This window comes from Petaurus breviceps, unplaced genomic scaffold (assembly GCF_028583685.1).
Source record: "Petaurus breviceps papuanus isolate PSGF00001 unplaced genomic scaffold, PetGlider_PUasm1.0 90847, whole genome shotgun sequence".
In the NCBI taxonomy this organism is placed as follows: domain Eukaryota; kingdom Metazoa; phylum Chordata; class Mammalia; order Diprotodontia; family Petauridae; genus Petaurus; species Petaurus breviceps.
The window spans coordinates 4,861,532-4,933,620 of NW_027187360.1; the positions used below are offsets into that span (position 1 = coordinate 4,861,532).

A 72,089-nucleotide genomic window follows, 5' to 3' on the forward strand; every position below is an offset into this window, starting at 1 on the left:
ATGATAGTAATAGGTGGCACTATGGTATAGTAGAATGAGTGCTAGACTCTAAGTTAGAAGGTTCATGTCTAGCAATTTAGACACAAAGAGTGATACCATAAACAAATTAGAAGAACAAGGAACAGTTTACCTGTCAGATCTATGGGGAAGGGAAGAAATTTATGACCAAGCAAGAGACAGAGAGCATTAAAAAATGTAAAACTGATAATTTTGATTATATTAAATGTAAAAGTTTTTGTACAATCAAAACCACTACTACCAAGATTAAAAGGAAAGCAGAAACCTGGGAAGCAATCTTGACAGCAAGTGTCTCTGATAAAGGCTTCATTTTTCAAATTTATAGAGAATCAAGTAAAATATATAAGAATACAAACCATTCCCCAACTGATAAATTGTCAAAGGATATGAACAGGCAGTTTTCAGATGAAGAAATCAAAGCTATCTATAGTCAAATGAAGAAGTGTTCTAAATCATTTTTTATTAGAAAAATGCAGATTAAAACAACTCTTAGGTACCACCTCACACCTATCAGATTAGTTAATATACTAGAAAAAATGATAAATGTTGGAGAGGATGTGGAAAAATCAGAACACTAATGCATTGCTGATAGAGTTGTGAACTGATCCAACCACTTTGGAGAGCAATCAGGAACTATGCCCAAAGTTTTTACATACCCTTTGATCCAGCAATAACACTACTAGGTCTGTATCCCAAAGAGATCATTAAAAAAGGGGAAAGAACCTACATGTGCAAAAACATTTATAGCAGCTCTTTTCATGGTGGCAAAATATTAGAAATCAAAGGGATGCCCATTAATTGGGGAATGGATGAACAAGGTGTAGAATATGAATGTAATGGAATACTACTGTGCAATAGAAATGATGATCAGGCAGATTTCAGAAAAATCTGGAAAGACTTATACAAACTGACACAAAGTGAAATGAGCAGAACCAGGAAAACATTGTACACAGTATTAGCAACAGTGTATCATGATCAACTATGAATGACTCAGCTCTTCTCAGCAACACAATGATCCAAGACAAGTTCAAAGGACTCATGAAGGAAAATGCTATATATATCCAGATAAAGAATAGAGAGACTCAGAACACAAATTGAAGCATATTTTTTCCACTTACTTTATTCTTTTTCATGGTTTTATTTCCTTTTGATCTGTTTCTTCTTCCACACTTGAGACTAATATGAAAGTATGTTTTATATGATAGCACATGTATAAACTATATCAAAGTGCCTACCATTTTCTGAAGAGAGGAGGGGAGTGAGGGAGAAAAATTTGGAACTCAAAATCTTATAAAAATGAATACTAAAAATGATCTTTACATATAATTGGAAAAAATACTATAAAAAAAAAGACTGGGGTCTGCTTCTTAATATATGTGAGACCATCAGCAAGTCTTTAATTTCACTAGATCTCAGTTTCCTCATCTATGAAACAAGGGAGCTGGATTCAAAGACCTCTAAGGTCCTTTTCAGGTTGAAATACAAGATTATGGGACCACAGATCTAGAATCAGAAGGGACCCCCAAGTCCAATGTATACTCATTATTTTATACATAAGAAAACTAAGGCCCAGAGAAGTGATGTGATTTGATAAAAGTCAGAGAATTCAATTAAATTCAACAAGCACTTACTAAGTTCCTACTAAAGCCAAGGCACTATACTAAGTTTTAGGGATACAAAGACACATACAAAAACGTACCTGTCCTCAAGGCATTTACACTCCACAAGGCAGCTACATGGTATAATAGATAGAGAGCTGCTCCTGAAGTCAGAAAGTCTTTGTCATCCACAGCCTCCAATACTTACTAGCTGGGCAAGTCATTTAACTTCTCTCAGCCTCAGTTTCCTCATCTGTAAAAAGGGAATAATAATAGAATATATAGACTTTTTTCAATCTGTTCGTTAGCTTATGGAATGCCCCGCACTTTTTTCTTTGTAGAGATGACAGTTGTGTGTGTATGTGTGTGCATATGTGGTTACAATGGAATTGTAGATGAGATAAAAATGAAAGATCCAGAAAAAGAAGAAAAAGACTAGCACATACCTCTCAAGGTTGTTGCAAGGATAAAATGAGGCAATATTTTAACATGCTTTGTAAACCTTAAGCTCTATAGAAATGCTAACTACAAAATGTATCACAGATGTCACAAGATCAGCGGTAGGGAACCTGCAGCCTTGAGACCACATGTGGTCCTCTAGGTCCTCGAGTACAGTCCTTTGACTGAACCCAAACTTCACAGAAGAAATTCCCTTAATAAATGGATTTGCTCTGTAAAACTTGGACTCAGTGAAAAGGCTGTACCCAAGGACCTAGAGGGTTGTATGTGGCCTTGAGGTCACAGGTTCCCTAGCCCCTGTACAAGATAACTGGAGGACTAACTCCATAGATCAGGAAAAAGGCTTCTAATAGTACACTATATGAGCTGAGCCTTGAAGGAGGCTAAGTATAAGAAGTGAAAATGAGGAGGAAGGCATGGGGGACAACATGTGGGAATGGAGGTCAGAGACTTAATACTTAGTTCAGGAAACAGAAAGCAGGCCAATTTTGCTAGAAATGGGAGTTCAACAAGAGAAAGGATGTAAAATAAGTATAGACAGATAGAACTGAGCTAGACTGACTATAAACTTTAAGTGTCAGACTAGTGAGTTTGTATTTTACCAACAAGGTGACAGAGAGTCACTGAAGATTAATGATCAGGGGAGTAATGTTGTCAGACCTATGCTTTAGGAAAATTATTTTGGCAGCAATGTGAAGGGTAGATTGGATAAATTCCCTTTGTGTATTGTCTCCCATGTTAGGAAGTAAGTTCCTTGAAGGCAGGAACTGCCTTTGTCTTTTGTATTTGTATCCCCAGTTATCAGAACAGAACTTAACACAGAGTAAGGGTTTAACAAATGTTGTTTTCATTCCTAAAAGGAGAGCCTAGAAGCAGGGAAAACAATGAGAAGGCTTTTTCAATAGTCTAAGTAAAAGGTGAAAAGAGTGGGAGGGGGACTGCAATCTGGTCTTTTGATGCCAGTTCCAAGGGTCTTTATACCCTAGGAAATTAAACTAAAGAATATAGTATGGTGTTCAAAAAGTAGTAAAAAAAAAAAAAAAAAAGAATTAGTCTTAGAGTTGGAAGACCTGAGTTCAAAATTTAACTTTACCATGTACTAGTTATGTTATTCTAGACATCCAACCTCTCCAAGCCTCAGTTTCCTTAACTGTACTTGCACTAGTTGTGTCAAGCAAGTGGGAAAACCACTTTGAAAAGAGTTGTTATCTCCAGGTTACCCATCCTTAGCACCCCAAATGTTACTCTGATTTTGCTTGTTTCTAAATGTGAAGACTATACTTTCTTGTGACTCAGTACTATATTAAACATTCCAGCCTCTCATATCTTTAGATTACAATTTCCTTTGAAAGAGAAATTCAGGTCATTGTTTGGCAAATGTAATCCATTATGGGGAGGGTGGGATAGTAGATTAAGTCTACCCAACAGTATAGAATATGCATACCTTGGGTGCTGCAGAAATCCTATCTGGTTAGCCATGACTATAACAGCTTAGGCATGATGACAGTTAGCTGACATTAAATAGAATGCTTGTATTTATTCTGTCCACTTAAATTCCCTGACTTTGCTCTGAACCCTACATACTCAAAACAAATACATATTTGTTCAATTTGTTTTTCACTCTGCCTAGATTCCATCTGTTAAGATCAAATCAAAGCTTTAATGTAACATTTTAAAAATGTACCTGAATCTTCATGGTTTTAAAAACTATGGATAAAGTTTTCGAAGACTTGAAAGATAGGGGAGAAAAACCTGCATTACTGAAACTTAAGAAGTGGCACAAACATATACAAACATCTTACATGTCAGAAGAAGATCTGAATATACATTGCCTGCCTTCTTTCATCTCTAAAAACTGGTTCAACTTAAAAAGTACATGTTAGGACCAAAGTGATGGTAATAACAGGTCACACTTCTATAATGCTTTAAAGTTTACAAAATACTTTCCTTACTAAAAAACCCAGTGAGACAGATGCTACAAGTGCAATATTATTATTTTCATTCCACAGATAAGGAAACTGAGAACCAGAGAGGAAAGCTTTTATATTTACCCAGGGTCGAAGGCTAATAAGTAGCCAACTGGACTGGAGGTTCAGTTGGGATTCCTAGTCTAATGTTCCTTCTATATTGGGAAATGGAGCTAGGGGTCTTGATCATCTTTAATCGAGACCAACTGTAGTGTGTGGGAAATAAGGTTACATAAAGATTCAGGGCAAAACCTAAGTACATTCAAATTGCCATCCTGGGGAAGGGGGATTCTGCTGTTGATCTAGCTCGAAGAATCAGAGGATCATAAGATCATAGATTTAGAACATGAAAGGAACCTTAGAGATGATTAAATTCAATCCTCCCATTTTACAGGTGAAAGTAATAAGATGTATCCAACATTACAGAGGGAGTAAGAGGCAGATCCTGGATCTCTGATCAGGGAACAAAAGCATATTTGACTGAAGAAGACTGCTGTCTTCCACAATGCCAATCTCAAAAGATTAGGTATGTACTTCAGCCACCCCTAGTTTTCTTTAACTCAACACTTCTTGAACTTACAGATAGTGGGAAAAGTCATGGACTGGGAATCATGAGACCTGGGTCTAACAAGACCTGAATTCCAGCTGTATCCTGGTATAATCTTGTTATAACACTTCCCTAGGCCCTTAATTTAATTTTCTATAAAATATTATTAAATGAGGACTGACTAAATTCCCTAGGTGGCATAGTAGACAAAATGCTGGACTTGGAGACAGGAAGGATAGGAATTTGATATGCATGCTGTGAGATCCTGGATAAGTCACTTAACCTCTATCTCAGTTTCCTCATTTGTAAAATGGGGGTGGTAATAGTACCTATCCCTACCAAGGGTTGTTTTGAGGACCAAATGAGAAAATAAATAAAACACTCTGCAAACTTCAACAAGCTATAGGTTAGCTATTACTATTCCATTTCTGTTATTCTATTTTTTGCATATACTATATCTGGGGGTATCCAGTCTTATAAACTTATATCTCCTACCTAAAAGTATACTATATAAACTTTTATTTGTCATAAGTTTACCTCTTTAAAACTCTGAGGTGTTGCATCTAGTCCCAAAATTCTGGGACCTGAAGTTTTTCTCACTTGATTCATTCCTGTATTTCAATAGACATGTCATTTATGTGGATGTCTACTCCACAAACAAAAATCACAGTCCTCTTCACACCTTAGAAGATAGCTTCATGAGTGATTGGAATTCAGATTTATTACACTAAATGTCAGGAAAGAATTATTTATAACTTCAGCCAAAACTTCCTTCTATCAACAAATTAGAAACTGAGTGACCTAGTTTCACTTGAATATCTAAACTAGTTCCATGTAACAGAGTGCCCTCTGTTGGACACCCTCTCCCCAATTTCCAAATCTTTCAATCACCTTGCTTGAGAAGAAATTTGTACGAAAGGTCACACAGAGTTAATTTTGACAAATGAATGCAAGAAAATATTTCAGAAGACGTAGAACACCCTACAGAATCTAGTATTGAGGTGAGACAACAGAAGATCAAACATCTAAAACTAATAATGATAACAAAAATCATTCATTAAGGGACTTCTACATGATCTTGTGCCAGGCATTATACCATCAGGTAAAAAAAGCATTGCCCCTGACTTTTAGAATCATTGAATTCCAGAAAAGAAGGTGTCTGAGAGGTCAAATAGTCAAAGGGTGCCTGATTTAGAATCATAAAATGAATATTCAAATCTCAATTTTGTCACTTTCTCTGTTGATCTTGACTAAACCACTGTATAAAATGTCGATATTTTTATTATCATTATACTACTACTGCTGCTGCTTGTGCTGCTACTGTTACTGTACTGCTGCTATTACCACATTGCTACTACTGCTTCCATCACCACCACCACTACTGCTTCTGCTGTTACCACACTAGTACTACTACTACTACTACTACTACTACCACCATCACCACCACCACCCCCACCACCACTATTCCTACTGCTACTGTTGAAGTTTGAGGGGGTTCAAGGACCCTTCAAGGACCGAAGTACAGAAGAAGGCTGTCAGGAATGAATTCACGAACTCAAGCATTCTTTAAGTCAAGCTGTCAAAGGTTTATTGAAATACTAATATAGGGGCAGAGCTCCTTGGAGAACTTGTATTCCTTAAGGAACCTGCAATTCAATAGGAGTGATGCTAAAGCTTATGAAGAAAAGTAGTGGATTATTTGGCAGATATGCTAATAGGATGATATTTTACAATCTTGGTCACAGGTGTCATTCACTACTGGAAACCAGGGGAAGGGGTTTCTCAGAGGTATATTTTTGGTCTGTTACATCTGTAGCAAGATAGCTTTGAGAGTTTACGACTACAGCTTGACCTCTGTATTGAATATGATAATTTTGGGAATCAATATATAATAATTCTATGGTTACAAGATAGTCCTGTTTTTACAAGAGAATTTCTCAGAGGTCAGCTTGTTCTTGTGATGGGGAAAGACAGTTTGCTTTTACTGGGGCCCAGTCATGAGTTATTGCTAGGCATAGTGTCCTTGGGTTAGGGAGAAAACTGTCAGGAATAATTTTTTTTTAGGGATAATGTTTTGAGGCTAGGAAGAAATGTGATCTTGGAATTGGGGTCCAAGCACAAGCACCCCATCACTACTACCACCACCACCACTACTGCTGCTGCTACTTCTACTACCACTACTAGTGAACACTACCACTACTCCTACTCTTATTACCACTACAAACCAGCTTTAGGAATTTTACACTGTTGTATCTCACTGTACCTTAGAGGAACATCACTGAAAATAGGAGTCAGTAGACCTGTGTTCTAAACTGACCTGTACTATTAATTTGCTGTGTAACTTTTGGCAATTTATTTTATCTCTATGGCCTCAGTTTTTCCTCCTATAAAATTTGACCTGCCATAATCCTCAAGTTAAATCTCTTCCCTTTCCTAGCCAAAGTCCTGAGGAAGATGGGGGAGGAAGTGAGAAGGGGGGGGCAGAATTCCACACCTATTTCAACTTCCTTGGATCTCACTTAGTTCTTACACCCAATTAAATCTCAATGGTCTTCTCAAAGATTTCTTTTTTCCTTTTTTCTTTTAGGAGGGGAACACAAGGCAATTAGGATTAAGTGACTTACCCAAGGTCACACAGCTAATAAATGTGTCAAGTGTCTGAAGCTGGATTTGAACTCAGGTCCTCCTGACTCCAAGACCAGTGCTCTATTCACTGTACCACCTAGCTGCCCCCTCAATGATTTCTTAACTGCTAAATCCAATGGCACTTTCTCATTCTCTTTGACCTCTCTGCAGCTTCTAACACTGTTAGCTACCCCTTCCTCCTGGATACTCCCTCTTCCTTTGGCATCCTTAATTCTATCCTCTCCTGGTTCTCCTTCTACTTGGTTGACCATTCCTTTTCAGATTCCATTTCTCCTTTGCTTTGGCCTTGAAGCCTCTTCTCTCTTCTTACCCTCCCCTCTGGGTGATCTTATTACTCTCGTGTATTCAATCATCTCTTTGTAGATAACTCCCAACTCTATATATCCAGTCCTAATCTCCCTCCTGAATTCTAATATTGCATTGCAACTGCTTGCTGGACATCTTCACCTGGAAGTCCCATGGCCTTCTCAGACTCACACTGTCCTAAACAGAACATATTCTCCCATAAAACTACCCTTCTTTCTCTAAAATTTCATATTTTCTGTTGAGTCACCATTTCCAATTACCCAGATTCTTAACCTTAGTCATCCTAAAAAATTTTTGCTTTCTGATCATCCTCACACCTTCTAAAATCAAAGAATCACAGAATTTTAGAGTTTGAATAGACATAAGCAACCATCTAGTCAAATCCATACCAGAAAAGAAGCCACCCGAGAGCATACTTGATAAGTAGTCATCAGTCTGTGCTCAACTTCCACTCAAGGGGAGCCCATCGCCTCTTCAGGGAGCCTATTCCATTCTGGGGCAGGTCTAATCATTAGGAAGTTTTTTTCTGACATTAGGTCTAACTTTGCCTTTTTGTCACTTCCACTCAGTGCTCCTGATTTTGCCCTGAGACCAAACAAGGCAAGTCTAATCCCCTTTTCCACAGGACAACCCATCAGATACTTAAAGACATTTATCATGTCCCACCTGAGCCTTCTCTTCTCTAAGCTAATCATCCCCAGAGCCTTCCATTCATCCTCATATGACCTGGTTTCCAAATGTTTTACTATACTGGTTGCCCTCCTCTATTTTTCAGCTGATTCATTTCCTTTTGGTGCCCAGATATAGGCAGATATTTTGGTGTCATTGGCAAATATGATGAGCATGCCATCTAGGCCATTATCCCAGTTATTGATAAAAATGTGAAACATCACAGGACCCAGGATAGATCCCTGAGGCACTCCAATAGAGACTTTCTGTCAAGCTGACATTGAACCATTAATGGTCCCTCTTTTATTACATTTACCAGTTTCAATTCAATAATCTTATCAATTCTACCTCACATCTCTTACATCTATTTTCTTCTATTCACTCATATGATCACCAAACCAGTCCAGGCCCTTGTTTTCTTTTACGTGTTCTATTAAATAGCTTTCTTTTTTCCTAATGTAAGACTCCACCTTATCTCACCTACCTTTCACATAGCTGCCAAGTTGCTTTTCCTGAAGCAAAGTTATCTCAATTCAAAGCTCAAGAAGTTTTACTGGCTGCCTAAGAAGCTCCTGGTCTGTAGATTGTAGGGGTGTAATAGTAATGGAATTGAAAGATCCCCCTGTATTGGTTTGGTTTTTGGTTTGATTGTGTTAAAACCCCGAGCTTGTGAATCCCACTTGTGGGATGGACTTGTTGACATGAAAAGAGAGGGCTGAACTGGGAGGAGCTGGTGACGTAAATTTAGAGAGACACAAGAAAAGAGAGAGGCAGAAGAACTTTTTGGAAGCAGCACCTTTGGAGGCAGAGAGAGACTGAGAGGATTGCTGAAGGCCACTTTGAATTGCCCAGGACTTTTGAGACCTGCCCCCTGAGCTGCCAAGGACTGAGGAGACATGGCTGTTTTGCTGGTACTCTGTCTGTCTGTTTTGATGTTGTTTTGCCAGATTTGTCCACTGGTGAAAGACAGTCCTGTTGTTGCAGAAGTCTTGGAATCTTGCTGTTGGTTCAGAGCTCCTGAGACTGTTCTGCAGACAGAGAGTGAATTCTGTCCACTGGTGAAGGACAGTCCTGTTGTTGCAGAAGTTTTGGAACCTTGCTGTTGGTTCAGAAGCCCTGAAGAAGGATTTTCTTGTCATATATTTACAGAAATCCTGGAAGAGGGTTTTGCTAATGTTTTCAGGGGTCCTAGGACTGTTCTGCATACAGAGAATGAATTAATGAAGAGACTGGCAATGTATCTTGTGGCCTTGCTAAGCTTTGTCTCCCCAGGAACAAAGATTGCTGAGAACTTGCCTCTGTCAAGATGAAGAAAAGACCATCATTTGGGTATTAAGTGCTGTGCTTAAGCTTGTTGTAACTCTGGGGTAGATTCAATTATGACCCAAGGGTGAGGAACTTTTGACCTTTTTGTGTTCTGTGATTGAACAAATGAATGTACTTTACTTATGATTGGAAACTAATCTCCATTTGAGAAGAGGGGCTTTGTGATGGACTAAATTGAATGTACAGCCTAGAGGTGGAGTAGTATTTAGAACAGGGGCTTTGTGATTGATTAAATGAATGCAATGTCCAGGGGTGGGGTAGTACTTGATTAAATCACACTTAGTAAATGCTGTATTTTGAATGATGTCATATTTTGATCTTCTCTGTTCTTAATTTTTCACTGAATAAAATGGAGAGCACCTATGCTGGTATTTTGAACCTTGGGAAGTTGCCTTTGCTTGGCATTACAAGGGGGACCAAGCAACCATTCAGAGGGTAATCACTCTTCCTTTGACCTGCTTGGATCTGAATTGCAGTCTTGGGTGGAGGTCCTGGAGTATGTGGCCAGGTGCCAGAGTCTGTGGGGGCTGCAGAGAGGATGCCCTCTCAATTGCTCCAGCAATTGTGAAAACCCCAGCGATTTGGGACAAAGCTCTCTCCATTCTGAAAGCAGAGTTCTACCAGGGCAAAGAGTTCAAAAGTCAAGTAATTCACTGGCAACATGAGCAAGGAGAGGAAACGCAATCCTACCATAGATTCCTTTTTTGAGTACAAAAAGGATCAAAGTATGGAACAGGAGGAAGACAACGAAGTCAGAATTCCTGCATCAAAAGCTCCCAAGAAAAATATTTACTGGTTACAGGACATGAAAGAGCTCAAGAAGGATTTTGAAAACCAATTAAGAGAAGTGGAGGAAAAGTTGGGAAGAGAAATGAGAATGATGCAAGAAAATCAAGAAAAGGGAGTCAACAGCCAGACTGAAGAAAATAATACCTTAAAAAATAGACTAACTCAAATGGCAAAAAAGGCCCAAAAAGCCAATAAGGAAAAGAATGCCTTAAAAAGCCAAATTTGCCAGATGGTAAAAGAATTTCAAAAACTCACTGAAAAGAATAACTCCTTCAAAAATTAGATTGGAGCAATTGGAAGCTAATGACTTTATGAGAAATCAAGATACTATAAAACAGATCCAAACAAGTGAAAAAATAGAAGGTAATGTGAGGGGATGGCCAGGTGGCGCAGTGAATAAGAGCACCGGCCCCAAAGTCGGGATGACCTGGGATCAAATCTGGGCTCAGATACTTAGCACCACACCCAGAAATAACTGGCCGTGTAACCTTGAGCAAGTTACTTAACCCCAATTGCTTTAAAAAAAAAAAAAAGGCAATGTGAAATACCTCATTGGAAAAACCATTGACCTATAAAATAGATCCAGAAGAGATCATTTAAAAATTATTAGACAACCTGAAAGCCATGATCCAAAAAAGAGCCTGGACACCATTTTTCAAGAAATTATAAAGCAAAATTGCCCTGATATTCTAGAACCAGAGGGCAAAATACAAACTGAAAGAATTCACCAATTGCCTCTTTTTTTTTTAAAGCAATTGGGGTTAAGTAACTTGCTCAAGGTTACACGGCCAGTTATTTCTGGATGTGGTGCTAAGTATCTGAGCTCAGATTAGATCCCCAGGTCATCCCAACACTGGAGCCTGTGCTCTTTACTTGCTGAGCCACCTGGCCACCCCTAAGCAATTGGGGTTAAGTAACTTGCTCAAGGTTACACGGCCAGGTGTTTCTGGGTGGATGCTAAGTGTCTGAGCCCGGATTCGATCCCCAGGTCATCCTGACACTGGAGGCGGTGCTCTTACTCACTATGCTACCTGGCTGCCCCCACCAATTGCCTCTTGAAAAAGATCCCAAAAAGAAAACTCCTAGGAATATTATAGCCAAATTCCAGAGTTCCCAGGTGTGAGGGTTATGGGATTTAAAGATCTTCCATGCCCCATTGGACTTGCTGACGTAGCAGGAAGGGGCAGAGCAAGAGGAAGCGGAAGCCAAGCTAGAGTTCCTGCAGTGGCTAGCAGTGGCGGTGATGGCAGCAGCAGCATGAAGCCCTTTTTGAGTCAGCCAGAATTTCTGCTAAGGACTCCTGCTGAGGATTGCCAGGGGCCAGAGCTGCTGGGAGCACGCTTCCTGGACGCTGGATGGTTGCTGTGAGTGGGGAGAGGAGGACCTTTGCCTGAGGTAGCCTGTTCTGTTTTAAAGGCTTGAGAATGTGGGTGCTTTCTACTTTATCTACGTGTGCCAATTTCATAGCTACTCTGATGGCTTTCACTTTCTGATTTTGGGACTCAGTCTTTTGATATTTTAATAAATTTTCTAGCTTATTCCCCCATATAGCAAGCCTGATATATTTTGTGATGGAAAATTATATCAGCATATCTGTAATTTCCATAGGCATTGTGAATATGGCATTGCTGATACATTTGGTGACCAGGATGGGATCACAAAATGTCAGGCCTCTATTTGAAAGCAGTGGGGCTTTAGAGGGAGAAATGGCTATTATCCTCCAGGATGGGAGGATTTGCCTTATTCCTCTCTAGCTAGAGAATGGGCTAAAAGCACAGGGCCCTGTGAAAACTGGGAACCAAGGCTAAAAGAGGGAGAACCTGGAGATTTGGAAAGATGTTTGCAAGGAATACCCATAGAACCAGGCAAAGAACTGGCAGGAGTGTGCAGGAGAGGCTGGGTGCTGCTAACAAGTTATCGCCTTATGTGTAAAAGTATGGATAAGCTGCTGGAGGAAAGAGCTCGGATGGCTAGGGAGTCAGCTGGTTTGCCTGAGGATTCTTCTGTGTCACAGCACTCAGAAGAGCAAACTGGAGGAACTCATGTGGTCCAGGAGCAAGCTACTGTTCATGTAGCTAAAAGGAAGCAAAAAACTAGCAGAAGGAATGTCCATGCAGCTTTTGTACAGGCTGGGCAGAGTTGCCCTGACAGCTTCCAGGAGAATGTGTGTGAGGAGAATGGAGCAAGGTTAGATGAGGAGTCTTCTAATGTAGAAGCTCTCCCCATACGAAGAAGAAGACAGGAGTACCACCGGGGCAAAACAGAGTCCAGGGAGATAACTGAGGATTTCACTCAACAGGAGATCACTGATATATTGAGTAGATTTACCCAAAGAATGGGGGAGTCTTTAGTGTCTTGGATAGTAAGAATCACTGATGAAGGCGCTGGAGGAATAACACTGGACAATGAGGACTGTTTAAAATTCATAAGTATCAGTCAGAATCCTTTTGTACACCAAGCTTTTAGGGATCACCATATGCAAGGAGGTAACAACAAAACTAATCTGCTAGCCTTAGCTGCAGAGGGATGCAAAAAGCAATATCCTACTGAATCTATGTGGCCTAGGGGAGACAGACCCTGGTACTCACTTAGAGACTGTATGAGAAAGCTAAAGGAGGAGGTAATGAAAACTGCTATCATGATTGGAGATGCAAATGCATATTATGATACCCCCCTAGGAGTTCATCATAGAAATATCATAGTGAAGATGGCTCCTCCTGCATATAAGCACCTAATTCTGACTCTATTAATTGGAGAAATAGGGCACCCTCTTTCAGAGGTGCTGGATAAGATTTCACAATTAAGCCATTTAGGGGAATGGGAAAAAGACAAATTGCCTTGAGAGAGAAGAGTAAACAGCCAGAGGATTCAGAGACAAAATAGACCAACAAGAAGGGAACTGTTTACTGCTCTATTAAGAGCTGGGGTAGACTTTAGAAGAATAGATGGTATTCCAACTGAAGAGCTGCATAAGCTGTACCAAGAAAAGGTACTTAGCATTAGAATGAACAGGGAAGCAAGAACCACCCCTGCAGGTATTTCTGAATCTGAATCTTTGTATCCAAGTTTGCCCCACCTTCAGGGGGAATAGGAGATAGGCCCAGCCCCAGCCCAGATAAAACAAATATGCAGAAGAGATTGCAGACCCCATATTGCTTTAACAATATATTGGAAGAATGGATCAACTACTGTGACTAGGGCACTGCTTGATACTGGGGCTGAGGCCACACTTATCTATGGAAACCCTGATAAGTTTAAACATGGAACTCCTATTACCATCACAGGTCTAGGAGGCGCTGAAATATCAGCCAGACAAGTTAAAATAACAATGAAAATTGGGCAGTTGCCTAAGAAAGAATATACTGTGGTTGTTGTACCCATTCCTGAATACATCATTGGAATAGATGTATTGAGAGGCATGACTCTGAATTTACCTGAAGGGAGATACCAATTTGCTGCGAGGAAGACAGGAATTAATACAGTTTTAGTGGGAAAACTAAAAATGGACCCAATCACTTTACCTGAACCTTCTGAAGTAATTACTTTAAAACAGTATCGTGTGCCAGGTGGGCAAGATGAAATTACCACTACTATAAAGGAATATGTTGAAGCAGGAGTGTTAGTCCCTATAACCACAAGATGGAATAATCCTGTCTGGCCAGTAAGAAAATCAGATGGGACATGGAGAATGACTGTGGATTATAGACAGTTGAATAAGGTGACTCCTTCTTTCTATGCTGCTGTTCCAGATACCATCACCTTAATAGAAAGGATCCAGAAATATGATGGAACTTGGTATGCAGTTATTGACTTGGCAAATGCCTTCTTTACCATCCCAATAGACCCTAAACAATGGGACCAATTTGCTTTCGCTTGGCAGGGTAGACAATATACTTTCACCCGCTTGCCACAAGGGTACATACATAGCCCCACTATTTGTCACAGGATTGTGGCTGAACAGTTGGATGAATTAAAGCTACCTGGTGTACAGCTTACCCACTACATTGATGATATCATGATACAGGGAAAAGATGCGAAAGAAGTGGAAAGGAGTTTGACCCTTCTAATTGAGCATATGAAAAGCAAAGGATGGGAAATTAACCCTGCAAAGGTTCAAGGACCAGCTCAAAATGTGAAATTTTGGGGTATACAATGGAACAAGGGGCTACGGGAGATTCTTCCTCGAGCCCAACAAAAGATTCAGGATTTTCCTACCCCTACCAATAAGAAGGAGGCCCAAAAGTTCATAGGATTGTTTGGATACTGGAGGCACCACATTCCACATTTGGGACAGATTTTAAAACCTTTATATAGAGTCACACAGAAGAAATATGAATTTGACTGGGGACTTGAGCAGAGTAAAACTTTTGAAGAAGCCAAGGCTGCCATACAATTGGCCCTAGATTTGTGGCCCATGCAAAATGGTCCAGTGGAATTGCAAGTGACTGTACAAGATGATTATACAAACTGGAGCTTATGGCAAAAACAACAAAGCCAAAATGTACCTTTGGGATTTTGGTGTAGGAAACTCTCTTCATCTGGAGTCCAGTATACACCTTTTGAAAAGCAGTTGTTAGCTGCATATTGGGCTTTGGTGTAGACTGAACAACTGACTCTGGGCCATGAAGTGATATTAAGACCTGGAATCCCAATTATGACCTGGGTAATGAGTACCCCAGCTTCTCACAGAATTGGACATGCCCAAGAGGCTAGTATAATCAAATGGAAGTGGTATATTCAAAATAGAGCGAAAACAGGCAAAAGTGGAGTCTCTGCTCTACATGAATCTGTAGCAAACATAGAAATTGAGAGGAATGACACACCCCCTGAGCCAAAGCAACAGTTGGTACAGTCCACTGTAAAATGGAATGAGGGATATGATGTATTAACTGAGGAACAAAAGAGACATGCATGGTTTACTGATGGGACAGCAAAATATTTGGGGCAAAAAAGACATCGGAAAGCAGTGGCCTATAACCCATGTACTAGAAGGACTTTGGAAAGTACTGGGATAGGTGGAAGTAGCCAATATGCTGAACTTATGGCAGTATATCAAGCCATCAAAATAGAACAAGGAGGACAGTGTCATATATTCACTGATTCATGGGCAGTAGCTAATGGGTTAGCTACATGGATGCCCATGTGGAAAAATGAAAATTGGGAAATTCATGGCAAACAAGTCTGGGGCAAAGAATTATGGGAAGATATCTGGAACATGTCTTTGGTCACTGACTTGTCAGTTTTTCATGTAGATGCTCACGTGGCCCCCACCACACCAGAACGTGAGTACAATGCTCATGCTGATCGACTGGCAAAGATTGCTACTGAACATATTGTCCCTACTTTGACAACAACTGATGATCTGGTATTAGCAAAAAAAACAGCAGGCCATTTGGGGGTCCAGGCCACACACCAGTGGGCACAAGATCGAGGTATTAGTATCTCTCATTCACTGTTAAAACAGATAGCAGAAGAATGTCATATATGTCAATTGGAAAAGGAGCGAACTGTTCCTCGGGTAGTAACTGGAGAGATAGCAAGAGGAAAAGTCCCAGCCCAAATCTGGCAAATAGATTATATTGGTCCACTACCACTGGATAAAGGATGCAGATTTATATGTACTTGTGTTGACACCTATTCAGGTGTACTAGTAGCTTGTCCTTATAAGAATGCAACCCAGAAAAACAGTTGTAAAACTCTAGATCTCATAAGTCTATATTATGGAACCCCAATGCAGATTCAAAGTGACAATGGGTCACATTTCAAAGGCAATGAAATGAAGAAGTATTATATACTAAACAATATAGAATGGATATATAATATTCCATATTATGCAGAAGCATCTGGGTTAATTGAAAGAATGAATGGATTACTGAAAGAACATTTGAGGAAGTTAAGTTCCAATAATTCATATCAACATTGGAAGGATAATTTGTTCATGGCTTTGCGTAATTTGAATATTAGACCATTGGGAGGAAGTACACCGCTAGCCAGAATAATGACCCCCCTATCTGCAAATTAGAAAACAACAAATACATAAGATCCCAAATATTGAGCATTGGACCTTGAGGCCAGATATTCCAGCACTGTACCCAGGACCACCTGGTTCGGTGGGGTATGATTTACATTGTTTAGAGGACTTTTGGTTGGACAGAAAAGAAATAAGAAAAATCTCCACTGGGATATGCATAAGAATCCCTAAAAATCACTTTGGACAGATTTTACCCAAATCAGGATTAGCAGCTCAAGGAATACATGTATTGGCTGGAGTAATAGATTCTAATTATCAAGGAGAAATTGTTGTAACATTCCAGAATTTAGGTGAAGGGCCCATACAGATTCACAAAAATGATAGGATAGTTCAAGTGATTATCGTTCCTTGTAAAACAATATCACTTGTAAAAACTGACCCTCCTTCCAAAATAACTGTCAGAGGAACTGAAGGATTTGGTTCTACTGATAGAATAAAATCAGGAGCTAAAGTATGGGTAAAACGGAAGCCAGATGATGTTCCAAAGGCTGCAGAGATTATAGCACATGGGAGGGATAACACTGTAACTATTGTTTATTCTGGAGAAGATGATTACAAAATTGTACCCTTAACTCATTTATTCTACCGTGAGTGAGGCTACAATAGTCTGGTTATTGTCTCTTTGCTTCTTCTTGATTTTTTGTCTGTTCACTTTGTTTGCTAGATTTGTTTCCGCAAGCTTGGTACCCTCCACCTGTAGATCCCTGATAGTTTAAGCTGGATGTCACCCCCTGTCTGCAACTGTGATGTGTCACCCTTGGACCTGGCATCAAGCATATTAAGAACTGACCTCTCAAATGGGACCCCTTAGGACAGGGACAGCTCTACATCCGATTTCAGCAGCAAGTAGCCATGGAAGAAGAGACCTTCACCCCTTACCACAAGATTTTGGGGCCCCATTTGTTCGGGGTGGGGGGAATGATGGGGAGCTTGTGCTCAAGCCCCACCCTAAAATATGGTTTTCTGTGTTTATTGTGTGCTATTCTTGTTATATTGTTGTGAAATTTTGTTGACACCAGTTATTCCTCTGTATTTTTGCCAAGTAAGGGACATGAAAGATCTTGGGGCCGAATGTAAGGGTTATGGGATTTAAAGATCTTCCATGCCCCATTGGACTTGCTGACATAGCAGGAAGGGGCAGAGCAAGAGGAAGCGGAAGCCAAGCTAGAGTACCTGTGGTGGCTAGCAGTGGTGGTGACAGTGGCGGCGGCAGGGGCAGCAGCAGCAGAGGCAGCGGCAGCGCGAAGCCCTTTTTGAGTCAGCTAGAATTTCTGCTAAGGACTCCTGCTGAGGACTGCCAGGGGCCAGAGCTGCTGGGAGCGTGCTTCCTGGACGCTGGATGGTTGCTGTGAGTGGGGAGAGGAGGACCTTTGCCTGAGTTAGCCTGTTTTGTTTTAAAGGCTTGAGAATGTGGGTGCTTTCTACTTTATCTACCTGTGCCAATTTCATAACTACTCTGATGGCTTTCACTTTCTGGTTTTGGGACTCAGTCTTTTTGTATTTTAATAAATTTTCTAGCTTATTCCCCCATATAGCAAGCCTGATATATTTGTGATGGATGATTATATCAGCATATCTGTAATTTCCATAGGCATTGTGGATATGGCATTGCTGATACATCAGGTCAAGGAGAAAATACTGCAAGCAGTCAGGAAGAAAAAATTTGAGTATTGTGGAAACACAATCAGGATTAACACAAGATCTAGCAGCTTCTACATTAAGGGACTGAAGGGCTTGGAATATGATATTCTGGAGGTCAAAGAAGCTAGGATTAAAACCAAGAACCACCTACCCAGCAAAACTGAGTATAATGCTTCAGGGGAAAATATGGTCATTCAACAAGATAGAGGATTTTTAAGCATTCTTGATGAAAAAAAAACAGTTTAATAGAAAATCTGACTTTCAAGTACAAGAAGCAAGAGATGCATGAGAAGGCAAACAGGGAAAAGAAATCATAAGCAACTTATTAAAGTTGAACTATTTACATTCCTACATGGAAAAATGACACTTATAACTCATAAGACTTTTCTCAGTATGAGGACAGTTGCAAGGAATGTATATATACACACACATATATACATATATATGGATACATACATATATATGTATGTATAAGAGGGTATATATGTGTGTATAAATACATGTGTATGGGCAAAAGTATGTACATGTATACATAGAGGGCACAGGATGACTTGAATATGAAGGGATATTATCTAAAAAATAAAATTAAGAGGTGAGAAAGGAATATATTGGGAGGAGAAAGGGAGAGATAGGTTAGGGTAAAATATCTCATATAAAAGAAGCAATAGAAAACTTTTACAATGGAGGGGAAGAGTAGGAAGGTAAAAGGGAATGGGACAACCTTACTCTCATTGAATTTGGCTTAAGGAGGGAATTACACACTCAATTGGGTATCTTACCCCATAGGAAAATAGGGGGGAAGGGGATAAGAGGGAGGGGATGATAGAAGGGAGGGCAGAATGGGGGAGAGGGTAGTTAGAAGCAAACACTATTGAAAGGGGACAGGGTCAAAAGATAAAATAGAATGGGGGGGGGGGAAAGAATGAAGGAAGATATAGTCTTTCACAATATACCTACTATGGAAATGTTTTGCATAACTACACATGTCTAACCTATATTGAATTGCTTGTCTTCCCAGTGGGGGTGGGTGAAGAGGGAAGAAGGGAAAAAATCTGGAACTCAAAGTTTTTTTTTTTTTTAAGCAATTGGGGTTAAGTAACTTGCTCAAGGTTACAAGGCCAGTTATTTCTGGGTGTGGTGCTAAGTATCTGAGCTCAGATTTGATCCCCAGGTCATCTCCACACTGGAGCTGGTGCTCTTACTCGGTGTGCTACTTGGCCTCCCCAGAAGTCAAAGTTTTAAAAACAAATGTGTATAAAAAAATTGTTTTGTTTTGTCTTTTTTACATGCAACTGGGAAATAAGATATACAGGCACTGGGGCATAGAAATCCATCTTGCCTTACTAGAAAATTAGGGGAGGGGCATGGGGGAGGACATAAGAGAGAACAGATTGGAGAAAGGAGTAGTCAGTAGGCTAACTATTTTGGGGTGGGGGTAGGGGAAAGACAGGGAGAAAAATTTGCAACTCAAAATTTCGTGGAAAAGAATGTTGAAAACTAAAAAATAAATAAATTGGAAAAAAAGAATTGTATTATTTTTCTAACTCAGTAAAATAATTTTTTAGTAATTTAATTGGATGGCACTGAATAGATTAGGTAAAATTGTCATTTTTATTATATTGGTTTTGCCTACCCTTGAACAATTGATATTTCTCTATTTAAATCTGACTTCATATATATAAAGATTGTTTTATAATTATGTTCACGTAGTTCCTTGGTCTGTTTTGGAAGGTATACTCTACAGTTATTTTAGATGGTGTAATGGGAATGTAAGTTGTTGCCATCTTTCTAAGATTGTATTGTGTAAGACCTTCCCTGCCCCTAGGCCCTTTGATAGGCTTAAGTCCACCTGGAGCCTATGCTGGGAGCCTTGTTTTTCAGGAAATACTTTGTGATTAGGCAGTGAGTCAAGGAGGTTGTTACATTCTGTAAGCCAGGAGAAGGCTTTGATGGGAGGCCTTGCTTTGGCACTCACTTTGAGAAGTGTTGGTGATTTGACCAGAGAAGACTCTGGGCAGCCATTGAGAGCCCCCTGGCTTTGAAAAACCCCAGATGTTGATGCTTCCCTCTCTGGTAATTGACTAGGTATAGATAAAATGGTTGGACAGTTGGAGGCCTGTCTCCTTGAAAAGTTTCTCTGGCTTGTAACTTCTGCTTGTAACCTGTCTGTATACTCTGAAGATCGGAGTGCTGACTTTTCCCCCTGAACTAGGTAAATGATATGTTTGATTGATTAAAGCAAGATTGTTAACCCATTTTGAGTTGCTTTCCTTTAGAAAAGCAGATCTAAGAACCTGAGTTGGCAGCCACCCTGGGTATGCTAGGGTGCTTGCTGCTACAGATGGTTGAAAATAATATTGAATAATATTGATGAACATAGTGTAAGAGCTTAATATAATCAAGGAATTTGCACAATCTATCCTTCTGGTAGTTGGTTCCACACCTTTAATTCAAAGAGAGATGGGGCTTAGTAGGAAACTAGGATCTCCCCAAGCTTCAAATGGCCCCCACCCACAGCAAAAATCAAAGGTTTTTTTCTAGGAACATAATCAAAAATTCCCAAAGAAGCTAATGAGTCACACCTTGCTCTTGCTTCAAAAAATCTCCACTGGTAATTTCAAGCTGATTTGGGTATTTCCCAGCATATTGTAAAGCCTGAAATTAAGGAAGTACCCTCAAATTTTCAGTTTCTTTGAGAATGCAAATTTTACTTATAGGTGTGGTGGAACAATTAATTATGTATTATTAGAAAGAATGAGGATTAATTGATGCTTGGTAAGACCTTAGGGTAGCCAGTCACTTTGAATTTGTTGTAGATTCTTCAAGCAATCATTTTTTCTTATTTAGTAAGATGAGAAGGGTTTGTTAATGTTATTAATAATAACAATAACTTGAGTTTACATTGTACTTCCTGGTTTATAAAATTATTTCCTCAACAACCCTCAAAGGTAGGTACTACAAGTACCATTATTCTCATTTTAAAGATGAGGAAATTGAGGTTCAGAGGGATCAAATTACTCTCTCAGGTGAATAGCGAGAGTGCTGAGACTAGGGACTAAGCTTGTACAGGGTTCCTTTTAGCAAACTGTAATATCATTGCTCTTATGCCACAAGTAATAATAGTAACAATAATAACTAGCATTTATTTCATGCTTTAAGGTTTATAAAGTGTTTTACATAAATTAACTCATTTGATCTTTAAAACTCTGGGAGGTAGATAATATTAGGATCTCTATTTTTACAGATGAGGAAACTGAGGCTTCGAGATGTGAAGCGACTTATCCAGGGTCACATAGCTAGTGTCTGAGGTACCATCTGAACTCAGCTCTTCATGACTCAGGGTCAGCTAGGTGGTACACTGGATAGAGCATTGGGCTTGGAATCAGGAAAACATCTTCATGAGTTCAAATCTGGTCACAGTTACTAGCTATGATCCATTTCACTTAACCCTATTTGCCACAATTTTCTCATCTGTAAAATGAGCTGAAGAAGGAAATACGGCAAATTATTCCAGTATCTTTGCCAAGAAAATCCCAAAATGGGGTCATGAAGAATAGGACACGACTAAAACAACTCAAAAACAACTTCCTGACTCCACTCTGTCCACTGTACCACTTAGTTACAAAGGCACTGAGTGCCTACTAGAGACAGCCTGCCTTACTAGTAAGAATAAGAGTGTTCTCATAAGCTTTAGAGTCTAGTAGGGGGAAATTAGACCTGTATGCCCATAACTATAAGGGGAAGTAAAATGTAGGTAGAACAAAATGCAGTAGGAGTTCACAGGTGGAAGAGATAATTCCTGGGGGGGGGGGGGGGAAGAATAAGGGAAGGCTTCATGGAGGAGGCAGCATTATTATTGTTACTATTTTTAATGTTAATAGCTTACATTTATATATAGTTGAATGGTTTGGAAAGGCTCGCAGTCCATTACTTTATTTGATCCTCATAATAATCGTGTGAAATAGATATAGATGGGAGAGACAATTTCCATATTATCAATCCAACTTCTTGGTTTTAGGACTTTCTTAAAAACTGAGGATCCCCTCCCCCCACTAGAATTTTTTGTTTATGTACATTATAACTATTGATATTTATTGTGCTTGAAATTAGAACTGATAAAATTTTTAAATATTTTAAAATTCATTAAAAATAATAAATCCGTTACATGTTAACATAACATTTTTATGAAAAAAACTATATTTTCCAACTTCAAAAAAATTAGTGAAAAAAGTGACATTCTTTTTACTTTTTTTTAAATCTCTTTCACAACTGGCTTAATTGAAAACAGCTGGATTCTCCTATCTTCTTCTGCATACTATCTGTTTTGATACATTTTTCTGGTCGAAGTATATGAAGAAAATCTGCCCTCACACAATATATAGTTGGAAATGGTAATATTTTAATCAGCAAATAATGTCAATATTACTATAAAAAGAGTTTTGGTGTTGTAGACCCCCTAAAACAGTCTGATGGAGCCCCAAGAGTCTGTGGACCACAATTTGAGAACTGTTGTAAAATGAGGCTTACCAAGGTTACCTGACTTGCCCAAGACCACAAAATCAGTGGCTAAGAAGCTATGCAAGGTAGAACAGGTGACACTGGAGGCAATCTTATCTGAATAGAAAGCTCATTTTTTTTCTCCTTTATTCCCTTTCTCTTTCTACCCTTTTCTATTCTCTTTAGAGCATAAATCAATGTGGATCTTACATCGACTGAATTTGTTGCTGCTTTCCTTATTTCTATAATCCTTTTAAAATGCAATTATTTAACTCTATATGCCATGAGTGTATGTGTTTCTATGTGTGTGACCATGCCATGTGGCAAAGTGGTTAGAGAACTGGCTCAGACTCAGGAAGATTCTTCAGGTCTTAAGGTCCATTGGCAGTTTGCCCCTGGTAATTCACTGAACCTTAGTGCCCTGGGCAACTCTAAGCCTATATATTTTACAGAACAGTTTCCTATCTACATTAATAATGGCATTTTCCTCACTGGGAGGTCCTAAAGTCAATTAAATCACAGGTCTGGACTATGAATGTTATTTTTTTTGTTGTGATTTCTTAGATTTTTCCCTGAAAAAATAATTAAGTAAACTTTTCCCCCCAATATCGAATTTAATCAGACTAAGTCTTTGTTTATAGTGTGGTTTTATTGTTTGTTTTAATTTCTGAGTCTCCTCCCATAAGGAATTCTAGTCAAATGCTCTGCTCTGTATGGTAGATACAGGAGACAGTATCATGTTTACAAGAGGCAATGGGGTCAGGCAACCTAACTCCAACTGATATTTTACACTGCAGTCTGGGGGGGAGGGAATGTCTCTCAGAGGAAAGAGGAAGATATAATCATTGCTTTCCTTTTTTCTTTCTTGGTTTCTTTCCTCCAAAAGGGAAACAGACTATATAAGAAATTGTGACTCTCTGTAATACACAGCATTTTTAAAAGAATAATAACAAAATTGTCTATTTATATCCCCTTCTAGACTTTTTTTTTAAGATCAAAAAAAGTTTTAGTAATTCTCCTTCTATCATGTCTATCTCTATCCACTAACCTATCACCAATAGAAGCTCTCCTTGGTAACAAGTAGGTAGGTATAGCCAAAGCAAAATAAATCATCACATTGGTCATATCTGAGAATGCATATCTGATACTGTACCTTTAATCTGGGAGTTCTTTAATCTGTGAACTTGTTTTTTTTTTATATATATATATTGTTAATTGTATTTCAATTCAGTTGGTTTCCTTAATAGTCCTATGTATTTTATTTGATTCATTTTAAAACATTATTCTGAGAAGGGGTCCACCGGTTTCCCCAGATTGCCAAAAGGGTTCATATATACAAAAGGTCAATAAACCCTGCATCTAATTAATCACCTCTCAGTCAAGAAAAGTATGTTTCATTATCAATCTTTTGAGGTTATTATTAGTTGCTGCTTTGTTCAGAATTCTGAGGTCTTTCAGAACTATTTCTCCTCATTGTAAATTGTTCTATTCTATTTTACCTGAAGATCTCATGAGTTCCAATGGATTCAATTATCATCTCTGGATCCATCATATCCCTAATTGTTCAATTTGAATTCCTAATGGTTCAACAAAATTCTATTATCTTCACACAACTGGGTTAACTATTCCCCAATTAACAGGTACCAATTTAGTTTTCAGATCTTTGCTACATTAAAAAGTGCTGCTTTATTCTTATTCATATGGGTCCTTTCCCTCCTTGGAGTACTTGCCAAGTAGTACAAGTCAAAATTTCATACCCAAATGGGAACAGAGTTCCAAATTGTTTTCCAAAATGATTGTACTTTCAGCTCCACCAACCATCCCCTAGTAACAGGCATTGCATTCCACTGCCAGACACAAATATGAAATCAGGCCATGTGCTTTTAAAGAAAAACCTTCAGAAATCACCCCCTATTCTTCTCCATATCTCTTGCCAAGTCTCTTTCCTTTCCTCACTATCCATTCTCCCATTGTATTCTGGCCTTTACCCTCACTATACTACTAAAACTCAATTCTCAAAGTCCATCATGACTATTTGGATTTTTGCCAGTTTTAGTGAGCTTTTCTTAACCTCCTGTGATAGTAATGGCATTTAAAGATTCCCCTGTATTGGCTTGATTTTCAAATTGATTGTGTTAAAATCCAGAGTTTGTTAATCCCACCTGTGGGATGGATTGTTGATGTGAAAAGAAAGTCCTGAACTGGGAGGGGCTGGTGACGTAGATTTGGAGAGACAAGAGAGAGTCGGAAGACCTTTTTGAAAGCAGCACCCACGTGGAGGCAGAGAGAGAGACTAAGAGAATTGCTGGTGGCCGCTTTGAATTGCCCTGGACTTTTGAGACCTGCCCCCTGAGCTGCCAAGGACTGAGGAGACATGGCTGTTTTGCTGGTACTTTGTCTGTCTGTTTTGATGTTGTTTTGCCAGATTTGTCCACTGGTGAAAGACAGTCCTGTTGTTGAAGAAGTCCTGGAACCTGGCTTTTGGCTAAGAAGCCCTGAGACTGTCCTGCAGACAGAGAGTGAATACTGTCCACTGGTGAAGGACAGTGCTGTTGTTGCAGGGGTCTGGGAACCTTTCTGTTGGTTCAGAAGCCCTGAAGAAGGATTTTCTTGTTGTATGTTTACAGAAATCCTAGGAGAGGGTTTTGCTAATGTTTTCAGGGGTTCTAAGACTGTTCTACAGACAGAGGATGAATTGATGAAGGAACTGGCAATGTATCTTGTGGCCTTGCTAAGCCTTGTCTCCCCAGGAACTAAGATTGCTGAGAACTTGCCTCGTGTCAAGATGAAGAAAAGACCTCCATTTGGGTATTAAGTGCTGAGCTTAAACTTGATGTAACTCTGGGGTAGATTCAATTATGATCCAGGGGTGGGGAACTTTTGACCTTTTTGTGTTCTATGGTTGAGCAAATGAATGTATTTTACTTATGTTTGGAAACTAATCTCCATTTGAGAAGAGGGGCTTTGTGGTGGACTAAATGAAGGTACAGCCTAGGGGTGGAGAAGTATTTAGAACAGAGACTTTGTAATTGATTGAATGATTGGAAGGTCCTGGGGTGGGGTAGTGCTTGGAGATTATTTAATCACACTTAGTAAACGTTTTGATCTTCTCTGTTCTTGGTTGGTCACTGAATAAAATGGAGAGCACCTATGCTGGTATTTTGAACCTTGGGAAGTTGCCTCTGCTTGGTATTACATTACACCTCCATTTTTCCTAATCTCCTTACAGTGTTTGATGATGCCTCTGACAATATCTGCCTATTGAATCTTACCCATCCATTAACGTCTATCTTCTCCATGATTCTTATCTGAATTTCCCATACCCCACCATCTGCCTTTTCTTTGAAACTCTTAAGACTCCTACTGTCAGCGATTTTGGCACTTAATCATATTTTATAATGAACCATTTCATATGTGTATTAGATTATAAACTCCAAGAGAAAAAGGAGGGATTATATAAAATGTGGTATTGTGGAAAGAACACAGGATTTGAAGCCTTAAGGTAGGAGTTCAAATTCTGGTTTTATCATTTATGGTTCTGAGACCTTATATAAGTTTTTGAGACATAGTTTTCTCTCTTTTAAAGGCAGATTATAATAACTATGCAACTTATTTCACGAGTGCTAAAAACAAAATTAGGCAATGGCATTTAGTTATGTATTGTATGGGATTTTAACCTACTGTTTAATATGTATGACTTATTACCCTAGTCAGGATTGCATGTTCTAGGATGGAAGAGCCTACATGTGACCTATGGAAAGTTCACAGAATCATGAGATGTGACCACAGGGATTATTTAGTGCAACATCTTCATTTTTTAAAACTTAATTTAAAAAAGAAAAAAAAGAAAATTTAATTTTTTTCAATTAACAAAAATCTACCTTCTCCTTCCCACCTAGTCTCTCACTGAAAAAACAAAACTGATTTAACAAATATACAGTCAAGCAAAACAAATTTCCATTGATTATGTAAAAAAAAAAATCGTCTCTTTCTGAGTCTAGCACCTCTATTAGGAAATGGGTAGCATGCTTCATCATGAATCCTAACCTCACTGTTCCCCAACTTACTCATTTCACATGACCAATTCCTCTACCCCATTTCCTCCACACACAAAGGTGGCCATACTTTTGACTTTTTGATAATTCACAAATGTTCCACTTCCATGTTCATCAACTCTGAAATTCACTTATCTTATCAGAGACTATAAGCATTCCACCTCACCTTCTTCCTTCCAATACCAAACCTTGTTCTTCATCAACCCCTAATCCCTCCAATTCTCTCCCATGTCACCATTCCTATATGAGCCGCTCCCTCTTTTTTCATCTTGACCTCTCCACTGTCCTCTTTTTTTGATCCCTTGCCCCTTGTCATATCTCCAATTATGCCCTGCCAAAAGGCACCAGAGCCTTAGACCGCTACCATCATCCACTGCCTTCATTTCTACTTGTGTGCTACTGAAAGAAGGAAAACATCATGAAATTGTCTTGATTGGGTCTGCTACAAATTTATATTATATAACCTCAACTGTGCCCTCACTGCTACTAGGCAATCATTTTATACTTCTCTGATTATAATAATCTCACCACAGAATCTCTTCTAAAACCTTTCATCCCTCATCAATTCTCCCAGGGTCATAGTTACTATAGGTAAAGCTTCCTCAAAAACTTTAAGCAAAGTTCCTTGCTCAAAACAGAGCCTAAGTCCTCTGACCACTCCTAGCACTTAACCACCATCCCCAGTCACACATTCTCTACTCAGTCAGTACTGAATCTGTAAACAACAGAGCTGCTAGTGTGCTCCCTGCTCCCTGCACAAGGTTTGTCCCCTCTGTGCCATAATGGAGTGGGATCTTTTCTTGTCCTAATGCACAACAGTAGACACTGAAAGGCTCTGTTAGTGAGCTCCTGGCTAGACTAGGTCCCTAGTTGCAGTAGCCTTCTCTGTCTTGTTATACTCACCTAAGCTAGAAAAAGATTTTTTTCTTTACATTTCCCAATCAGGATCCAATCAGATGTATTTTCCAGATCTTTGTGGATCTAGAGTTTGTGGGGGAGAAAGTTTGATCTTGAAAGGGGATCTAGAGTTTGAGGTTTGACTGTACTACTTTCTTCTACTCTGCCATCTTGATTATCCTCCCAACCCCTTCATTTTTCATATGAGGCAACTGAGGTCCAGAAGGTTAAAGTTACTTTCACAAGATTCAATTCAATAACCATGTATTAAATGCCTAAGTGAAAAATATTGCTAAGCAAGGAGAATATAAAATCAGAAACAAAATAGTACCTAGCCTCAAGGAGATGGGATTTTTCTCATTTTCTCTTGAGATCATGAGTATACTGGTGGGGGGAGTATACAATGGAAGGATTTGTAATCAGGAAGACTCATATTCCTGAGTTCAAATCTGGCCTCAGATTCTTATTAGCTGTGTGACCCTGAGCAAGTCACTTAACCCTGTTTACTCTGGCTCCTCATCTGTAAAATGAGCTGGAGATGGGAATGGCAAACCATTCTACTATCTTTTGCCTTTTGGAGGGCAATTGGGGTTAAGTAACTTGCCCAAGGTTACACAGGCTAGTTTTTGTGTGTGGGTGTTAAGTGTCTGAGACGGAACCAAATTCAGGTCCTCCTGACTTGGGGCTGGCGTTTTACTCACTGCACCACCTAGCCGCCCTCCATTCTAGTATCTTTGCCAAGAAAACCCCAAATGGGGTCAAGAAGAGTCAGACACAACTGGAACAACAATAATAATTGTTATCCCACCTACCTGACTAGTCTATTTGTCTTTTTCAATCATGTATGTATTTGATAACACCTTAATATCACTTCTCCTAAGTAAATCCTTGTAATTTGTTATGGCTTGTTCACACCTCACATGCCTCTCAATTGACCTTTAGGTGAGCTTGTTCAGTCGTTTTAATTGTGTCCAATTCTTCATGATCCCATTTGAAGTTTTCTTGGCAAAGATACTAGAGTGGTTTGTCAGTTCCTTCTCCAGCTCATTTTACAGATGAGGAAACTAAGGTAAACGGGGTTAAGAGACTTACCCAGGGTCATATAGCTAGGAAGCATTTGAGGCTGGATTTGAACTCAGGTCTTCCTGATTCCAGGCCCAGTGCTCTATCCACTAAGCCGCCTAGCTGCCCAATCTTAAATCTTTAGAGACTATAATGTTTATGTCTTAGTTATATATTAACAAAAAACAATGTCAAAAAGATAAGCCTTTGTCTTACAGGGAAGCTCAGGATCATTAAAAGAACTTTATATGCCTTTTCAAGGACTATTCAGTTTGCTCTTCTCTTCCTGTTCAATACTAGTCCCAACCCATTATTCATTTGCACTTTGTCCAAAAATATATATTGAGAGGCAGCATGGTACAATGGAAAGAGTACTGAATCTAGAGTCAGAGAATGTGGATTCAAATCCTGGCTCTACAGATTACTACCTATACGACCTTGGCAAATTGTTTAACCTCTAGGATAGAAAGGAAAGATTTGGACTAGATGACCTTGACTTTACTTTTCATCTCTACAAGTTGTCCTGAATACTGCATATTAAGGTCTGAACAATAGGCATTCTTCATCTACTTAGTTTTTCTTGGGTGGATAATTAGGCCAAACTATTAAACTAATAGATTTTATTTTATTGCTTTTTTTTGGAGGGGTGGAAGGTAGGGCAATTGGGGTTAAGTGACTTGCCCAAGGTCACAAGGCTAGTTTTTGTCTTAAGTGTCTGAGGCCCGATTTGAACTCAGGTCCTCCTAACTCCAGGGCCAGTGCTCTATTCACTGCACCACCTAGCCACCCCAAAACTAAAAGATTTTAAAGAAGTGAAAAGTAGAGTCAGGATTTGAGCACTGAAAAACATATTATGTGACTTGTAATCTATAATGAATTCTATACCCACTCTATCAATGCCTAATTATAAGGGCAGGGCCCTTACCAAGTTTATTACTGTCCCTTTGCATAAATTGGGCAAGATAATTGACTTTAAATACCTCAAGTTCATTCCTGATGATAATGGAATAAGAATCTACATCCTTCATTACAGGGCAGGAATTTTAGAGCTGGAAGGGACTACAGAGGGTATTTAGAAACCCATCTTTTTAAAAATAAGAAAACTAATAAATTCTTGGGGCGGCTAGGTGGCACAGTGCATAGAGCACCAGCCCTGGAGTCAGGAGGACCTGAGTTCAGTTTTGGCCTCAGACACTTAACACCCACACACACAAAAACTAGCAGTGTAACCTTGGGGAAGTTACTTAACCCCAATTGCCCTCCAACAGGCAAAAAACAAAACAAAAAACTAAGTTCCAAGGAGACAAAGTAATTTATTCACATTCACACCAATAATTAAGTGGCATAACTATTGCTAGAACATAGGTGTCCTACTTCTTATTCTATTATTAATTCCACTATAATAGTATAAAGCCAACTTTTTAAAAGAAAACCAAAGTAGTTATACTACAATTTCTCTAATTCTGAACTGTCCCTGCCCCCACACACAAAGTAACAAAGCATTGTAGGTTATTAACCAGGAAAAGGCAATGTGATTGAATTCCACCTCTACTGAAGGATTTCAAATACTTTGGTTATGTGTGTGAGATTCATAATGTACACATGAACTCCTTTAAAAATAATTATTAACCGGTCTGCCCTGAACTACAACCAGAGAAGAAAGAAACAAAGGCTAGCACTGAAAACTTTTTTAAAAAATCTGTCACCACTATTCCTGTGCATTCTCCATAATTGAAACAACTACCACTTTTTTATCCCTGAAGACTGGAAGACACAGGAAGGTGAAGAAAAGGCTTTAAGAGGCAAGAGGTGAATTATTTATACCAATTATGCAAAAAATGCACATTTTCCTTTTGATACACCTGAAGATTATAATCTTCAGTATAACTTGGGTGTCTGCAAAGCACTTTACTTCGAAATTCGTGTCTATATCGTGGTACTGCAAATTCATGACCTTGTCATTGAGATATTTCAGTGGGGATGGGGCAGGCAAGGAGAGGGGCAGGGAAAGGAAAGAGACTGGTCTCATTCAAGTGGCTGAATGACTGATATCTAAGAATTTTATGATCTTCTGATTTGAGGTTCCTAGGAAGCATACTTACTCTGGCCCATAAGCAAGTTTGTATTCACTTGGCTAGATGTGTAAATAGGCCTTGGCATGGCAATTGCCTACCATATCAGTCAACTGATCAGCCTTCTATTAAGTTTTTTATTTTTTATGTATCTACTAGTGCCACATGCAATGTGGGTGTTGAGGAACTAAATGAAAACAACTACAAAACACTTTACACTAATAAGGGCAGATCTAAATGACTGAAGATATATTAATTACTCATGAATATATCATATCACATATTATGTTGCACTGCATTATATTAAATGAAATTATTTCAATGTTCTATATAAAATGATGTTAATGAACTTTTAGCTAAATGACAGACAAGGAGTAAGCCTTAGATACTTATTAGCTGTGTGAGCCTGGGTAATCAATCCACTTAGGTCTCAGTCTCCCCATCTCTAAAACAAAAGATTTTGAGTGGATGTGCCAAAAATTCCCTTCTAGACTGAAAGGATCCAAAAGATTCCCACTTCCCTCCCTATCTCCTCCCCTCCTTAATTCAGTAACAATTTATTAAGTTCCTGCACTAGCAGGAGCTTACATTCTTGAGGGTTGGGGGGGGGGGGGTAGGTAGAAACAAAGTGTATGCAATTAATACAAAGTAATACAGCAATAAATATAAAGTAATTTTCTGGCATGAGGGAGAGTATTTGAAGAGGATCAAGAAAGGCTTCTTAGAGGAATTAGCATTTGAACTGTGTGGAAGGGAGCTAGAGAATCCAAGAGGTAGAGGTTAACCAACATTTCAGGCCATGGAAGGTTAGTTTCTGCAAAGGATTATTGTTTTCATGGAGCAGCAAGTTGGCCATTTCAGCTGAAACACACGGTACATGAGAGAGGACAAGGTGAAATCATTCTTAAAATACAGATCAGGGCTAGGTATTTAAGGAGTTCGTAGGGCCAGAGAGGTTCACGTTTTATCCTAGATGCAATAAAGACCTACTGAATCTGTAGTCGATTGTAAAGGAGTGAAAAATGGGAGAGGACTCGGTTAAGCTGGGTAACACGAAGGAAGGTGATGCTTGAAACATAAATAGGGGAGCTAGGAAGAAGGGTTGAGAAAGATATAGAGTTCTATTTTGAACATTGTGTTTGAGATGTTTATGGGACATTTTCTAGCCGTGCTCCTGAGCTCCAGGAAACATCTCTCCTCAGTCATTCCAGGTCCTGCCCTGAAGACAAGGGCTTCTGATTGGTGAGTTTACTGCATCTAGTTTACACAGATACACCATCTTAATGGCTGCCTGCTCCCTTCCTCAAGATAACCAACCCTACTTTCCACCTCCATCTCCTAGAACTATAATCACTCAATTCTACTATTCCAAATTAAGGTTTATTATTTAATTAACTCATGACCACACTCATCATCCCTAAGTCCAGGGTGGTGGGTATAACCTTGGCTTCAGCTTCTGGAGGGCAGGGACTGTTTTGCCTTTTTTTTTTAATTTGCATATCCAGAGCTTAACCCAGGCTAAGTGCTAAATAAATGCTTTTTCACTGTTTTATTCTAGCAGGCAAGTTGGCGAGGGAAGGGCTCCCTAGAGAGAAAAGAGAATTGGATATGCAGATTTGGGAGTCTCTGCATATAGGTGATAACTGGCCCTAAAAGAGAGAAATTGTCCTGGCTACATCCATACATAAGGAGCAGGATATGAACAAAGATCTAGTGAAGGAGACTGAGAAAGAAACTTCAGACAAGGATGACAACTAGACGAGAGTGGAAACCTCTTGCAGACCCAAGGAAGAGAGAATATTCAGGAAAAGGAAGAAGTTAAATGTTTCCAAAGCTGCAGAAAAGAGGACTAAGAAAAGACCATGAGATTTAGCAGATAAAGGACTGGCAGTATGCCTTAAGTAGAGCAATTTTACTGTAGTTAAGTGGTGTCAGAAATTCTATTACATTTACTTATTTGTGTAATTATAGTATCTCCTGGTAGAATGTAAATTCCTTAAGGTCAGGGATTATTTTCTATCTTGTCCTTGTGTCTCCGTGCCCAGTAGGCCCTTAATAAATATTTGTTGAATTGATTTTAAATTCACTCTCTGACCTCATTCACTCATTCAGAGTATTTATTAAGTACCTTCTATGCAATAGCCTTACTCTAATTAAGAACAGGATATAAGATTTCTGCTTTAGAGGTGAATGGGGATTTGGGGGAGGGTTGGATAAAGGTAGATTAATGTCAATCTCATAATTTCATGAGCTTTGAATAGCTTGGGAAAGGCTGAATCACAGGCTGACTTGGTGATAGGAAAAGGACCTGGAAGAGGATGGTCCCCTCCTTCCCTTTATCAAATTTAAACCATTTTTTTTAACACCTTTAATTACACAGGGATGCTAGTGTTAGAATGAATTCCTCTTAGGAGAACCAGGAAGCATAAGCCTTGCCCTTACATCTAGAAAGGAAAGTCCAAGTAAGGGAAACCACACCCTGAGGGGGCATGACAATACCTTCAGGAATGCAATGCCCACAGGAGGCTGGCTTATGCACATTCCGTCAGAAGAATTCTGATAAATCAGCATTGATAACAAGAGGTTCTGAAACACAGTAATAAACCACCATCCATACTTCCGGGACAAAAAGGTTTTCTCAAAAGACTCTTTCTCTTGGATCTGTTGGCCTAGGGTATATTTTGAGGGTGAGATTGCTACAAAACCTAGTATATATTTCTCAAGGTACCAGGCCAAATGAGTAGTATTTCCAAGAAGCCCAAACATCTCCACACCTCAGCCCCAAATCAATCAACCAATGAATGAATCAACAAGCATTCATTGAGCCACTAAATATGTCAGGCACAGTGGTAGGTACAAAGGATAAAAATACAAAGAATAGAACAAATCCATAATAGAACAAAAGCCAACAAAAATTTATATCCAGGTGAGAAGAGCAAGTTATGAACTAGAGTTCTTAACTACTTATGTGGGCTCCAGCTCACTTCCTCTCCTAAGCTCTGAAAAGCAGTGGTAGAAGACCTCTGGACAAACAGAAATGCCGAGGAAGAATTCTCTAAAAGATCCAAATACTTCCCTCCTCCCTATGGAATGTAGAGCCCCTCCCAAGAACTCTTTAAGAGTTTCCCAGTTGCCTAATCTCAAAAATGATAATATGTGTACCTCAGAGATCCTAGGAAGAATTCACCTTATAGAGTTAGAACTTTAGCTTTAGAACTGGAAGGGAGGACCCTTAAAGATCATCAAGTTCAATTCTCATTTTAAGGCTAAAGGTACACAGCAGCTAGGAGGGCTGGATGGCACAGTGGATACAGCCCAGGTCTTGAGTCAGGAAGACATCTTCCTGTGTTCAAATCTGGTCTCAGACACTTACCTATGTTACCCTGGGAAAATCACTTAACCCTATTCGCCTCACTCCAATAACTTTGCCAAGAAAATCCCAAATGGAGTCATGAAGAGTTGGACACAACTGAAGAACAACACAGAGGCCCCAAGGGACTAGAAGAAGTTAGCATAAGTAATAGAATCAGATTTCAAATTCTGAGTTCTTTTCTAGACCTCTCTAAAGTAAGGGAAATCACAAAGTTGTGAAAGCTGCTCTTTCCTAACTTTCTCACAGGTTAGCAGAAAGAGTGAATAAAGTCAAGGGGCAAATTCCCTTCTTATTCCCCTCTAGGTAAGGTGGAGTCCCTACACTACAAGATCTTCCTATCCTGCAGGAGGGATGAAATTACTCGAGAAATGATGGAAGTACCCAGACAAAGCAATTTATCTTTGTTTTGTCTTTTTTCCCAAAACACTTAACTAGGAATGTAGTGAATCTTTGCTATAAGAGTCTGTGGCTTATCTCTCCCACCCCCTAAACAAAACTGCAAACACCATTTAGGCTGGGACAAACTAAGTTAAATTTGGTATTTCCTAGTACAGTTCTTTGCAGGAAGTAATAACTAACATTTCTGCCGCTTTTTTAATGCTCGATGCCCATGAAACCTTTTCTCCTAAACAGCTTTGTAAGACAGTAAGTTGATGTATCATCATCCCCATTTTACAGATGAGAAAACCAAATCTTAAAAGAGTAAAGTGATTTGGCCACAGCTAGTACATAAGGCTAAAATTTGAACCTAGGTTCCATAATTTCAAGTCTGGCATTCTTTCCACTCCAGGGTCATTTTTGATAAACCTCACATAAGAATTTGTTGGCCCAAGTACAAATTTATCCTGGGGCTTTTTCTGGGGTTTGGGAACTTGCCCTCTGGGAGATATTTCTAGAAGCCTCCAATTTTCTCTCTCCCCAGGATAAGAGGTTAACAGTTAATTTGTTGGTGAAATAGTTGGTACTATTCCTACCCAGGGAAACTTAGAAGATAATAGAAATTTTTGTCCCTAAGGGACATTGCTTGGATGGTCCACTATAGAAAAGTGAGGGTAGGGTTTGGTGGTCAGGGTGACTAGCATCTGAAAGTTCTAAGACAGCATTTTAAAGTACCAGGAAAGGAGCTGAGGCTAGACTGGGAGGAAAATAACAGCGTGGCAGCTCAAAAATTAGGCCAAAAAGCACCTAAACTTGGGCAGCGAGGGTCTTCCAAGCCGGTCAGATACGGAGTAAGACCCTTCGACCAAACTTCGCTTTGTGCTATCCAAGTACCAGCCTATATGCAGGGTGAGAAAAGGCTCATGCCCAGAGGATGAATTATTTGGCGGCAGCAACTTGCGAACCAACAGATACGGGGTGGGGGAGTTAATTTTCAAGCTTCTCAAGAAGGGTACCGGCTGTCATAAATTCTGTCTCAAACTAAAAAGGGAGGGTGGGTGTGGGTGTGGAGAGCTCCACCGTTCAGCCAAAGCTCTCAGGAGCCAGGAGACTGTTTCGTAAGAGTGGTACCGGCGGGGCTAAAACGAAAGTTGAGGACGACTCTGCGCCCCAAGCCTGGATCTGGAAAGAAGCAAACCTAAATTTCTCTTTGGGCCATCCCGCAAGGAAGCCGATGCTCTGGCACCCTTGATGAGTAACAGATGACATTTATACAGCGCTTTAAGATAAGTTAAGCGTATTACAAGCATTTCGGTCCAGTGCCACCGGAGTAACAGGTGCACATTCGCAAACGCCCCAGAACCCCAGCCCGCAGGTTACCCGGAGCGCGCTCCCAGAGCCTCAGGGGCGGGGAGGAGGGGGAGGAGAGCGCAGCCCGCGGGCAGGCGGCTCCGCGCCCGCAGTCCCCACAGACCTCCTCCAGGTGCGCTCTCGCTTCCGGCCCAGACCCCCGCCCTTCCTCCGTTCTCTAGCTTCTGCAGCGGAAACTCCAGTGGCCACGCATGCGCTCTACTTCCCTCCTTAACAGCGGTCTAAGAAGGGGTTGAATGGGGAAGGGGTGGAGACCTCCCCCGCTCTTCAGGTGCTCCCCCGGGCGTCTCTAGGCGGGCGCGGGGGTGGGAGGGGCGCGTGACGTTCCCCCTCCCTTTTCTTCCCTTCTCCATTCCATTCAACTAGTCGAGCTTATCGGCTGTAGACCGCAGCTTCGGTCCCTAGGCGGGCGAGAGAAGTCTGACGCTTCTCCTCGGCTTTTCCTCGGCCTCTCCTCCCGGGTCGGGGCCGGCAGGTGAACGCGCTCGTCGCTGCCGTGGTGTCTCCCCGCCCCGCCTCCCCCAGATAACTGCAGGTGCGTGAGGGGCGCGCGCGAGATCGCGCCAGTTGAGAACGAGGCTGAGCGCTCGCTGCTGCCCCCTCCCCCCTCTAAGAGTCTCCCGGGCCGCCTCCGCTTCGCCAGCCGGGCTGCCGCCGCCGCCTCCTCCTCCTCAGCCCCGCGGCTTGAGGGACTGGAAGCCGGAGGAGGAGGAGAAGCTGCCACCGCCACCACAGCAACTGCAGGTGGTTTGTGCGCGGCCCAGGCCGGAGGCTCTTCGTCCCCTCGCCCCGGGAGAAGAGGCCGTCTGGGGCAGACGGACAGCAGGCCGGACCGACGGGCCGCCCCCCCCGCGCTGACTATGAACCGGACTCACCGGCACGGCGCGGGCAGCGGCTGCCTGGGCACCATGGAGGTGAAGAGCAAGGTGGGTGCGGGGCCCCGGGAACATGCGGGTCGGAGGGGGCGGGGGAGGGCGAGGGGAGTGGGCGCGTGTGCGACCCGAGCGTTGGGGCTGAGAACTCGGGGAGGAACTTGGATGGGGCCCCGGCAGGGAGGGCTGGCCGCACGCCTTCCTCTGCCCTGCCCCGGGAGACTGGAGAGGATCAAGTATTGTTAGCCGGAGCTTGACCAGCATTCCTCCCCTCCCCACCCCCAGCTCATAACCCGCAGGTGAGAGTCGGAAGGAGGGGATTGCACCAGATCTAAGGGGGGAAAACTCGGTTTGGTTTGGATTGGAGTCGGCGGTGAGGGTTTTGTTAAGCAAGCCCAGGGAGTAGAAAATATATTTAACCAAATTAGATTTGTTTCTTATCCTGTTTCTTACTAATCTCGTTGTCTGTTTACTCTGAGAGTATTAGCTCATCACGAGTGAATTTTTGAATTTCATTAATACTTCCCGACAGAACTTTGTCTGTTGAGGAGAGAACACAAGAAACAAGACCCAAACAACCTAAAACATGAAATTACTCAACTGTTTATAATATAAGACTGCGTATGAGCCAGTTGATTAGATATTGACTGAGTGCCTGAGTAGTGGGGATATCACTAAAAGCCTTAGAGTAAAGGTGTGATCAAAGGTGGGGAAGGCTTTCTTAAATGAGATTGATTTTAACTATGGGTTTGGAGCAGACTGAAGACAGTTCAATCCCAATAAACCCTTGAATTCAGATAATAGTAACTAGATGGAACCATATAGACTTTGTTCAGCTTCTACTCACTCACCCCACTTTACTGAGTCTGAGGCCCAGAGACCTGCATAAGATCACAGAGCCAGTTTGTGAGAAAACTACCGAATATTGCTTTAGACTTTGGGAGATGTAAATAGAAGACTGTCTCTGCCTGTCAGAAGTTTATGTTCGGCACAGCAGGGGAACCTAAAATGTGGAAAGCGCGGTGAAAATAGCTACAAAATAATGTATCTAATGCAACATATTACGTAATTGAATTCATCAGTACGGAAGGTTTGCCGAGTAAGAGTAGTGATCCGTGGAATGAAGGTACTAGGGAAAAGTTTCTTAAAGGATACATAGAAGAGGAAATGCAGTCCACTGCAGGGGATGATGACAGTGTATTTCCAAGTTTTTGTAATCTTTAAAATGAGATCAAGGATATCCCCATTTGCCTTGTTTTTAAAAGTTAATATTTGAAACTCCATTCCCTTTGTATATGTGTATATATGTTATAAAGTTTGGTTGAAACTTTATGTACTATTTAATTAGAGCATAAATGTAGTCATCAAATTAAACTAGACTTGCATTTTAAAAGAACATACTCTTTCCATCCTTAATGGAATTGTCATTGCAAATTGAAATTGCTTGCATGAGAGTAATATGATTCAAATTAAATCTTGGTACTGCTATAACAGTAATGAGTCTGCAAGATAATTGAGATGCCTTTCTGCAGTTCTATCACCAGATTTGGTTTTGTGGGAGTTTAGCTCAGAACCAGGGATTGCATTCCACTTGGCCAGTTGGTTTCAACTTTTTTTAATATACTCAATCTAAGCATGCTATGTTTAATATGATGGAATTTTAAATTGTTCTAGACCACACAATTATGAGCATTTGTTATGGTGCCTGGAATAGGGGCCCTCAAAAGTGTGTTAAAATAATATATGTTATAGTACCAGACAGATATTTTCCTCTCCTTTTCTGCCAGTTGATTTAAAATTCTCACATGTATGCAGTGGCAGTTAAACCATTTACATGGTATATTTGATATGTTAAAGTTTTATAAACTTTTCCTTTTCATACAGCCATACATTGGAAGAGCTCAATTTGAGATACATATTCATAGGAAAGTTTTTTAAGCTGTTAAGAGCTATATAGTATATAGAGCCTGCTGTTATTTTCCTAGCTTATGGTAGATAGGCAAAGCAATAGGATCAATACATTTGCTCTGTTCATATTACCTTTTAAGTAGATTTTAACAGGAGATTTATTTTTAAATTGTAAAAATGAATTATTTCTAAGGTCTCCTGGAACTTGGACAGATTTATTTTTAAAATGATGAAAATGGTAGCCATGCTTTATATATATATATATATAGTGAATTTTAAACAGTAGTTCTCTATCAAGTTTTAATAATGCCACAACTTTTGTATAATGGCATTGAATTTTAATGTACCATTCCATATTCATGATAAAAGTTGACTGATTTCATAGAAATTAGTATTATTACTTGGCTCAGAATTGACTCTTAAAATGTAAGGGAATGGGTATCTTTCTTTCCATTAACAGGGGTATTCTTTGAATTCGAAATGTATTTTCTTCTGTGTAGCAGATTTACCTATTTCTTGAAGTGAGAGGTTTCACAGCCAGTTATCACTATGGTGTCCTTGATAACCTTGGAGGATTGAGTTTTTGAGCTATGGGTCCTCCTGATTTGATTGCCTTTCTTGGGCCAATCTTTAAAGTTGGTTATCTAATGACTATGGAAGCAGTTTGCTAACTGGATAGACATGCTAGATGATAGGAGTAAACTAATGGAAAACTGGTACTAAGTTTACCTAGTAATAATTCTCTTGAAGATAACAGCTGAATGTGTCTACTTTTTGTCCTTGGTGTAAAAAGATTTTCCCCATGGTGTAAAAAAGTTCCTCTTAATCCTATTGTGTTTTTGCAAAAGGCATAACAATATCTTTGTTATTCAGAACACTATTTTTGCCAGAAATTACAAAACAGCTTTTACCAAATGGCACAGATTACAGTAAAGTCATAAAATTTTCCATTGCTGTAATCAAAATATCTGTCTTTCTTATATTAAGGGAAAAGAAATATCTCAAAGAGGTTTTATATAGCAAATGTTTAGCAGAATTTCCTAAAATGTTAAGCTATTAAATATAAAATATTTATTAAAATTTTAGGGATAATGGTAGTGCTGTTGAGAAATCCTTCAGGCACAGACTGTTGAGAAACACTTAAAAGTTTGCTCCTAGTTAGTAAGAAATATGAAATTTTGATAACATCAGGGTAATTAAAATAAGAAACTGACTTGATGTAGTCATAGGACATCTAACACTGATAGGAAGGGTGTTTCTATTGAATTTTATTTACTTTGTAATGTGTAGGTGTGACAACTCTAGAGAGATAGCTGTAGGTATGAATCACCTTATTTTCTTGACAAAGTAGTGTGTTTATGTTTCAGAAATGTATTTTAATTTATTACCTGTTAAAACTGGAGTGTGTGTTATACTTGGTTGCAAGTAAGGTATTTAGCCTATATAGTGATGCAGATATCTCTAGGAAGTTTGGGAAATGAATCAACAACCATGTAAACCTTTATACTTAGAAAAGTTGGGGATTACAGGGATTTAATGTTTTCCCTAGTTAGGTGGTGGGTGATCTAAGTACGTAGTAGATAAGGAATGATTAAAAGAGCAATTTTTAAAGGTAATTGGGATACTAAGGAGTTTTTTTGAGATGTCTGTCATCTTACCTTATTTTTAGCACTTGGGGAGAATTAAGTTTCTTTTGCAGAAAAACAAGCTTGGGAATTGAAAGATAGACAAAAATAATGGTGGTCATGAAGTTTGTGTTTCATTGACTTGTCAAGAGAGACTTATTTGCTGCATTCAATGAAGATGCTTATATTATCACATCTGTTTTAAAAAGGAGCATCTTCCAAAGAGCTTGCCGTCCTTTTTGTGTATTTTAGTAATAATCTACACAATATTCTAATGAGATCACTACACAGCAATTTTTTTACATTTTTACAGAAAACTACTTTCTTGTATGTACTTAAATTTAGGTTGCTAATTTTTATGCTGTTGTGTTTATGATTGCTTGGATTATTGTTCAACTATGGGTTGATCTAGATGCTTTTTGAGATCCTTTCTAACTCAGGTTTTTTGATTTTATATTTTTGTCCATTTTTGTTATGCCTACTTTATTAGAGTGTGATTAAAAAAAAAAGATTTGGTGGTTTTCAGAATAGGAGTTCAGTTTGTTTTAGGGAAAGGGAAGGAATAGACATTTGTACAATGCCCTATGCCAGGTACCTCACTAAGTGCCTTTTTCTTTTAAACAAATGCTATCTTATTTGATTTTCACAGCATCGCAGGGTGACAGCTATAGCAAAAGGCTGGATTTGAATTCAGCTCTTCCTGATTCCAGACCCAGCTTTCTATCCATTGAACCACTTATCTTGCCTCAATTATAGTTAACTGTTGAGGGAGTGAAAAAACATTATTATCTGCATTATTGCCTGAACTTGACCAGATGAAAGGCCAGAGGGTAACAAGAAAGTGGTAGAGGCAGAATTTCATCTTTTATACTGATGAGATTAAGGATTAATTACTATTCCATCTTCAACAATTTAACCTTTTCTTTGATCTTGTTAGCACATGTTAATATAAAAATTCTGTCTTTCTCCGTGAAAAATCTCACTGAAAGTGCCATGAGGTGGCTTTTTGCAAACTGAGCCAATGAAGTACACTTTGGCATATTTTCAACCACATTGTAAAGACCTGGAGAATTTTTGTCTTCTGAGGACTAACCAGGTTGTTAGGTTTGGAAGAGTTCATTGGCCAGTACCGTGTTTCCCTGATAATAAGACACTGTCTTATTATATTTTTTGGACAGAAAAACACCAGAGGGCTTATTTTCAGGGGAGGGCTTATTTTAATGAACATTGACAGCAATTTTAATAAACAGGTGAACAAAAAAATGTACCTTTATTCAGTAAGCAAATCACGGAGGGGGGGGGGGATGGTGCATACAGAGGGTACCGTAATATAGCGTGTAGCGCAGAGGATCACCTTCACTACAGTAGCAATCTCAATAGGGCTTATTTTCAGGGGAGGGCTTATTTTAGAGGAATCTTACACAGTAAGGGGAGGGCTTATTTTCGGGATAGGTCTTATTATCGGGGAAACACGGGGTAGCAAGTGTGATTATTTTTCTGATAGTAGTATTGCCAGATAATCCACCAACGGATGCAATAAGAAGTGTGTTGATCTGAAGCCATGAGTTTTGTTTTAATCCTTGATCTTGGTCAGGTCAGTTGGCCTCCCTTGGCATTATTTTTGTAATCTATAAAATGAGAGGATTGGATTAAATGATATGGGGTACATTCTAGCCTTAAATCTGATCCTTAACCATGGAAAGGTTCTGCAGAAAGTACCCACATTGAAAACATAAAGCACTAAAATATATATTTCAGCTTTTGATGTCATATTACAATTTTCAAAGAAATTTCATGAACGTTTTCCATGCATGAACCCTGTGAGATAAGCTAGTTATATTCCCATTTCACTGATGAAAAAGCTAGGTAATCTTGAGTAAGATCACACATAGCTATCAGGTGGTGGGGTTAGCTCCTAATCTACACCTAGAGCCTAGGATTTGTATATTTTTCTCCACTGTACCACACTGACTCAAATAACAGTGCTTTTACTGAATGATATATCTTTTAAAATCTTGAGTTCTGCATTTTACTTAAAATTGTGCAAAGTTAAAATCATTGGGTATTTTGGTGAGGTTTTATGTATTCGACCCCAAAGCACCTCTGTATCCAGTTTGAAGTTATTACAAGTGTCATTTGCCTACATATATTACTTTTGCACTTTTTCTAATGTATTTGTCCAAACTAGTTTGAAAGCTCCTACGAGAAAAATAAATTAGAAAAAAAATAGAAAAATAAAATTGAAAAGGCATTCAATCAGTATAGAAACAAAGCTTCTTTTTAACTGAATTGGTGTGAGGATGGGTGGACTGGATAAAAATCTGGTCTCTACACTGACTTCATATAGTAGCAGAGTCCTTTTTGTCTGGTCTTGAGTCTGGGTCTCAACCAAGAACCCTAGGTATTCAAATGATTTTTTTTCATAGGACAGTGGTATAGTGACTGTCCTGGCCATCGAAAGATTAGGGGGACAGAGAACAAGGACAGGTCTCCAACCTTCTTAAAGGTGGAAATTTTTGGATTTTGGAGTTGGAAGGAACCTTAGAAATCATCTTCCTCTTCATATTACCATCCAGGCCAGAAACCAGGTGGTGTATGATTAACAGCCAGGATGTTGGAGGCCTTTTGCTTCAAATCAGTGCTCTGTACTATAGTATGAATTATATTTCTTTCCTTTGGTAAGGAATCTGTTATGAAATTTATATTCTTGATTAATAGAAGTATTATTTTACTTATTGACTATTTCATAGCTTTCTTAGATAGAAATGTTTTGACTTGCTGATATGACATAATGTCAGTCTCCTATTTGTGACTTTTATGTCCCCATTGCCTATCACCGTTTCTGGCACACAAGCACTAAATGTTTGTTGATGTTGAAATTATGACTTAAGATATTTTTCTTAAAAGTAATTTATGTATTTTTTGTTTATAGTTTGGAGCAGAATTTCGTCGATTTTCTCTGGAACGTTCTAAACCTGGAAAATTTGAAGAATTTTATGGATTACTACAGCATGTTCATAAGATACCCAATGTTGAAGTTTTAGTAGGCTATGCAGACGTTCATGGAGACTTACTGCCTATAAATAATGATGATAACTATCATAAAGCTGTTTCAACAGCCAATCCATTGCTTAGGATTTTTATACAAAAAAAAGGTAAGTAAGATTTCAGAAAGTATGTTGCTAATGATCACTACACTTTCTTGAAAGAATGAACTTATTCTGATTTTTAGCTGTTGTTGATGTTTTAAATTGGTTTGTTGGGTTAGATACAAAACTCACCTTGGACCTCCCTGAGTCTTAGTTTTCTCAACTGTAAAATGAAAAGGTTGACCTAAGTGGTCTCTGAGATCTTTCCAACTCTAAATCTATGACCTGTGATTACTTATATTATGATTTATTGTTTCCTGTGATTAGTAAGTGACAGGAAAACTGGTCTGTGTTGTCCTATATGTTCAGAGGTCAGTAAATGTTCCTTTTTTTTTTTTTTTTTTTTTTTTTTTAAAGCAATCGGGGTTAAGTAACTTGCTCAAGGTTACATAGCCAGTTATTTCTGAGTGTGGTGCTGAGTATCTGAGCCCGGATTTGATCCCCGGGTCATCCCGACACTGGAGCCGGTGCTCTTACTCGCTGTGCTACCTGGCCGCCCCAAGTAAATGTTCTTTATTAATGATACAAAGAGATTTGAAATCACAGAAATTTTATTTTGTTTGTTTCAATGACACTGTGCTTATGGCACCAAAAACTTTTAAGAGAAAAAACTTTTTAGTATTTAATTCTATTTGCCTGAGGATGTGAGTGCCTTCTCAATTTTTGGTGAATGAAGAAGGGTGGAGCAACCAGCATCAGGTTCAGCATCTGTATTATAAGGAACAGTGGAAGAATAAGGACTTCATGGCAGTGGTAGAATGGAGGCTGTGGCTGTGTAGCATCTAGTTCTGGGACTTTAAATTATAAAGCCTGGCATAACATTCTATTACTGAACTCTGATCTCCTTCAAGCTGTACCAGAGCATTAAAAATACATGAGAGAGTAAGAACTTGATCAATTCTTCTTTAATAGAACCTCTTGTATGAAAAAAAATCCAACGCTTGTCATTTTTACCCTTGTGCCTACATTTCTACATGATGGATATGTAGTGGGAATTTCTAATAAGCACGCGGTGCTTTTCATAATATTCATTCAACATTAAGCTTTTTCAATAACTACATGACAAAAGTTGATGAACCATTTTATCTAAGATTTTGTAAGAGTTTGATTATAACACCAGCTGTTTTCATGTGTTCAGTTCACAGCTTGCCTTTAACTTAACATTAGAATTCAGTCCTAACATCTTTTAAGAGTCTGTACCTTTCTAAATGTCTTTGGCAGGTATTTATCCCAACATTTCTTAGTATTGCGAGGGTTATTAGTTTCAATTAAGATATCAAAACAAGACACCTATTTTTCTTAGCTTTTCCTAAATAGTGAAAATGAACACTTGGTATATATTGTTATTAAAGACTTGAGAGTTTTTTAGAGCCTTGTAGAAGTAAGCAACATTTTAATGGAGAAAAAATTCTGTTTACCAGAGATTGTTTTGTTTTTGTTTTCTAGTAATTTAATGCAAATGATGGCTTTTCTGTCCAAGAAAAAGTACAGTTGGTCCATTTAAAGTTATACATTATCACACTTTATTTTGATACTTTTCTTGTTGAGCACATAATAGCTATTTATATAACAGGTTATATAAACATAATTGGGTACTATTTGATCTAAGAAACAGCTTTAAACTTGGAAATCATTCTGCTGCCACTATCTTCTCCTTACTTGATAGTAAATTTGTTTACGTAGACAGAAATTTCATACACCTTGGTGACAGCTTATTACAATATCATATAAATTTTAAGTTGTGGTCTTTTTTTTTAGATAATATTTGTTATTCAAAGAAAACAGATTCCCAGAGTATAAAACTCTTTATAAATCATTTAGTATTTTTTTAATCATTTAAGTATTTTTTTGTTTGAGTTTAGGAAACCTTGGCATCTTGAATCAGTTGTTTTTACTTTAATTTTTTGGAGCTTGAGGTTCCACTGAATACTATACCTGTTTTTCTTACAAAGGTGGGTTTTAATTGGCAGGGGATAAACAGTGCATATTTCTAGTGCTGTTGCCATGAGAACAATAGAAAAAAAAGGGAGAGAGAATTAAATCCTGAAAGTGATTTTTACAAAGAAGATTCTAGATCCTCTATTATTAGCTAGCTTTTTTTTTTTCTTTTGGTCAGCTGCACAAAAGATATCCTAATTAAATTTATGGAGGAGGAAAACTAGAATATGGTTTTAAGTTTGACTCTTAAGGGAATATTATGGTTTTAATAACAATAAAATGAGTTATTTTAACTCTTCCATGTTCATGTTTCTGCAATGAGAATGTCAGACTCTAACTTATTGATAATGTTTACATTTTTATCTAATGCTTTTACTTCCCTAGTGCATCCTAATTTAGCTGTAATGAGTTTCCTGATCTAATTTGGAAACAATCGTTTTTGAAACCTTGGCTTTACTTGTGCAAATGAGTTCTGCCAAAAAGAGTGTCAATTTTACCCTAAAACATCATTGAGAAAAACGTTTTTGCTTCGTAAGCTCCCTGAGGACAGAAACTGTCTTTCCTAATTTTATTCCAAGTGTTTCCTGTAGTAAGTACTTAAAGAATATCTTCTGTGTTACTTATTAAGAATTTTTCAATATATAGTAGGGAAATTATATTTGAGCAGAAATAGGACAAAAATTAACAACTTTTAGGCTTTCCTTATGGAAGAAGACCCCCCCCCAAAATGTCCTAAAATTGTAGTGGTATTCTTAAATCTATGCACAAGTTGCTTAGTAATTCCTTATGATTTTTAATTATAAAACAAATTCTGTTATTCAACAATTAAGAAGGTCTTGTTATATTCCTAGTACTGAGTGGGCATTAGGAATATACCAAATAAAAAATATTTGTCCTCAAGGAGCTTATGTTCTGTTGTGATTGTCTTCATTTTCTGTTTCCCTTTGGAACTATGCCTTATGTATTTGGAAAGAAGATAGAAACATTAAAGAACCACATTCCTATGCTTCTGCCTCTGCTCCTTAAGCCACAGAATTAAATGTTCAGATCAGATAAGATGCCGTTTTTTTTCTTTTTATTTTATTTTCTCCCAATTACATGTCAAGACAATTTTTAGCATTCATTTTTGTAAGATCTTGAGTTCCAAATTTTTCTTCTCCCTTCCTCAACATCCTCATTTCCAAAAACGGTAGGTAATTTGGAATAGGTTATACATATGTTATCATATAAAACATTTCCATATTAGTCACAGTTGTGAAAGAAGAAACTGATCAATAGGGAAAAATACAAGAAAAGAATAAAGTAGAAATAAAAGTGTGCTTTGATCATCATTCGCAGTCCATCATTTTTTTTATTTTTTTATTAATTTATTTTTCATTTTCAACATTCATTTCCACAAAATTTTAAGTTATGGTTTTTTTCTCCTCGTCTTTCCCCTGCTCCCCACCCCAAAATAAATAGCAAGCCTACTGAATACCCTTCCCTCAATCTGTTCTCTCTTATATCCTCCCCCATAACCCCCCTAACTTTCTAGTAGGGCAAGATGGATTTCTATACCAGTGCCTGTATATCTTATTTCCCAGTTGCATATAAAAAAAAATTTTTTTTAAACAGTTGTTTTTAAAACTTTGAGTTCCAGATTTTTTCCCTTCTTCCTTCCTCACTCACCCCCACCGGGAAAATAAGCAATTCAACAGAAGTTGTACATGTGTAGTTAAATCATTTCCATAATTGTTATATTGTGAAAGACTAACTACATTTCCCTCCACCCCCACTTATTCTAATTTTCTCCTTTGACCCTATCCCTTTTCAAAAATGTTTGCTTCTAACTACCCTTTGCCCTCCTTTCTATCCCCCCCCCCCCTTATCCCCTACTCCCCCTATTTTCCTGTAGGGTAAGATACTCAATTGAGTGTGTATGTTATTCCCTCCTTAAGCCAAATTCAATGAGAGTAAGGTTGTCCCATTCCTTTTTATCTTCCTGCTCTTCCCCTCCATTGTAACAGTTTTCTCTTTCCTCTTTTATATGAGAACTTTTACCCTAATCTATCTCTCCCTTTCTCCTCCCAATATATTCCTCTCTCACCTCTTAATTTTATTTTTTAGATATCATCCCTTCATATTCAATTTGTCTTGTGCCCTCTATCTTTGAATACATGAATATACATATGCCCACATTCACATATGTATTTATATACACATACACCCTCCTATACATATATATTCCCTTCAACTGTCCTCATACTGAGAAAAAGTCTCATGAGTTACAATTATAGTTTTTTCCATGTAGGAATGTGAATAGTTCAACTTTAATAAGTTCCTTATGATTTCTTTTTCTTGTTTACCTTCTCTTGTTTCTTGTATTTGAAAGTAAAATTTTCTGTTCAGCTCTGGTTTCTTCATCAAGAATGCTTGAAAGTCCTCTATTTCATTGAATGATCATATTTTCCCCTGAAGTATTACACTCAGTTTTGCTGGGTAAGTGATTCTTGGTTTTAGTCCTAGCTCCTTTGACCTCCAGAATATCATATTCCAAGACCTTCAGTCCTTTAATGTAGAAGCTGCTAGGTCTTGTGTTATCCTGATTGTGTTTCCACAATACTCAAATTGTTTCTTCCTGATTGCTTGCATTATTTCTCCTTGACCTGGAAACTCTGGAATTTGGCTATAATATTCCTAGGAGTTTTCTTTTTGGGATCTTTTTCAAGAGGCAATTGGTTAATTCTTTCAATTTCTATTTTGCCCTCAGGTTCTAGAATATCGGGGCAATTTTGCTTGAGAATTTCTTGAAAGATGGTGTCCAGGCTCTTTTTTTGATCGTGGCTTTCAGGTAGTCCAATAATTTTAAATGATCTCTCCTGGATCTATTTTCCAGGTCTTCCCAATGAGATATTTCACACTGCCTTCTATTTTTTCATTTGTGTGGATCTGTTTTATAGTATCTTGATTTCTCATAAAGTCATTAGCTTCCAGTTGCTCCAATCTAATTTTGAAGGAGTTATTCTCTTCAGTGTCTTTTTGAAATTCCTTTTCCATCTGGCAAATTTGGCTTTTTAAAGCACTCTTCTTCTCATTGGCTTCTTTGGCCTTTCTTGCCATTTGAGTTAGTCTACTTTTTAAGGTGTTATTTTCTTCAGCATTTTTTGGGGTCTCCTTTAGCAGGCTGTTGACTCACTTTTCATGATGTTCTTGCATCATTCTCATTTGTCTTCCCAGTTTTTCCTCCACTTCTCTTGATTTTCAAAATCCTTCTTGAGCTCCTCCATGGCCTGTAAGCAGTTCATATTTTTCTTGGAGGCTTTTGATGCAGGAGTTCTGACTTCACTGTCTTCCTCCCACTCCATGCCTTGATCCTTTTTGTCCCCCAAAAAGGATTCTATCATCTGTTTGTGCTTCCTATGCTTGCTTATATTGCCAGCCAATTACTTGACCCTTGAGCTCTTTGCCAAGGTAGAACTCTGCTTCCAGAATGGAGAGAGCTTTGTCCCAAATCGGGGTTTTTGCAGCTGCCAGAGCTATTAGGAGGGTGCCCTCTCTACAGCCCCCACAAGCTCTGGCTCACTGGTCACACACCCCAGGACCACCACCCAAGACTGCAATCCAAATCCAAGCAGATTAAAGCAAGAGTGATTATCCTCTGAATGGTGGCTTGATCTCCCTACAGTCTGCAGGCCAGGAGCTCCTGAGGCAGCCATGTGGCACCTCTGCCACTTTTCACCCCAGGGGCAGTGGCCAGACGCTCTGCTGTCCCCTCCTGTTCCAACAAAGTTCCACACTGACCTTTTACTTTGACTTTGGAGTTTTTGGGTTGAGAAGTCTGGAAGCCACCACAGCTGCTGGTTATTCACTCCTGATTTCTACTCTGGCCACTGCTGGTCAGGACCTCCCTGGGTCTGGGACCTTGCACCTCCTGTGGGACTGTGCTTGGCTTCCAGTGAAATGGACAAATAAAATGGACATGACAGCCCAGCCAATTATAATTTGATAGGAGTGTTTATTAACCGTGGTGACTGCCTCCCCAGTAGGGAAGACAGCACTGAGTCTTCTCTAAGATACACTTATATAGAGTTAGGTGTTGCTAATCAACAAAATGTGGTTCCAAGGCGGGGTACCATATCTAGTAAAGTCTTGGGTACCTAACAAGAACAGACTTGTATCTGGGGTATATTTCTAGCAACACAGGTGAAACGTTCCCTCACTATTATGCCCTATTAGGTGATTTCCAGGGACCCTGGTAGGGGTCCCCTTCTAGCAGGTTTAGGGGGCTTTGGTGTATAATTTCTGATGGTCACTTCACTAGCATGCTGTGATAGACCTTTCCTGTTGGCCTACCGGCTGTCTTCAATAGAAGATTTGTTATTTCTGTTACTTTGTGGGTTCTGTAGCTTTAAAATTTGTTTAGAGTCATTTTTTTACAGGTATTGGAATTGTTTGGAGCCAGGGCCCATGCCAAGTGTGTTCTTCTACTCTGCCATCTTGGCACTGACCCCATAAGATGCCATTCTTGAAGATTTTATTCTTTTTGGTCCAAATTTGTGTGTGTATGGCATCTTTAGGTGATATTCTTTTTTGAAAGGCATTTTAAATGGTAAAAGGGAACTATAATTTATTCCAGATCAAGGGACCAGGAGCCACTCTTTTGTTGTTTTGTTTAAAGAAAAGTAGTGTTAAAATGTGTATACTTAGTAGTGGTCTCATACATCAAAAAACCCTGAAGTACCAAAAAAAAAAGCATAAATACATTTTTTTATTTTATTACTTGATTTTATTTTACACCAGATGGTAGATGCAAAGCATTCCTTTTTAATAAAGTACATATAGACAATTAGCTTCACTCAGAATACATTTTTTTTTCCCTTTTGGAGGGCAGTTGGGGTTAAGTAACTTGCCCAAGGTTACACAGCTAGTTTTTTTTGTGTGGCTGTTAAATGTCTGAGGCCGGAACCGAACTCAGGTCCTCCCAACTCCCGGGGCCAGCACTTTACTTACTGCACCACCTAGCCGCCCCTAGAATACACTTTTAATGCACATTTTAAAAAAAAAAGGATTCATTTTACAAATGGTTTTGCAATCCAAATATACAATAGCTTGGAAAACAAATAGTTTCGAAAATAAAAGCCAATGTAAAAAGACTCATTAAAACAACCAAAACAGTACAGGTTTCATATGGCTCTGATTTTACAGTTTTCTTACTGCATCATCAATATCAGAAATCTGTTCTTTCAGCTGGCTCCATTGTTCTGGATTTAAAGAAATACCTTTTCTACCAGGTTTCATTTCACCTTCCTGGTCCATCCAGTATTCTCTAATATCTATTAGGACTTTTCCTTTAAAGTCCCGAACACTGACACATCTCATTTTTCCAATCTGAAACGTATGATCATCTTGGCTGCTGCTTTGCTTGGATGAAGCTGGTGCTTTAGAACTTTCTCCTGTCTTTTGCTTCTTTATGGGTTTTTCTCGAAGAGCTTGCTTTTTCCTCTTTGCCTTTTTGTCAATTTCACTTGAGCTTGAAGAAATAAGTTTCTTTGATTTGGGCATCATCAACCCTGAACTTCCATGGTGGAGGTTGTGAAGGACGATACCAAGAAGGCCCTTGTGCTGGACTGCCCCGTAAATACATTTTAAAGAAAAAAAACATACTATTATATGCAGTCATTGTTTAACTGACATGTTTAACTGTCATTCAGGCCAACATTTAACTGACATTCAGGCCAATAAACCAGTCATTATGTTTGCCAAAGGATAGTTTTAAAGATGATACTGTTTTGTTTACTATCGTTGACTGATAATTCTAATAACTAAATCCTCTTGGCTGTAACCAAGATTGTGCAGAATTGTGGTTGTGTAGCAAAATTTAAGTGTATAAGGGGCATCCAGGTAGCACAGCGAGTAAGAGCACCGGCCCCAGTGTTGGGATGACCTGGGGATCGAATCCGGGCTCAGACACTTAGCACCCACCCAGAAACACCTGGCCGTGTAACCTTAAGCAAGTTACTTAACCCCAATTGCTTAAAAAAAAAGGTTTAAGTGTATAACTCTACCTTTGAGTCTTAGAACCATAAGATGTAGAGCTGAAAGGGAGGACCTTAGAGATCTGCTACAGCTCCCTCATTTTAATGAAGAAACAAATTCAGGGAAGGAGAAGTGACTTGCCTAGTCACACTGCTGTTCTATATATATACTTCTTTGTCTCCTGCATTATTCAGTTGTATTCTTCTTGAGCAGAAACATTTTTGTCTTGCTATCCTAATAGCCAACAACCCCTTCTTAGTACACTTTGCAGATGAGTGCTCTTAAACTTTTAATGGAAAATTATTATCCATAATTTGATCTAGAATGTTATATTTGAGCAGGTATTTAATATCAGTTTTAAGGAACACAATTCACTAATTCTTAAAATTTTAAGAATATTTACATATTTTTAAAAGGTAAAAAGTATTCATAGGCAGAAAAATGTTTATACAGTACACTGTTTATAGACACAGAATGCTGTGCTTTTTGAGATACTTTGTCTAATAGTTGTCTCTTTGATGGCTTTTAGCTGTCACTGCTGTTGTCGTATGTCTACCTATAACTCTAACTTAAATAGTGCTTTGCAGAGTACTTTTCTTAACATGAAATAGATAGTATAAGTTCTGTTACAGTACCTTGCACATAGAACTTAATACATATTTGTTAAATTGAATTAGTCTAATTTTCCAGATGAGGACACTGAAAGCAAGTTAAATGACTTGCTTCCTAGACACAGCTAATAAGTAGTGAAACCAGGAGTTAAGCCCAAATCTCCTGACCCTAAAGTCCTTTGTTCTTTTTACCAAACCACATTGCTTAAAATAAGAGTAAATAGATTCTGATTGAGAACCAGAGGAATTCTTGAACTCTTAAGTGAAAATGTTCATGATTTGGTTCATGAACATTGTGATGTGTTAACTGCTCAAAATTTTTTCTTCCTGGGTTCTTGGTTGTGTTTTGGATTCTTGAGGTTGCTGGATAAGTCAGGTGTTAGTTTAGAAGATTACTAATTATGGTACTAATGTAAAGACACTCAGTATACTGCGTACTGCACATGAAAGTTTTTGCTTTCAATTAATTTGATCAGTTTTCCAGTTTATTTTTCATAGTCTCTTTACTTCCAGAGCGCATACATGTAGACTTAAAGTAGAAAGTCAACTTACATTCTATTTGAACATTCACCTTTACACTTTAAACTAACACCCTGTACTGTGGCTTTCTGCCAAAATATTTCTTTTCCCAGTAGCTGTAAACTGCTTAGCTAGATGGGAGAACAAAGGTGCCTTTGTGCTCAGGCATATTGCTTTTGAGAATTTAGTCAAGAATGTACAAATGGAGTCTGGCTGCATGGCCAAATTATGCAGATTAGTTTCTCTGGTTAAGCTTTCCATGAGTAGTTGTGAAGGAAAACAATTTTATTTTGTCTGAAATTTGTATGGGTAGGGGTCCTTGTATTTTTCACTAGCATATATGCCATTATGTAGACTTTCTTCACACATTATTTGAGAATGAAAGGTTCTGAGAAAAGATATTCAATGTAGCTGTTTTCTTAATGTGCTTATATGACAGGTTTTGCAAAGAGATGTTGGTATTTCTAGATATTTCTTAAAAATCCAAACAGCTTTTCAAGCAAACAGTTTTCCACAAGAAAGCATTGTATGTTGTCTATTCAAACTGTCTAAAATGGATCATTAAGAATAAGAATACTGTTGCTTGCTAATATGCAGCATGATGTATTCATGGAACACAGATATTAGGAAAGGCCTTTCCATCCTTTGGATATGTCTTCCATTTGCTAAATCTCCCACGTATGAGATTATGACTAACAAAATTTTCAGCAACTTTTTTACTTGTTTCTAGTGTCTTGTAGTTTGGCAACTTTTGAATTAGCAGAGCTGAAAAAATGAGAAAATTGACATTCTTTTTTAATCTGACAAGTTTTCGAGCTGGTACATATTTGGTACATATTAAGTGTTTCCCTTTTCTTCCTAACAATAGTACAGAATTTCCTTTTGCGATCAGAAGTGCTTTGTTTTTTCTCACCTTTGTTGATATTCCTGAGTTTTTTGTGAAAATGATGTTATAACACAGGCAAGGTAATTTGAAATCTTTTAAAAGATATAGTATAAGTAATGTTAGTTCAGCAAATACTTCAGTTAAAAAGTATTTAGGCTTTTATATCAGAGAAAAGAAGTTGAGATTTTAGATAACTGTTAAAATGTATTAGCTTTCAATTAGCACAATTAATTTGGTCATTTTCTATGTTTTGCTTCTATTAATATATAAAACCCTTACTTTAGGGAAATAGGACATATGGAAATTAATGCTTTTATATTTAGCCCCTGATCCAAATTTACTTTAAATTCATACCTAATTATGAATTTTTTTGTTTCATCACTATTAATTTTGAGAGAAGTTACCTTGCTTATTTCTGGAAGTAGATCTTTGTCAAGTGCTTGTTGTATTAGCCCATTGACTCCTTGAATTGCTTCTGACTATGTTATATTTAATTTGTCCTTTATAAGAAAGAGTTTATTTTTTATTTTGGGGGGAGGTAGTTGGGATTAAGTGATTTACCCAGGATCACATGTAAATGTCTGAGCCTTAATTTGAACTCTGTTTCCTGACTACAGGGTGGGTGTTCAATCCACTGGTACCACTAGCTGCCCCTAGAAATGGTATTTTAAATAATATAAGCTAAAATATGTAATAACACAACAAAAAATGACTAGTTGGACAAAATCTTGGGCAACAAGCAACTCCTGAAATATTCTATAAATGACCAAGTAAGCCATACTAAATTTGACCAATTATATTTTAAACTGGGGGCCACCAGTCACGTCTATTCTTTGCTTTCCTCATTTCATGTGAAATTTTGTGATGTTAGCAGTATTAAATCTGTTATTTTGTTCTTTGTAATTCATAAGTACATGCTAATTAGTGACTTTATCACATTTCCGTATATTCCTGCCTGCCTTTTAATCACTAGTTCAATCCTAAACCTTCTTCTATCAAATGAGCTTACAGTTGTACCTAGGAATTATATAAGCAAGAAATGAAGTTGGATCCAATTGGAAAAAATATATTAGGAAAGACTTTAAATCTGTAGTCCCTCGACTACTATTTGTGCTTTAAAAACTTACTGTATGTAGCTTTATAAAGTCATTAGTTTTATTTGAGTTTAATTTTTGTCGTCAATCTAAATAAAAAATTCCAAGATGGAAAATTTGTAGCCCCAAATACATATATTAAAAAAGAAACTGCATCTGTGTTGCATGTAGTAGACAGTTGTGATTTGTGTGTGTGATTCAACTTTGTAAAAATCTTGGTGATATTTTCTGATTATCACAAAATAGGGCCATCTAGTGGTTTTTTAGAATATCATCATGACACTGGTACTAAATTATGAATTGAATAAAGTTATGTTCATTGGTTATGTTCATTTTAAGACACTGACTTATAAATCCTTGTTGGTATATTACTTTGCTACCATTACTGCCCCGTATTATCATAGAGTAATGGGATATTTTGATGACCTTTCTATATAGACTAATACTGATAATCAATATTTTTTGTTTTTCTTTTAAAACAGAAGAAGCAGACTACAGTGCCTTTGGTACAGATACACTAACAAAGAAGAAGAATGTCTTGACAAATGTGTTACGTCCTGATTACCATAAAAAGAAACCAAACATAGTTATTAGTATGCCACAAGACTTTAGACCAGTATCTTCCATTATAGATGTGGATATTCTCCCAGAAACACATCGAAGAGTTCGTCTTTACAAATATGGAACAGAAAAACCACTAGGATTCTATATCCGCGATGGTTCTAGTGTAAGAGTCACACCACATGGCCTAGAAAAAGTACCAGGGATTTTCATATCCAGGCTTGTTCCAGGTGGTCTGGCTCAAAGTACGGGCTTACTTGCAGTTAATGATGAGGTTTTAGAAGTTAATGGAATAGAAGTTTCAGGAAAAAGTCTTGATCAAGTTACAGACATGATGATTGCAAACAGCCGTAACCTGATTATAACTGTAAGACCGGCAAACCAGAGAAATAATGTTGTCAGGAATAGTCGGACTTCTGGCAGCTCAGGTCAGTCTACTGATAACAGCCTTATCAGCTACTCACCACATATTGAGACAAATTTTGATCCTAAAGATGAAGAAAGTGATGAGGAAGACATAATTATTGAAGATAACGGAATGCCCCGGCAAATACCCAAGGCAGTTCCTATGGCTGAGAGCTTAGAATCATTAACACAAATTGAACTGAGTTTTGAGTCATCTCAGAATGGTTTTATTCCTAATGATGTGAATGTACAGCACATAAGTGGCACAAAGATGGAACATGAAACACATGCTTCAGATCAAAAACCCTTAGAAGAAGATGGAACAATTATAACATTATGATATTTATTGTCTGAGTGGCTTTCTAAAATGAAGGTGCCATAGAACTTTGGCTATTCAAAAGCATATGTACCTCTGTACCAGTGGCATAAAGTGTACATGCAAACAATAATGAAGCTTTAAAATGTTTAATCTTCTGGCTAATATAAATAACCATTGTGGATTGGAGGTGAATTTGAGACTAGAATTTAAAGAGCATTTGGAAGTGAAATTAGAAACTTTTGATATTCTGTCTGTAGGGAATACTGTTAGAGTAAAAGGGGGGTACATTTTCAGTACTACAAGATGAATTAGATCATTTCCAGTTGAAGTGGTTATATATTTAATCTTCCATGCAGAGCCCAGTAAAATTATTCTGTGTTAATGCTCTTAGCTAGAGTCTTATGATTCTAATGTGAAAGTCTGATTCCACCTCTTCTTGGTACCTTTAGGACCTGTTCTCTTGGTTTACAGTATTTTATGACTTTGATTTCTTGCATTAGCTTACTTTGCTAATTGTAGCACAGTGTTTCATGTTAACTTTCAAAGAATCAAAATAATTAACAGCTTTCAAAAATTGTATACCTTGTTATGAAGCATAGAAGTGATTACTGAATGCAGTGAAGTTTTGTGAAAGTTAAGACGATACTCACACATACATACCTTATAAAATTACTGACAAACTTACTCCATGTGGTTGTAACCTGATATTTTAGAGGGAATCTTAAGAAAATTCCTTTTTACCACTTCTCATGGAAAAAAAAAATCTTTGTTGTTATTTGTGTTGGTGTACATTTGTGCCTTTTAAATGTACTCTAATGTGAATTTTCATGGGTGTAATATGCACTTGGATTAAGAGAAGAGAACTACTACATACATATAGGACAAACTTGTGCACTTTTATATATAAAGATTTTTGGTTTTCATTTAATGGTATTGCTCTCTGGATTATGGAAAGCTGCCTACACTTTAGGACAAATTATACATGGCAAACAGCGTATTTGCATTAATTTTATGAGAGGATATTTATTGCTTTAACACAAGCATCCAAATAGAACTAGTAATGCTGCTAACTTTCATTCTTTGCTTAATTTTTTTTTGTATTTATAATTGTCATGTGCATGAACGCTGTATATAGAAGTTAAGGCTATTTTATAAAGAAGTGCATGTTTCCTTTTACTTATGACTTACGGACACATTCCCTGAACTAATTATTTATTAATTAACTTTATGATGGGATTAGTGTGAATACCTTTATAATGTGTGGTGTTAAAATGAAGAAGTAAACGACTCCATTTTGAAGGATTTATATATAGTAAAATTATGTGAAGAATGAAAGTATTGCTAAAATACTGAATACCTACCACAGGATACTTAAGTGTATTTTGTTTATATTACCACTAAACTAATACTGACTGCACAGCATTATGTAATATTAGGTTTTATACTCTAGTTCTCTTTAAATTCACTGGAGTTCTTCCATTCATATTCCACTGTTTTTTTTTTAAGTGACTTTGGAATGGAACAATAATAAAAAGTCAGCACGTGGATTGTTCAAAATCGTTTTATATGTTAATGGTGCAGGGGTTCAAGTTAAGCTTTTAAAATATAAACACTAGCCTTTCACACACTACCTCTTAATTTTTTATTTTACAAAGTTAACCTCTTTAAGCTTTTTTTCTTGGAACAATTCAGGAATTCATACAATTTTTAAACAATCCAAAATTTAGTTTTGTCAAAAAAAAAATCCAACTTTCCAAAAAATGGGAAGTCAAAGCTGCTAGCACATTTTTTATACTAATTATCTTGTTTAAGGATATAGGTAAACTTGATTTTTCAACCAGACTTCTGTAAATTAGAGATACAACAATTGGAAAATGATTTATTTTTAAGGATATAAAAATTATTTCTTTGTTATTATATTAAAATGTGACAAATCATTGGTAGTCTAAACAGATTACTTAAAGTGCATTTTATTACTACATAGCACACTATCTGGATTTAGAACTAAATAAGTTTTCTAAAGTTATTTTTCTTCTATATAATACTAAAAAAGATAAACCGAACTGTGAAATTTATGTTCTGTTTCTTAACAGTTTAGGACAATGTTCTCATGAGCTGTCAACAAATAATGTACTTTTGTGAATATTTTGAATTTTCTAATTAAATTTTACATGCTATGTGATTTTTACATGAATGAGACTTGTATAAACTATTAAATGTCAGTATTTTTACTACAACTTTAATATAAAATGTACATTGATACTTCACTAAATGAACTTTGATTTTTGAGAAATCAAATTAGTTTTAGTGGTATTTTTTATAAACATAATAAAAAGACATATATTAAGAATGCTTGTTTACATAAGTTTGTGACTGAATCCAAGTTGGTGTTGAAAAGTTTTCAACTTACGGAAAGTTTTCATATTAATTTTGATATTTTTATTATATAAACTTTTTCTGAATGTCCTTTCCCATTCCTTAACCCAGTGAGCCCTTGTAGCAAAGAATTTTCCTAAAAAATCTGTTTAGCCAACCCAGCATGAATAGTTTCTGACAATATTCTGCAAGAAATATTTCATACCCATGTTCCATCCTATCTCAGCAAAGGTTTTCTCCATAGCCAAACTTATGTTCATTTTCATTGTCTTTTGTTGCCATTCATATTCAAATTGTGCATATTTTTACTTTTTTTGGGTGGGGGCAGGCAATTGGGATTAAATCACTTGCCCAGGGTCACACAGCTAGTAAGTGTCTGGCCAGATTTGAGCTCAGGTCCATGATAAAGTTTTGAGTCATACTTGTAGAAAAATGGGGAGGAGCTGTCAGATTAATGTAAGAGGAATGATGGCAATAATAATGTGCCTTATCTCCGCTGTCATCTGGTCCTGTCAAATGGGCACTTTTTTCCCAGCTTTGCCTGACGCTCCCAAATGAAAAGTTTTACAACTCAAATATTACATAACTCTTGCATTGCTTAAGTTTTATATGTTGCCTATTAGTACCTTGCCTTTCCTGGGCCTCAGTTTGTATGTGTATGTGTTTTATTTTTAGAAAAATCTTGGTTTTTCTAGTCTTGCTTGGTATGGCCTACTTAGAGAATTCAGACATTAAAATTCTTGCAACCAAATACTTCTGGAAGCTTTAATGGGTGTGCCAACTTCTAGGGTAAAAGTGAAGGGCTACAGACATGGAACAAAACAAGCTTAAGTTTCCATAAAGGGAAAAAGGCAATAGCAAGTTAGGTTGTAAAGTGGGAAGACACAACCAATTCAGCAATCATTTATCAAGAGCCAGGTGTGCCATACTAGGACCTGAAATACGAAGATAAATGAGACATGGTTTAATATTAAAAGGAACAATTTAAGGATGTGTTAAAGGACTGAATTGTATCCACTGATAACAGTGCAGTTTTTTTCTTTTTGGAGGGGGGAAGGTAGGGAGGGCAGTTGGGGTTAAGTGACTTGCCCAAGGTCACTTGGGCTAGATTTTTTTGTGTGTTAAGCATCTGAGGCTACATTTGAACTCAGATACTCCTGACTCCAGGGTTAGTGTTCTATTCACTGAACCACCTAGCCACTCCTAGTGCAATTTTTTTTAAATTAAAAATTTTTTAAAGGCAGAACAAGTAGCCATAGGACAAAAATATTTTAATGAATTAGATGGAATGGAGTAAGCATTTATTAAACACCATGTGCCAACCACACCTGCCACAAATAATAAAAGTTGTTACATCAACTGGTGAGCCTGATCCTTCTAGTATTAAGCTTTTGATGAGTTCATATCTTCTGATAGAATAATATTTTAATTAGCACATTTAGATTTGAAAACATTTGACATACATTCTCATTCCCAGTAACTGGGGTGTTTCCTCATCTGTAAAATAATTCCTTCCTATTCTATAGTGAGGAATGCAATTAACAAATTGGCCATCAGTCATATCTTCAGTGTCTGTATATGTACACGTTTATAGTGCAGAGGACTTTTCCTTCTAATAGTGACCTTATAAGGATAATCATAAATTTTACAGCAGATGGTGAAGTGATTTGCCCAAAGTCACAGAGCTAAGAAATGATCATTATAACTCCGGGAGTATTAGAAGTAACAATGCAAAGCAACACTCAGGCACTTCTTGGTACTTAACACTGAGTTGGATGATGAGTCTTTTTTTTTTACTTATCAGTTGCTTTAGATGCACTGTTTTTAAAAGGGGGGGGGGTGTTCTTTATATCAGTTATTGAGTTATTTGCTTACTTGAGTACTTTGTTATCCTGTAACTGGTAGAACTGAATTCTAAGTGATGACACTTCAAAACTTTCAACCTAATAGACAACTGGTGACATAATTAGAAATTATGTGGTAGTAATTAATAGTTAATTAAATTAGAGTAGATTTCTGCAAGTGAAATGTCCTGAATTCCATTCTGGTTGTCCCATGATCCAACGGATGGTGATAGCTTGAATCTTGTCTATGGATAGTGATATCTGTTAGCCTGAAGAAGATAATTATAGAAAATGTAGAAATAACTTTGGCCACTTAATGGAATCTGAGAGCAGTGAGTTAGATAAAATCTAACCCCTCACTGAAACTGCATATCCCATCTGCAACATCAGAGGGCATTTGTTCAGTAACCTTTTTTTCAGTTGTGTTCAACTTCATGATCCTGTTTGGGGTTTTCTTAGCAAGATATTGGACTGGTTTGCCATTTTCTTCTCTAACTCATTTGTAAAATGAGGAAACTGAGGCAAACTTGCCTAGGGTCACACATCTAGTGTCTGAGGCCACATTTGAACTCAGGAGGATGAATCTTTCTGACTCCAGGCCCACTATGCACTGTGCCATCTAGCTGGTCTAATGGGATATTCAGCCCCTGCTTAAAAATCTCCAATGAAAGGGAGCTTGCTACAGAAAAAGTAGTTGGACATTGTTCTAAAAGTGCTGTTTCATCATCATCATCCATCATAATAGATAACATTTATATAGTTTTTACTATGTGCCAGGAAGTATATTAAGCACTTTACAATGATCTGGTCTATATAATAATCCTGGGAGGTAAATGCTTTTACTTCCATTTTTACAGAAGAACAAACTGATGCAAACAGGTTAAGTGACTTGCCCAAGGTCACACAGCTTGAATTCAGATCTTCCTGACTCCAGGCCTAGTACTCTATATCTAGACCAGAATCTGCTACCTCATAACTTGTACCCAAATTTCTCTGGAACCATGCAGAATGAGTCTCTTGGCTCTAATACATGATAACATCTTAAATATTTGAAGATGGCAATTAGCCCTTTCCCCTAAAGTTTTCTGTACACCAAACCATTCCCAGTTCCTATAATTATATGATAGAATTCCAAGTTCCCATGTCTCGAGAAATATCAAAAGCTACAGAAATGATCACACCCTTTCACCTATTTAAGTACATTAAAACATCAGAACTATATCCTAAGAATTTATTAGAGGATAAAGTTATAAAAGGTTGTATATATATATATATATATGTGTGTGTATGTATACATATACACAATATGTGTATGTATACGTGTGTATGTACACACCCACACCTTGTTTGTACATAGATATTTGCATGCTATCTCCCCCATTTACTGAGCTCTTTGAAAGGAAAGACTGTTTCCCCCACCCCACCCCTTTCTTAGCGTCCCCAGTGCTTACTTTTGCCCAGTGCCTGGTGCATAGAGAGCATTTAATAAATGCTTGTTAACTGACAGTGACTAAATTCATGTTGCCCAACTCTGGCCTTGCTTACACTGTGGTGCTCAGAACACAACACAGTAATGAAGATACTGTGGGGTTGTCACCTCCCTATTCCTGGAAGCTAAGACCGTCCTCATGCAGCCCACAATTGCTTTAGCTTTTTTGGATGTCATTTTGCACTGCCAACTCATTGAGCTTGTAGTTCACTAAGATTCCCAGATCCTTTTCTAAGCTACGACTTACTCTCCATGCCTCCACCATCTTGTAACAATTTTTCCTTTTGTCTCCAGATGCCAGAGTTTATATTTATCCCTATTGAATTTTATCTTATTAGATTTAGCCCAGTGCTCTAGCCTGTCAAATCCTTTTGGATCCTACCTGTCATTCAACATGTTAGACATTTCTCTAGTTTCCTTTGACCAAAGGAAAATGGATAGATGGAGGGTGGATATAAGTAGGCCACAATACATAAAGGAGGAAAACTTAACAACAGATGTCAGAGTAATGGATAGCAGAAAAAAAAGATGAGCCAGTTTTGCAGGGAGAGTGAAGGGTAACTGGTAGACAGTTGTGGTCTGCTGCTATGTATGCAATGTCCAGAGATCCAGGGGAAGGAGCCCAGCCCACTGTGGAAGATTACTAGGAAAGCGAGGACCAGACTCCCATAAAATGGGCAGATATAGATGGCTTAGAGTACCTGTCATGATGAAATCACAGGCCAAAGTATCAAGTAATATCTTCCTTGCTTCTGTTTTCTTTCCTCCTGTTTTTCACGTCCCTATCAGATTTCTTTTGATTTTTAAAAAATAGGTAATAGTGTATACGTTTGGATTCTGACTTCTTTCCTTAACATTACTTTACACAAATATTTGTCATTTACATGGCATATCAATATTCCATTACATTGATGGAATTACATTACAGAGTAGATGGAGAACTGACCATGAGAAATTGGGTTCAGGACCTATTACTGACATATATTGGCTGTGTTACCTAACCTCTCACTGCCTAAGGAAACGCTTTAAGACTATAGTTTCAGAAAAAAAGAGAACCTACCTGCATCAGCAGAGGGAATTGCTTCATCTGAGAGTTCTCTATGCTAATGAGATCATGGGTCCAGTTCCTATCACTAACTCTACCATGATATATCACTATTTGACCATTCCCCCATTGATATATTTATTGTTTCCAGCTTTGTTCTTCTTCTTCTTCTTGTTATGAATAAAGCTGCTGTGACTTAAAAAATTTTATTCATTTCCAAATTAAATACATAAAAACAAAAAAATAGAATATTTTCATGTATACAGAACAACCTAAAAAGAGGATTCACAACCTAAAAAGTGAATTTACATTTCACACTGTTTACTTAAAAAAAACAAAACAGGCACAGGATGAGTTGAATATGAAGGGATATCTAAAAGATAAAATTAAGAGGTGGGAGAGGAATATATTGGGAGAAGGAGAAAGGGAGAGATAGAATAGGGTAAATTATCTCACATAAAAGAGGCAAGAGAAAACTTACTAGGGAGGGGAAGAGCAGGAAGGTGAAAGGGAATAAGTCAACTTTACCTTGGATTTGGCTTAAGGAGGGAATAACATACACACTCAATTGGGTATCTTATCCTACAGGAAAGTAGGGGGGAAAGGGGATAAGAGGGGGAATGATAGAAGGGAGGGCAAATTGGGGGAGGGGATAATCAGAAGCAAACACTTTTGAAAAAGGACAGGGTCAAAGGAAAAAATAGAATAAATGGGGAGCGGGATAGGATGGAGAGAAATATACTTAAAGTCTTTCACAACATGACTATTAGGGAAGTAGTTTGCATAACCACACATGTATAACCTTTATTGAATTGCCTGCTTTCTCAATGAGAGTGGGTGGGGAGGGAAGAAGGGAGAGAATTTGGAACTCAGAGTTTTAAAAACAAATGTTAAAAATTGTTTTTACATGCAACTGGAAATAAGATATACAGGCAGTGGGGGTATAGAAATTTATCTTGCCTTACAAGAACATAAGGGGGAAGAGGATAAGAGGGGGGTGGGGTGATAGAAGGGAGGGCAGACTGGGGGAAGGGGTCATCAGAATGCATGCCATCTTGGGGTTGGGAAGAGAGATTGGGAGAAAATTTGGAACTCAAAAATCTTGTGGAAATGAATGTTAAAAACTAAAAATAAATTAATGAAAAATTTTTAGATATCTCTTTTGGGCTTTTGATAGTTCATTCAGTGGATAGAGTGCCAGGACTGGAGAGCACAGGATGAGTTGAATGTGAAGGGATGATATCTAAAAAATAAAATTAAGAGATGAGAGAGGAATATATTGGGAGGAAAGGAGGAGAGATAAAATGGAGTGGATTATCTCACATAAAGGGGTCAAGAGAAGGTTGTTACAGTGGAGGGAAATAGTAGGAAGGTGAAAGGGAATGAGCCAACCTTACTCTCATTGGATTTGGCTTAAGGAGGGAATAACATACACAATTGAGTATCTTATCCTACAGGAAAATAGGGGGGAAGGGGATAAGAGGGGGGATGATAGAAGGGAGGGCAGATTGGGGGAGAGGGTGGTCAGAAGTAAACACTTTTGAAAAGGAACAGGGTCAAAGGAGAAAATAGAATAAATGGGGGGCAGGATAGGATGGAAGGAAATATAGTCTTTCACAATATAACTACTATGGTAATGTTTTGCATAACTACACATGTAATACCTATATTGAATTGCTTGTCTTCCCAGTGGGTGTGGGTGAGGAAGGAAGAAGGGAAAGAATCTGGAAAAAATGCAACTGGGAAATAAGATATACAGGCACTGGTGTATAGAAATCCATTTTGCCCTTCAAAAAAGTAAGGTGGGGTGGAGGAGGACATAAGAGAGAACAGATTGTGGGAAAGGGTATTCAATAGGCTATCTTGGGGTAGGGGGTAGGGGAGAGATGGGGAGAAAAATTGTAACTCAAAATCTTGTGGAAATGAATGTTGAAAACTAAAAAATTAATTAGTTAATTTTCTTAAAAACCCAACAACTATATAAATACTATTCGTTGTTTCCAAAGCTACTCTCTTTATATGCTTCCTTCTACAATTTCTTCTATTTTCTGCTGTGCACTTTTTATATTTTTTCCCTCCCTACCCTGGAGATGGCTGCCATGGATGTGTGTGTATGTGTGTCTAAAATCATGCTATCCATATTTTTATTTATCAGTTCTTTCTCTGGAGGTAGAAGCATCTTCCTTCATAAGTCCTTAGTTGTTCTTAAAACAAGATTGCTGTTACTATATACAATGTTCTCTTGGTCCTGTTCCTTTTGCTCTTCATTATTTCATGGAAATCTTTGCTTGCTTTTCTAAAATCAACAAGCTCATCATTTCTTATAGCAGAGCAGTATTCCATTACAATCTTATACCACAACTTGTTTAGCCATTCCCTAACTGATGGGCATCCTTACACTTTCCAATTCTTTGCCACCACAAAGAGAGCTGCTATAAATATTTTAAAATACATAAGTTCTTTTCCTTTTACCCTAATCATCTTGGGAAACAGACTTAATAGTGGTATTGTTGAGTCAAAGGGTAAAAGCAGTTTAATAACTCTTTGGGCATAATTCCAGATTATTTTCCAAAGTGGCTGGATTAGTCACTACTGTAACTTTTTAACAGTTTATCCTTTTTTAATAAAATTCTTAGGATATAGTTCTAATAATTGGTTCACTAGGTGAAAGGGTGTGATCAGTTTTGTAGCTTTTATTGATATTGTTCATGAGACTTGGGATGTTATAGGAAAAGTGCTGAATATAAAGTCGACAATGAGTTCAAACCCTGCTTCTGACACCTACCAGCTGTGTGACCCGTGACACCTCACTTAACTTTCCTGAGGCTCCAGCAATTCTCTAAGACTTATCTATAATAATTATAATAACTATAATAATAATAACTTGCATTTGCATAGTGTTTTAAACATTATATGTGCAAAGCACTTTACAGATATCTCATTTGATTCTTGCAACAACCTTGAGAGATGTGTTATTATTATCATTTAACAGATGAAGAAACTCCTTTCTTCCTAAACTGGTATTTGATATAGGTTATAGATGTGTAATCACGTAAAACCTATTTCCATGTTAATCATACTGTAAAAGAAGAAATAGACCGAAAGGAAAGAACCATGAAAATAGTAAAGAAAGTGAAAATACTAAGCTTCAATCTGCATTCAGACTCCATCAGTCCTTCCTCTAGAGATTGGATAGCATTCTTCAACATAAGACCTTCAGAATTATCTTGGATCATCGTATTGCTGAAAAGAGCAAAGTCGTTCATAGTTGATCATCTCACAATGTTGCTGTTACTGTGTACAATGTTCTCCTGGTTCTTTCCATTCACTTTGCATCATTGCATCCTTATATAACTTCCTAAAGTCAGATTTTAAAAATCAGATATATTTGCCAAAATGGCTTTTTATTCGATGTTGTTTTTTTTTAATTTTTTAATATTTAATTTATTAAAAACTTACTGTTTGCACTTAGGATAAGAAGGAAAATGGTTAAATGGCAAAAAATATATTTTAAAAAATCAAATTTCTTGATTAAGGGTTTGATATCTCAACTACAATAGAAAACTTATAGAAATATAAAAGACTGGGGTGGCTAGGTGGCCCAGTGAATAGAGCACCGGCCCTGGAGTCAGGAGGACCTGAGTTCAAATCCAGCCTCAGACACGTAACACTGACTAGCCATGTGACCTTGGGCAAGTCACTTAACCCCAATTGCCCAGCCTTCCCCCCTCCAAAAAGCAAAACAAATAAAAACAAACAAAGAAAAAAGAAATATAAAAGACCAAAAGCCATTCCCCAAAAGATGCATGGTTAAAGTATATAAACAAAGAATTTTGAAAAGGAGCATTGCAAACAATTATCAACCATATAAAAGAATGCTCCAAATCACTAGTTGAGAAATGCAAATCAAAACAATTTGAGGTTTTACCACACACCCTCTGTATACTTATACTAATTATGCTGTATACTCTGATACTTCCATCTGGATATGATCCAGCCATGATGTTCATCACGTACAATACTAAACCTATGGATTTCATGCCTTTCTGCTGCTATCTCCCATGCCTGGAATTCTCTTCCTCTTCATTTATGCTTCCTAGCATTTCTGGCTTTCTTCAAAACTCTATTCAAATCCCACCTTCTACAAGAAGCCTTTCCCACTCCCTAACACTACTTCCTTCTGCCCACCCCCTGCTAGTGCCTTCTCTTTGTTTCATTTCATTTTACATTTCATTTACACTGTGGTTCAGTTGTTTTCAGTCGTATCTGACTTTTCACAATGCCAGTTGGGGTTTTATTGCCTGAGATACTGGAATAGTTTGCCATTTTCTTCCCCAGCTTATTTTACAGATGAGGGAACTGAGGCAAACAGAGTTAAGTGACTTGCCCAGAATCATACAGCTAATGTCTGAGTCTGACCTTAGAGACAATCTGCTCCAATCTACCCCATTTGATGGATTCAGCAATCAGGACCCAGAGCAGTTAAGTGACTTGCCTATGGTCACACCACTGGTAGTGTCTAATTACAGACTTGAGCTCAAGAAGATTCATCTTTCTTTCTGAATCCAGGCCCAGCACTCCATCCATTGTGCCATCTAACTGCCCTCCATTTACACTACATATCTTCTAAATACGGAGTAGTTTTAATGTCCTTTCCCCCATCAGAATGCTCCTTGAAGGCAAAGGTCATATCTTTACCTTTCTTTGTACACTCACTGCTTTCCTCAGAGCCTATCATGTATTGAGTGCTTAATAAATGCTTGTTAAGATGACCAAGACAAAAATAATTTATGTTGGGGAAGATGTGGAAAGATTGGCACACTAACAAAACACTGATGAATCTGTGAATTGGCACAACTATTAGTACAAAGTGGAATTATGCAAAAAAAGTGACTAAAATGTTCATAACCTTTGTCTCAGGTATTCCACTACTAGGCCTATGTCCCAAGCTAGTTACTATTAAAAAAAGAAAAAGAAAGAAATGTCCCATATACAAAATATTTATAGCAACTTTTTTTTGGTAGTAGCAAAGAACTGAAAACAAAGCAAATGCCCATTGGTTGAGAGAATGGTTTAAAAAATTATGGTACATGAATGTAATGGAATGTCAAAATTCAGTAGAAACAATGATGAATACAGAGAAGAATAGAATGATTTCTATGGGAGGTAAAGCCAAGATGGCAGAATAGAAGGGAAAGTACAGCAAAGCTCTACATGATTCTTCCACACAGATCTAGAAAACATGTGAGACCAGATTTAGATCTGCAAATCCAAGAAAAAAGGATCACAGTAAATCATTTTTCCAGCCCAGGTCAGCAAAGGGAGACAGATAGAGAGATCTTTGGGGGATGGGGATAGGGTCTAGCCAAGAATTGCAGCATCTAGCGTTCCAGTACAGTATGGAGGCAGGGGCAGGGGATGAGGTGTGGGTTATGTACCAGGAGAAAAAAACAGTCCCAGGCCCACACAGAGGAGAATAAACTTATGCAGAAATAAGTGCCAATTAGCAGTCCTGACATTCATACCTCATAGTCAGAAGTCTAGTCCAGTACTAAACTGAGCAGGAGACTTGTATCAAGGGGTAGAGGTCCAAGACAAGGAATGGTCACAGCCTCTATGTGGTCTACTGAGCCAGGAGCATGTGCAGAAGTTGCAGCTTGTATGGCCAGAACCTCAGGAGCATGGCGGGGTCTCAGCTACAGCCTCCAGCCTGTAAAATAATAATCAAATCAGGAATCTCAGACAAATAGAAAGCCTACAGTTGTGTCACTCTGAATTATCAGTGATTTCCAGCTGAATAATAGTGGCTAATTCCAGAAACAGTCTGATGGAACTCCAGCTGGGATAAATTCACAGGTATATTGCTTAGATCCATACCCATATCAAGAATTTGCAGAGCTCATACCAGAAGGGCAGCAATCAGACTTTGCCCTGGATCTGACCACTATGGGAGCACACTGAAAGCTTGTAGGTCTTCACCCTTAGCTATCTCTGAGATCCTGGTATAAATCAATACTTAGTAACCCCAAGAAAACAAATGAAGGACCCAAGCAGGTACAAGCTCAATCCAGATATTCCCTCCAGAAGTGTGCAGAACCTGGTCCTAATATGAAGTCCAAAGTTAGGAAGCAGGATTGAAGCATGAGCAAACAACAACCAAAAAGTTATTATGGTGAGAGGACAATCAACACGTAAACCCAGAGGGCAAGAATAACCCAAAAACATCTATAACAAAGCTACAAAGAAAACCCTTTTTTTCTTGCACAAATTTAACCATAATTTTTAGAGGAGATGAATCTAGAAGTTTTTTTAGAAGAGCCAAGATTTTTTCATAAATGAAATGTGCCAGTAGAAAAAAATTAGAAAAGAAATGAGATCTATAGAAGAAAGAACAGAAAAGGAATTAATAGCTTGGCATGAGAGGTACAAAACTTTACTCAAGCAACACACACCCTGAAAATTAGAGTGGACCAAATAGAAGCTAATGACTCCATGAGACAGCAAAAAAATATTAAAACAAAATCAAATGACCAAAAACGGAGAAGAAAAATGACAAGTATCTCAAAGCAAAAACAGCTGATCCAGACAGAGGAGAAATAATTTAAGAATCATTGAACTAGCGGAGGGGTCATGCCCCTAAACAGGAGCTGGACATATTATTTTAAGAAATCATAAAATAAAATTGCCCAGATTTCTTAGAACCACAAAGCAAAGAAAAAATGGAAAAAACGAATCCAAGTCACAATCTGAAAGAAACCTCCAACTGAAACTCCCAGAAACATATAGCCAAAATCCAGCACTTTCAGGTCAAATGAAAATATTACAAGGAACCATAAGAAAGAATTTAATTACTAAGGAGCCACAGTCAGGATCACACCAGATTTATTACCCACCAATATAAAGGAGTGAAGAGCTTTCAATACAATTTTTCCAGAAGGTAAAGTATATAGACTTACAACAGACAATAACTTAACCAGCAAAACTGGGTGTGGGGAGGTGGGGGTATTAATGAAGTAAAAGACTTTCAAGCATTTCTGATGAACATAAGAAAGCTATATAGAAATTTTAAAGTGTGAACACAGGAGTCAAAAGAAAATTTAAAAAGTAAACATGAGGGGACATCCTAAGGAACTAAGCAGGGATAAACTATTTGTATTCTAATATGGGAATTCATGTGTTCACTCAGAACCCTATCCCCATGAGGAATCATAGAGGAAGTCTAGTTAGAGAGAGGTCCTAGAAGTGGTTCTGTTATGTTTTGATGATCTTAGAAGAAGCATAGAAAGGGAGGGTGAGAGGAACGGGGAGAAAAGGAGAGAAATAATAGGGAAAATGATCTCATATAACTGAGGTGTGCAAAATCTATCCAAACAAGGAGGCTGGGTTGCGAAGAGTATCTAGTCGTGAATATTGCTTTCGTCTGAACTGGTCAAAAATATTTATAGCAGCTCTTTCTGTGGTGAGAAAATTGGAAACTAAGGGAGTACCTAGCAGTTGTGGAAATGAATGTAATAGAATACTATTGTGGTATAATAAAAAATGAAAGGGATGAATTCAGAGAAGCCTGAAGAAGGCTTAATAATAACTAACATTTATATAGTACCCCTCATGGCGACTGGGAAGTAGGAACTGTGATTATCTTCTTTTGTATAGTTGAGGAAAGTGAGGCAAAGAGGTTAAGTGAATTGCCCAGGGTCACACAGGTGTCTGAGATACTTGTATTTGAACTTAGGTCTTAGCTCCAGAAGTTATCACCCTCTTCACCTAGCTGCCTTCACTTGTATGAACTGATGCAAAGTGGAGTGAGCAGAATCAGGAGAACAATCTATTCTTTAACAACAATATTGTAGAATTTTTTTTTGGCAGGGGTGAAGGCAGAGCAATTGGGGTTAAGTGACTTGCCCAAGGTCATTTAGACTAGTAAGTGTTAAGTGTCTGAGGTCAGATTTGAACTCAGGTCCTCCTGACTCCAAGACCAGTGCTCTATTCACTGCAGCAACTGTAGAAATTTTTTTTAAAGACTATGATAGATTTAGGAATTCTGATCAATGGTAATGATCAATAATAATTCCAGAAGACTCAAGATAGAATATGCAACCCACCTCCTGATAGAAAAGTGATGAACTCAGAGCACAGATCGAGGTGTATTTTTTTGAACACAGCCAATTTGGGAAGTTGTTTCACTTGACTATATATGTAAAAACGGGGGTATTGTTTCCCTTTTTCTTTTCTTTTTATAAATTTGTTTTAAACTTAAATTCACACTAAGAAAAAGAAACATATAAATTTAAATACTAAAATTTAATACAAAATAAGAAAAGAAAAAAGCATTGCAATGTGCACAGCAGAATGTAAGAGAGGATTCAAAAACAGCAATAAATTTCCATTTCAAGAAAGCCTATATGATAAATATCACACATTGGGTTCAAAGTTGTCCATCTTTTTTTGTTCCTTTTTCTGCTGTTTTCTTTTTACTTTGTTCTTTTTTCCTCTCCTTCCCCCCAGTAAAGTTACATTAAGCATGGATACACACATACACACACATATATACGGATACTTACATACACACATATATTTAGATACCTAGAATCATACTCACATATAGACATATACATTCATATGCATCTATGTAAGACCATACTATACTTCTTTGTCCTCTCTTTCTCTAAGGGTAGATAACATCTTCCTTCATAAGTTCAAGTCTTTCCATATTTTTCTAAGTCCATCAACTTATTTTCTGCATACAGCAATATTCCAAACTTATATTGTCTTGTTATTTTAAATAATCTAAAACAATATTGGTTAATATGGCCAATATATAGTATAAGTTCCCTATTTTTTCTCTTTTCATAAATCTATTTTAGCTTTAACTTCGTCTGAAATCATGTGCTGTTGTTGCTGTTTTCTCAATTGGAGATGGGATGAGGAGAGTAGGCAGAGGAGGCAGATTTTCCTTTATTGAAAAAAAAAATTAATTATAAAAAACACACAAGAAAGTTAGCTATGTACTGAGAGATTAAGTGGCTTATCCACTTATCCAGAGGCAAGACTTAATTTCAAATTATTCTATTTCTGGAGTTGGCTTTCTTTCTGCTAAACCATATTGACTCTCATTCATCTAGTATATGACCTGTATCTACTTGTCTTTATACATCTGTCCTCCCCAGAAAATATAAACTCTTTGAGGGAAGGGACATTCTCACTTTTAAAATTCATTGCCACACTACTTGAAACATAGCATTTACTACTATACTTGTTAATTAACTGAAAAAACAAAGACTGATATGAACTGATGAAAAGTGAAGCAGAGCCAAGAAAATAGTATACACAATAACCACTATAATGGAAATAGAAAGAAAAACAATCACTACAAGAATACTGAAAAATTACAAATAACAACCTTGGGCCCAAAAAGAATTATCAAGGGTGGCTAGGTGGCGAAGTGAATAGAGCACCGGCCCTGGAGTCAAGAGGACCTGAGTTCAAATCGGCCTCAGTCACTTAACACAAAACTAGCCGTGTGACCTTGGGCAAGTCACTTAACCCCCCTACTTTCCCCTCTACAAAAAGCAAAAAAAAAAAAAGAATTATCAAAAGATACCTCCCTCTACTCCTTTGTAATGTTGGGAGGGGGCCAGTTCATGGATGTGGAACAATGCATATATTGTCAGAATATTTTTTCAATCTATCAATTTTGCCAATATTTTCTTCCTCTGTCTTTTTTCTTTAAA

At 38.0% G+C, this 72,089-nt stretch overlaps 1 protein-coding gene and 1 pseudogene across 1 annotated transcript; one reads left to right on the forward strand and one right to left on the reverse strand.

Annotated features, from left to right (window-relative positions):
* Positions 1–35,638: 35,638 nt before the first annotated feature.
* PARD6B (par-6 family cell polarity regulator beta) lies at positions 35,639–57,954 on the forward strand. The gene is made up of 3 exons (XM_069072410.1): positions 35,639–36,628; positions 43,040–43,262; positions 54,802–57,954. The coding sequence occupies exons 1-3, from the start codon at positions 36,563–36,565 to the stop codon at positions 55,623–55,625; spliced, it is 1,113 nt and encodes a 370-aa protein (XP_068928511.1). The 5' UTR covers positions 35,639–36,562; the 3' UTR covers positions 55,626–57,954.
* On the reverse strand, positions 50,171–52,451 carry LOC138149416 (activated RNA polymerase II transcriptional coactivator p15 pseudogene; annotated as a pseudogene).
* Positions 57,955–72,089: the final 14,135 nt, after the last annotated feature.

Coding starts and splice junctions, on each gene's coding strand:
- PARD6B (XM_069072410.1), top strand. CDS start 36,563: ATGAACCGGACTCACCGGCACGGCGCGGGCAGCGGCTGCCTGGGCACC. Junction 36,629..43,039: donor CCATGGAGGTGAAGAGCAAG/GTGGGTGCGGGG, acceptor TTTTGTTTATAG/TTTGGAGCAGAATTTCGTCG. Junction 43,263..54,801: donor GATTTTTATACAAAAAAAAG/GTAAGTAAGATT, acceptor CTTTTAAAACAG/AAGAAGCAGACTACAGTGCC.